The sequence below is a fragment of the Fundulus heteroclitus genome, chromosome 16 (genome assembly GCF_011125445.2).
Source record: "Fundulus heteroclitus isolate FHET01 chromosome 16, MU-UCD_Fhet_4.1, whole genome shotgun sequence".
Classification (NCBI taxonomy): domain Eukaryota; kingdom Metazoa; phylum Chordata; class Actinopteri; order Cyprinodontiformes; family Fundulidae; genus Fundulus; species Fundulus heteroclitus.
The window spans coordinates 8,645,354-8,705,559 of record NC_046376.1 but is presented as its reverse complement, the minus strand read 5'-3'; the positions used below and the strand labels follow the sequence as shown (position 1 = coordinate 8,705,559).

General features: G+C 41.0%; 2 protein-coding genes across 4 annotated transcripts in view; both read right to left on the bottom strand.

Annotated features, from left to right (window-relative positions):
• Positions 1-810: 810 nt before the first annotated feature.
• scn4ab (sodium channel, voltage-gated, type IV, alpha, b) lies at positions 811-47,037 on the bottom strand. 3 transcript variants are annotated; one of them, XM_021321277.2, is made up of 33 exons: positions 46,921-47,037; positions 29,842-30,024; positions 25,587-25,659; positions 24,680-24,863; positions 24,467-24,604; positions 23,775-23,893; positions 21,899-21,988; positions 20,679-20,807; positions 20,413-20,504; positions 18,068-18,319; positions 17,916-17,979; positions 17,687-17,828; positions 16,130-16,330; positions 15,976-16,051; positions 15,301-15,539; positions 13,454-13,525; positions 13,267-13,368; positions 12,819-13,175; positions 12,542-12,740; positions 12,181-12,434; positions 11,972-12,068; positions 9,852-10,006; positions 8,023-8,196; positions 7,795-7,917; positions 6,852-7,136; positions 6,716-6,769; positions 6,373-6,510; positions 6,193-6,297; positions 5,839-6,109; positions 4,295-4,916; positions 4,079-4,223; positions 2,389-2,466; positions 811-2,288 (listed from the first exon to the last, which is right to left on the bottom strand). In XM_021321277.2, exons 2-33 carry the CDS (start codon positions 29,912-29,914, stop codon positions 1,908-1,910), a joined length of 5,484 nt encoding a protein of 1,827 aa, XP_021176952.2. In that variant the 5' UTR covers positions 29,915-30,024; positions 46,921-47,037; the 3' UTR covers positions 811-1,907. The 3 variants fall into 3 exon arrangements, with proteins under 3 accessions (XP_021176952.2, XP_036003745.1, XP_012727538.2); XM_036147852.1 differs by lacking the exon at positions 29,842-30,024; XM_012872084.3 differs by lacking the exons at positions 25,587-25,659; positions 29,842-30,024.
• A 9,872-nt stretch (positions 47,038-56,909) lies between these two features.
• rnf25 (ring finger protein 25) overlaps positions 56,910-60,206 on the bottom strand; it is a 10,479-nt gene continuing 7,182 nt past the window's right edge. Inside the window, exon 10 of the mRNA XM_036147906.1 lies at positions 56,910-58,646. Coding sequence (XP_036003799.1) covers positions 58,008-58,646 — 639 coding nt within the window. The 3' untranslated portion in view covers positions 56,910-58,007. The remainder of the gene's footprint in view (positions 58,647-60,206) is intronic.

The following is a 60,206-nucleotide window of genomic DNA, read 5'->3' as shown; positions in this document are numbered from 1 at the left end:
GTGTTGCTCTTGTTTATGAACGCATTGTGTTAAATGCCACTTGGTTTATTAATATGTGTATCACAGTGACCGTGTGGCCTTGATCTCAGTTTAAATATTTACAATCATCTCGTCTCCATGGAGATGTTAACACACACCGAGCAGCTCCCTCGTGTCCTGCAGCAGATTCTGCGTCTAGGATGGTCGGGTTGACCAGTTCAACCGGATCTACGCTGTGGGACCAAATGTGCAAGAATCGAACACTTCTACCCTTTTACTTTTAGAATACAGACTATCTGATCCTGGACCCATCCATCCATTATCTAAACCTGCTTATTGGCTTATCCTCGTGGTTTCTATCTTCAGCAGTCAGAGGGGTGAGAGGCGGGGTCCACCCTAGACGGGTCCCTGGTCCATCTAAGGACAATCATTCACTCATGTTCACGCCTAGGGACAATTTACAGAGACCAGTTAACCTAACAGTCATGTTTTTTTTTTATTGTGGGAGGAAGCGGGAGCACTTGGAGAGAAGACGAATATGCAGAAGAACATTTAAACTCCATGCAGAAAAAGGTCTGGACTGGAATTTGTTGTACCTAACAGTCAATTGTAAATGAGATTTTAACTCATCTGTCATAATTTTGCACTAATTAAAAACAAAAAGTTTCCATCTGCATCAGCCACCAGTGCTGGTTGGCCAAATCTATCTTAAAGTGCAGCTGGTGGACCACAAAAAAAAAAAAATCACTTTGGACACATCTGCTATAAAGGGAACAGGTTAAATGCGATCCATCACATTAAGAGTTTTAAACAAAAACTCCAGAAATCATGCTTGGTAAAATCTGAAGCTTTAATCGTATAGATGTTAATGCAGGTAAAATACTTGGAATATACCAATTAATCCATTAACCCAAAAAGGTACATTTAAAAACATTATTTCATCAAGAAAAACAACAACACATGTGATGATTTCCTGCTGAAAAGAAAAGGACTGATGTTTCATCTGAATAATACCGATCCCTGAGGATCATCACTGATAAATACTTCTTAAAAATACAAAGAAAGAAAGAAAGAAAGAAAGAAAGAAAATACTGAAGTAAAAGTTGTGATTATTATTCTTTAACATTTGTTTCATTTAGCTAAAAATGACTCACTTTTACACCAGTGATGCCATCACACATGTTATCAGCTGTGGAAAGAGGGACTCTGTTAGCAGTGAGCCCGATGACGATCCCCGGAACGGGAGGATTATGCTCTAACATGCAGGGCAGGGCGTCCGCTGGTGGAAGCAGGCGCCACCTTAAACCAGGTAGGAGCTGTCATGACATCACAAATAGTCGACAAAAATCAACGTGCAGAAATAAAATCCTGAACTGACTAAAGACATCTGCTGGTTAACGCACAGCCTGAACCCCTTCGCTCTCCAGACAGATAGGCCGACGTTGATTTAAGACGTTTTGATTCTGCGTGAGCGCAGCCTCAGGTGGGCGTTCGGCGCTCCCTCCGATGGATCTGATTGGCTGCTTGACCAGGAGAGGAAGCTCCAACCGTCCGACGTTCCCATCGGCTCCGCTCGGCCGCTCGACAGTACGCAGCCGTTTGTTTTTCCCTCGCCCAGTCCAAACCGTCTCTGATTGGCTGGTTTCCTACCTCCGTCTCGGCACCCATTGGTTCCTTCATCAACATCCACCAATCAGGAGAGAAAAACCAGTAAAGACTTGAAACAGTGAGCAGTGAAGTGAAAGGCTGTTGGGGAACATATTTTATATAAGAACCCAGTCATCTTCTCTGTGGGTCTGGACAAAGTTTCTGCGGACAGAGAGAGACATCATCTGGGGGAAGAAAAGATGAAGGGGTTTGGGACAGGGTCTGCACGCGTCTCTGTGGTGAAACCTCCGTCTTCAGGGAAGCTGAAGCTGACAGAGGAGTCAGTCTGCTGCCTTTTTCACAGACTGCGTCGTCGACTCTGTCTGGCTGTCGTCCTGCAGAAAGTTCCAGACGCCGTGCGGCGGAGCGGAGTGGAGGAGAATGTCCCTCTCTGGCTCCACCTGGACGCTCCGGTCCTCACCCGAAGCAGCTGGACTCGCCTCTCTGTGTCCGTACAGCTGGTCGATTCGTTCACAGAGAAATCCTTCTGTCTCTGGGGGAGACGGATCGTCTCGCCGTCCCTCCCTCAGCTCTCTGTACTTGCGGGACGCCAGTCGGAGCACTCGCCGCAGGAGGTGTCTCCTGTAGGCTCTCTGGATCACCGCGGCCGCCAGCTCTTCATGTTTCCTCCGCAAGGTGTTACTGATTGGCTCGTACAACATCTGAAAAAAAGGAGTACCCATAATCAACACTTTTACTGCCATGAATTAAAAATAACTTCGATAAGTAAAGATTGTAACAGAACAGAGATCAGGATGAAACCTTTGACGGGTTGTTGGCCATGAACTTCTCCTCTATGGTGGCCTTCAGAGCATCCATAGCCTCAGATTCACCTAAAACCTGAAAATATAAAAAACAAGATTTAATAAGAGCTCCTACAAGTTTTAGTTTACAGTTTTGGCTTTAGTATGGCTTCGCTGTTGCGAGATTTTCAAGCATAGACAAACACGTCACATAAAACGAAAATAAAACTTGGCATCAGTCCGCCCTGACTCTAGCTTCATGGGACATCTTGTCTGGCGGGGCGATGATGATGATGATGAGAAAGGTGAAGGATCGGCTCATCGCTACATGGGAGCAACCTGTTAATGGTCTGAAGACGGCTAGGACCACAGTTTGCAAGAAAACCCACAGCTAACTGCTGCGTTGGACTGATCTGCTGATACTGAAGCACGCGTGAAAGTAAGTCTGAAGTTATCCACTGATCATCTGAATGATTCAGAAAAGGTTTAAGAGATACCCCAACATGACTGCAGGTCTGCTGGTGGTTCCTAGAGTCTCTAAAAGTAGAATGGGAGGCAGATCCTTTAGCTATCAGGCTCCTCTCCTGTGGAACCAACTCCCAGTTTTGGTCCGTGAGGCAGACACCCTGTCTACTTTTAAGACTAATCTTAAAACTTTCCTTTTTGACAAAGCTTCTAGTCAGAGTGGCTCATGTTACCCTGAGCTATCTCTGTAGTTATGCTGCTATAGGCTTAGGCTACTGGAGGACATCAGGGTCTATTTCTCTCACTCTGCTGAGTTCTCCTACTGTTCTCCAATTTGCATTGCTTGTTGTTATTTCATTTTTTATCTTTTTGTTCTGTCATTTTTTATCTTCATAGAAGGTACACCTGGTCTGATGTTCTGTTAGCTGTAACATCATCCAGGGGAGGCAGATCATCCACTATTACCAAATAACATAGAAAGTACTCCTGGATCAATGTGAGCTTCTGAGCTTTCTGTGTCTCTGCTCTGTCTTCTCTAAGCCCCAGTGGGTGGAGGCAGATGAGCGTTCACACTGAGCCTGGTTCTGGTTCTGCTGGAGGTTTTCCTCCCTGTTAAAGGGGAGTTTTCCTCTCCACTGTCGCTTCATGCATGCTCAGTATGAGGGATTGCTGCAAAGCCATCAACAATGCAGACGACTGTCCACTGTGGCTCTACGCTCTTTCAGGAGGAGTGAATGCTGCTTGGAGAGACTTGATGCAACCTGCTGGGTTTCCTTAGAGAGGAAACTTTCTGACCAACCTGGAGGATTTGATTGAATTAGACTTTGTAAACTTCCACGAGGTGACGTGTTGTGAATTGGAGCTATATAAATAAAATTGAATGGTAATAGAACTGTTTTGCTTTTAATGAACCGGAAGAAAGGCCGAGTATGAGGTGGAAACATGGCGGCATGCTTTAGCCCCAGGATGATTTCACTGTGTTGCGTGGCTAATGGACATGGTTTTGTACCAGGAAATCTTGGAAGATAACCTTCTTCCCTCTGCCAGTGCTCCAGCATGACAAAGACCAGAAGTACACCACATCACCTGGCCAGCCTCCTAAAATCTGCGGAGGGAGCTGGAGCTTGGGGTTGCCAAGTGGCGGCCAGTAAAGCCGCAGGTTTTAGGGTCTGTACAGAGAAAATGACTGAAACTCCTACAACTCCATCTGTCTCCAAGATAAAAGGTAATAAGTGTGACGTCACCTCTGCTGTGAGAGCCAGCAGGATGTCCATGCAGTGGATCTTGTCTCCTGGAACCAGAGGCAGGTCCATTTGTATCAGTTTGAGGGTGTTGGGTTTGGGAATCTTCATAGGATCCTGCAGAGCATCACAGAGGTCTGACAGCTCGCTGTGAAACACATCAGATTCCGGTCAGGTTCACCTGGACGGGAAGGCCTCGGCTCTCAGGAGGGGACTCACCTGTAGTGTATGAACTGCGAGGCTCGAGGGTCGAACTTCTCCCAGGTCTCGTAGAACATATCGAAGTCGTCCTCGGACAGCGGGTCGGCGCTCTCCTCGGTGGCGACGTTGAAGTTCTCCAGGATGATGGCGATGTACATGTTGACCACCACCAGGAAGGACATGATGATGTAGGAGGTGAAGAAGACGATGCCGACCGCCGGGCTGCCGCAGTTTCCCCTGACGTGTGAGCCGGGGTTCTCGAAGTCCGGATCGCAGTCCGGAGGCGTGTTCATGATGGGGTTGAGCAAGCCGTCCCATCCGGCCGATGTGGTGATCATGAACAGACAGATCATGCTGTTCCCAAAGCTCTCGAAGTTAAAGATGTCATCGATCATGGCCTCTTTCTTCACGTAGGCGAAATTAGACATCCCGAAGATGGAGAAGATGAACATGATGAGGAAGAGGAGGAGGCCGATGTTGAAGAGGGCAGGGAGGGACATCATCAAGGCGAACAACAGCGTTCGGATTCCCTTGGCTCCACGAATGAGACGCAGGATCCGGCCAATGCGAGCCAATCGGATCACACGGAAGAGGGTCGGAGAAACAAAGTACTTCTCAATGATGTCAGCAAGAAGGAGGCCTGAGAAAGGATAAAGGAAGGAAAGAGAAGGAAATCGTTATTTTTTAGGGATTATTATAGACAATAAACTTAGTTGGAAGCCTCACACAGAATATGTTCGAAACAAAGTTGCAAAAACTATTGGAATATTGTTTAAAATAAAAGATTTAATAAATATCAAAGGCCTGTATATTATATATTTCTCTTTGGTCATGCCTTATTTGACTTATTGTTCAGAAGTATGGGGAAATGCAAATAAAACAATTATTGAAAAGTTAGTTAAGTTGCAAAAAAAAAAGCTATAAGGCTTATTAATAAGGTGGGATACCGTGAACCAACTGATAAACTGTTCATTTAAAGTGATACATTAAAATTCAAAGACATTGTTTATATAAAAATACTGGAAATAATGTATAAAGCAGTGAACAAAAGTCTTCCTTCTGGTATTCAGAAGTTATTTAAGTTAAGAGAGAATAAATATAATTTGCGAGGTTTGTTTATATTTGAATGTGCAAAAGAGAAGAGCCAGATAAAGTCTAGATGTGTTTCAGTTATCGGTGTGAAACTGTGGAATGAACTGAATGACGATTTAAAGTTATGTCCTTTCTTGGTGAATTTTAAAAGGGCTTTAAAATGTAAAATGATAAAATCCTATGTTATGTAGATTTGAATATTTATATATGTACTGTAAAGAACCTGGTAGGTTGTAAAGGTTATAAGTATAAAACAGGGTAGGCAATAATAAGCTTTGCTTCAGCCTATTCCTTTTTTTTTTTGGTAAATTGTGGGTTTGTTTGTTTATCGTTGTTTTTTTTTTTACTGTTTCCTGTGTTTAATGTTGGATAATTTACTAAAAAAATAGAGTGAAAGTGAAAGTTATTTCTCTGAATTGAAGGAAGGTAGCCTCTGTTTCATAAAACCATGAAATCGGGTTCTTCCTCACCTACAACAGACAGTATCACCACCACAAAATCAAATATGTTCCAGCCCACGTTAAAGTAGTGCTTCCGCAGGGCGATCATCTTGAGGGAGCACTCTCCGCTGAAGATGATGATGAAGACGAGGTTGACCCAGTACAGGATTTCTTCCTTCTCGGGACTCTGCTCGTCTGTCTCCACCATCATCGTCACCATGTTGAGGCAGATCAACACCATGATGAGGATGTCGAAAAACTGCTTGGTCACAAGGTCAAAGACCAGACCCTGAAACTTGTTCTAGACAGAAACAGAACCAGAGTTTTTCAAGCCCGGGTCTCCATCTCAACAGGTTTGTTTTTTTAAGATTCTACTGAACGTACTGTGGGTCGAGGAATTGGCTTCTGTGGCTTCTTGGAGCCCAGTTTCTTCATGGCATTGTAGTATTTTTTCTGTTCTTCTGTCATGAAGAGATCTGTTCCTCCGAGGTAAACACGAGACAAAAAAACGTTAAATGACTGGTAGGAGGAAAAACAGAAAATTACTCATTACGGGAAACTTATCTTTGCTTTCTGCTGGTTGAAATTGTCGATGATGACCCCAATGAAGAGGTTGAGGGTAAAGAAGGAGCCAAAGATGATGAAGCAGACAAAGTACAGGTACATGTACAGGTTGTCCTCGTACACTGGCTGGGACTCCACCTAAACCAGCAAGGTTGAAACCCAGGTAGTAACAACATAGTTATGCCTCAGGGGGGATCGCAGTGTACCAGGGACAGCTTTACCATGTTCAACCTGAGGTTCAGTACCAGCAAAGCTTCTGGGTTCAGTATCCATAAAACCTCAAAATTCTAGATACACAGGGAGTTATAATACCAGGAACTGGACCAGTAGGAGACGTTCTGACCTGTCTAGAGTCCACCGCTGAATACATGATGTCCATCCAGCCTTTAAACGTGGCCTGAAGAAAATAAAAAAATACCTTTTACTTTTACAGTACCGATCTGGTCTGAAACCCTTCCTGTGTCGGCCTTCTCGCTCACCACTTGCAGCAGAGACAGGTAGCCCATCCCTACGTTGTCGAAGTTGATCTTGATGTTCTTCCAGCGCACATCGGTGAAGTTTTGCTCGATCAGAGCGAGGCACTGGGTCTTATTGTCGACTTCGTCGGGGAGGAATACTTCTCCTGACGTTACGTTGAAACAGTAATAAAACTTCCCGGCAAACAGGTTCACGCCCATGATGCTGAAGATGAGCCAGAAGATCAAACAGACCAGCAGCACGTTGAAGATGGAGGGGATGGCGCCCACCAGCGCATTGACCACCACCTGCAGGCCGACAGGCGCAGCGACAGCGTGGAGTGAATTTCGTCCCATTGTTGTTGCAAAGAACACGTTTTGTAAATGAAAATTTGAAAAAAAAAAAAATTGCAAAAAATTAAACTTTGAAATACTTCTGCTGTTTTCTCAGATTTAATTTTTTCAATTTCTTTTTACTTTTTGTCATATTTTATTTACAGGTTCTATATTTTAAAATGTTTTTTTTTCACTCTTCACTTCTGGGGGCGGGCTTTCCTCTGGAGTGAGGAGTGAAGACGGCATTTTTATTGGGCAATGTGCGTGCCAAGAAAAGTAAGTGAAGAGAATGTGATCTGTAAAGTGCAAAAAAGAGAATGCAATTTACAAAACTCAGTCTGAAAGAGAAATTAGAAAAAAAGTAAAAGCTGTAAAAACTAAATAAATATGATAAATATGATTTTTTTAAAGAAAAAATGGAAAAAAACAGCAAAATTACTCTCAAATCCTTGTTTTTCAAAGTTTAATTTCTGGCTTGCATTTGTTTCAAACTTCCATTTATAAAACGTGCTCTTTGCTTGCAACAATAATGGAACAAAGTTCACTCCATGCAACAGTGAGTGAAACTTTAAAGCAACCAAAGACAGACAGTTGTCTGTCCATCTGTCCCTTTTTAGACTGCCTGTCTTACCCTCATGCCCTCAAAGCGAGACAAGGCCCTGAGAGGCCTTAGTGCCCTCAGAGTCCTCAGAGACTTGATGGCTCCCAGCTCAGAGTATCCCAGAATGTTTGCTGTCAGTGACACCAGGGACACCTGAAAAACAGCTTCTGTGGATGAACTACACCTGAATTTGAAGTCTCTCAGTGAAAACACGAAGGAGTAATTATGCATGCAGAGGAGGATTAATCAGGGTCTTACATCTACGATGAGGAAGTCCAACCAGCACCAGGCATTAGTGAAGTAGGTCTTGAATCCATAGGCCACCCACTTGAGAACCATCTCGATCACAAACACGTACGTGAAAACCTGATCTGCATATTCCAGAATTATCTTGATCACCCGCCGCTGCTCAAGGTAGATGTCCTCAAAGGCCTGTTGACAATATTTAAAGTAAAAAACCTGGACTAGAGTAAAATGTAAAGCCTCGCGAGCTCTTATGCTGGTTTTTAATGGTTAAATCACACTATTTCATCTATTAGTGTCAGAGGTGGATGCTAAATAGATTGCATAGTTTCTATAAATGCAGTCAAAGCATTTATAGACATAGAGGTGGTGATGTACTATTAGGCCCATGTTCTGAGAACGGTACCAGTCCCTATAGAGAAGCCCAAATGAGCCAAATTCTAGGGAAGTTGCCCTGAGAGATAATCCTGGACATGCACCCTTTGCCAAGGCAAAGTAATAAAGAGCCTTCTGAAAATGTACAGCTAAACCCAAAATTATTCATACCCCTTGCAGATCTAGGTATAAACCAATCTTGAAATTACCAACGTGTTTCTTCTGACTGGAAGTAATATTGACGCTTTGGACTGACCCAGCAAATGTCCAGACATCAGTCCGTGGAGGGAGCTAAAGTTTAGGGTTTTGGAAACACCCTGAGCTCATCAACAGAGGTAAATCGTAAAAATAGTAGTGAAATGTTTTTTTTTTTTAAATCTACAAAGTAATTAGAAGAATGACAAGGATGATTTCCCCATTTATTATTGAGAAGGGTAAATATCATTGGTAAATCTGAGTGTCTGTGGATTAAAGAAAATCAACAGTGAATTTAATCCTGCCAAAACAAGCATTGCAGTTGTCATCATGTTGAGGAGGTTGATATAATTTTGTCTCTTCCCATTACTATATTCACACCATGATAAGTGTATAAAAAGTGCCTACTGCAACTGTGTAATCTTTCTGCAATTACTTTTTTTTTTTAACGATTACATTGTTGAAAAGGCAATCGGTAGAGAAATCTAAGTATGTTTCTGTAATTCTGTTAATTTTAACATAAACTCTCCAGGCTTGGAAAATGCTTAAAGCAGGTTTAATATTTTGAAAGTGTAGAAACTCTGCACTGCAAAAGTGGAACTAAAAATAAGTAAAATGTTCTTAAAATTAGTGTATTTGTCCTTGATTTGAGCAGGTAAATAAACTGATTTGCCAATGGAGTTAGATTTTTGCACTTAAAATGGGAACAATTCATCTCCATATTCTTATTTCAAATGCAGTCTATCTAATTATCTTATTTTAAGGGTTAAACTACTCATTCCATTGGCAGATAATCTTATTTAACTGCTCAAATCAAGGAAAAATACATTAACTTTAAGAACATTTTAATTATTTTTAGATCCTTTTTTGCAGTCTGATTCTAATTGAGGGGTACGATGGGACTCTGTCATCCAATAATATCTCAACATGAGGTTCAGGAAGCCAGAATAAAAGTCACAACCTTCCATGAACTAAACAAAGTTTTATTCATTAACATTCTCCATTTAGTAGTGGTTAATAAAGTTAGATCATCTCACCTGAGCACGTTTAGCAGCCATGTTAGTAGTCACATTGTCAGGATTGTTGGTAGTCCACAGCTAGCCATGCCAACCGGTAGATTAGTTTGCAGAGACCTGCTCAGTCCCATTGAACCAACCAACACACCGAATTAAACAAGTCTCAGAGTAAAACCCTGAGACGTTATAGACTTCAACAACAGATTATGGTCAAAAACTACCGTAGCATCCATAATCGTAAACATTTTAAACATTTACCAGAGCTCCGCTGCTCAGCAGGATCATGAAGATGATGAACGTTTCAAAGTAATTGTGCTCTACGATGGTGTAACACGTTTTCCTTATATTAAACCAGATTTTTCCTTTGCTCTGGGACGTGTCTATGTCCAGCCACGGACAGCGACTGTAACACTCTGAAACAAAAACACAAGCAGATCAGTCCAAACGTGGAAGCTTTTCACGGGAGTGAATGGTGTACATTAAGTGGGGCCGTTTGTAAAGGTACACAGTCAAACGTAAAAGCAATATTTTGGGTTATTTAGTCATAAGAGGGGGAAAAATGGGGGTCATATTTTCACCATGTCATTCATGCATTGATAAATATCCAGAGATGGGTAGTAACTAGTTACATTTACTCAGTTACATTTACTTAACAAAATGTACGTTTAGGTGTAGTTTTACTGCACTGTACTTTTTACTTTTACTTGAGTAATATGACCCAAGTACCACTACTCTTACTTGACTAAAATGTCTTGCTATTCTACCTACTGTGAGTAACTTCATGAATAAAGAACTGACTTGTTTTAATAAAAAAATGCACCAGAGAGGCAAAAACTAGAATTTGTTAAAGTTTTCATTTTGTCTTTAAAATACCAGGATTTGCACATAACCATATATTTATGTCTGTCTGATTACATCATTTTTATTTAATCTTTATTTGTTCTGATTAGTTACTCATTACTTGAGTTGCCTTCTTACTGAATACTTTTTTACTCTTATATGAGTAAGAGCGCACACCCACAAACTAAAGATTTGATGAACAACAATTTTGATTTCATTTCAGCATTCAGTCTTCTAGGGTCAATTACAACACTGTTAATAAAGTAGATGTCCTAGGGGGAATCATTTGACAATGTATCGATCAGGACGAGAGGATCAATAAAAATCTATGTTCTATGTGCAACATGATTTAGCAAATAATGCTTTCCTGTACCTGCTAAAAGAAATTGGCCACAAAGGCTGTCAAGATGCTAACAGCAGCATATATGAAGGAAATAATCTATATTCGTCAATGCAATTGTACAGCGCCTGGTTAGCAATCTCAGGCTAAGGGTCTTGCTCAGAGACCCATAATGTCAGTCTGCAGGGTTTGAACTCACAGCCTTCTCAGAATGCAACTGCTCTGCCATTTGCCTTTTTAATATTCTTCTACCTTTTTAATTTTCTTCTACCTGGAAAGTTGCAGGTCAGTGTTTCTATTTTGTGTGAATGCTTTGCCATCTCAAACCCTTAGTGGGTCATAGAAAGTGGAAAGTTAAAACCGAGCTCAGTTCTGGTTCTGCTGGAGGTTCCTTCCTCCATTGTCGCTACATGTTCATCCAGGACAAATAAATGCTGCAAGTCAGTGACTTACTGGATTTCCTTAAATAGAAAGCTTTTGAGCCTATTTGAATGAAAAACTAAATCTGCCTTCATAACTAACATGACTTTGGATCTGTCTGTATGGGTTGACTGAATCGATCTCTTTTGTAATGCGCCTTGAGATGACTTGTGTTGTTGCTATGGAAATAAACTGAACTGAATTGAGCTGAACTGAACAGATTTAGTAGACCCATGACCAGATTAGCCCAATCTCCAGAATATATTGCTGCTTTGAGGGGAGTAAGTCTAGGGAGATGAGGGATGTAGATGAGAAACAGATGAAAGAAAACAGTAGAAGTATGAATAGAGACAGAACTAATAAACCTAAATGTCCTAAACTAATTACTCAGTATATAAAAAAAATGTAACAAAAACATATAAATATTTGGAAAACGTTTAGATAGAGTGAGAACATATTACCAGGTCAAGATCTCGGATGCTGAAAGACTCCTATGAATTTAGACTGAATACTGAATTTAAATCAATATTGCTTGAGCTTTTTCTTTCTAAAGTTTTCCTATGATAGACTTCTATATTTTTTATAAAAAAACAAACAAAAACTAAGCATTTTCTGCAGACATTTAAAGAGACTCCGAGTTTCTCCTGAGTTTCAGTACAAAAACCGAGCAGAAAATGTAGAACATCTGAATATTCCAGCTGTAATTTTGCTGTCAGTTCTTACCGGTCTTTAGTAAAAGGGTAAAGGATCACATTAGTTCTTCTGTCGGTGCACTTACTGTCTGTGCAACAGTCTTCAGGAATGTCCTCTTCCTCTTCTTTTATTGGGACTTCAGGAGGTCTCTGCACGGTGCTGCAGAGCGAAGCCTCATCGCCCTGAGCAGAGAAAGACTTCAGCGTCCACAGCATATTTATCGAATGTACATTTTAAAAGGCAACATGGCAAAAATAAAGGCAGACCACTGCAGGAAAGTAAACCAAATTTTACTTGTAGGAGCTTTTCTTCTATATTATCCTCCTCCTCATCCTCCTCCTCCTCCTCCTCCTCATCATCATCATCATCATCATTATAAGGCATCTCAAAGTCAGACTCGGCCTCAGCCATGGGGACCTTCAGGGACGTGATGTTATGGTAGTAGCTGCTCAGGTTGGGGTCTGGGACTTGTGCCATCAGCTGTTCTGAACTCATGATCGTCAGAGCCAAAACCTCCTTGGATTTGTCGCTTTCGACACAGCTTGCAGCTAAAAGGATTTATTTAAAATACAAAGACAAAAACAACTATTAAGACCGAAAAAAACAAACAAATAAGATTCACATTTATACATTCACAAATAATATCTGCTCCCACCTGTCGGATCTGAGTTCACGTTTGTCGTCTTTCTCACCAGAGACCAGATATGTTTCAGGAACCAGGCCTTGGTCCAGGCTACGGCCCTGCTGATCCGGTTTATTGCAATCTGGAGATTGTTTTCTCCTTCCTCCTCTGTAGCTGAAAGACTGCCTCCACTGAACGAGCTCAGCAACAAGGCCAGGAACAGATTCAGGACCTGAAGCAAGGTCAAGAACATATTCGTATCTTGAGCTTTTAATAAATAAAGCAGAAAAGAGTTTTTCTGCAGACTTACCACCAGGTTTCCAATCACCAGAACCATCATGAAGACAATCAGACACATAGTCTCCCCTGCCACCTCCATACAGTCCCACATTGTCTCGATCCACTCGCCACACAGAACCCTGAAGATGATGAGGAAGGCGTGAAAGAAGTCGTTCATGTGCCAGCGAGGAAGCTCGCAGTCTGCTGCGATGCGACAGACGCAGTCTTTGTAGCTCTTTCCAAAAAGCTGCATCCCAACGACAGCGAAGATGAAGACGATGATGGCGAGAACCAGCGTCAGGTTCCCCAGTGCTCCCACAGAGTTCCCGATGATCTTTATCAACATGTTCAGAGTCGGCCACGATTTGGCCAGCTTGAAGACTCTCATCTGGACGTGACAAGGTGAGATGAAGAGAGACAGATGAGGTACCTAGAACTGAGGTCCCCGTTCGATCAAGGAGTGAAAGTGATGAACGGACCAATCTGAAGGACCGCAGCACAGACAGACCCTGAACGTTAGCCAGTCCCAGCTCGACCAGACTCATGGTGACGATGATGCTGTCAAAGATGTTCCAGCCCACCTGTAACCGAGACCAGAGCTCGTTACCATGTGAGCAGCTGCCCGCCATCAAAACAATGCCGTTATTCCTGAGATACAGTCCTGACCTGGAAGTAATAATACGGATCCATCGCCAGAAGTTTGAGAATCATCTCAGCCGTAAAGATCCCCGTAAAGACCTGTTAAGGGTCAAATATCAGACGTCAGATGATTTATCTGCCTCTTTAAGAGAAACCACACCTGCTTGCTATCTTAATCTGTCCCATACTGACGTTAACACACCCCAGTGGTCCTCAAATGTCTTCTGTTGTGCCCCCTTTGTAGAAGGAAACATTTTCAGGCCCCCCATCCCAAAAAAATGGGTCAAAAAGGTAACTTTTTTAACATTTGCTATTTTAGTACATTAAAGCTGCTGTTCTGAAGATTACCCAGAATCCCTTTTAAAATGTATAACATATATATTGGTTGATTTATAACATATAACAATGTTTTCTAACAACTAGAATGTTTCAGATGTGCCACATCTTTTTAACTATATAATATTGACAACAATACAAAAGGCATTTTAGCCCGCAGTCAACTTTCTACTAGCTATGAGCCTGCTGTGGCAAAAATATCATCATTCTATTAACATTAAAGAAAAACTTAAGTTACATTAGGTTTTGTACTTTTTTTATCATTCTTTCCCTTTTATCTCTTCTTTATTTCACCTCTTCTCTTTCTTTTTTTGCTCTTCTTGTTCTTTCTTTACTCCCCTACTTTCCCATTGTAGTGTCCATATAATTTGAAATTCTTCCTGCAGGAATCACAATAAAACTATTTTCATGCATAAATCAAGCGGAGAACTACGGCGAATGCTGTTTGCTCCACTTGTGAAAGCAAAATCTGTCGAGCTCTGTTTGGCATTAAGACATCAATTCTTATTGCCACATTGCTAGACAGGACACTGGGGGGAAAAAAAGGAGTTTATTTATCGTATCCATCATACTAGTGACTGCAGGTACAGGCCAACCAGTAGGGGGTGCTGTTGTCACATTTAGTAGTGCCTTCTTCAAATGGAGGCGCAACAGAAAAGATTTGAGAACCACTGCTCTAATTTGATTTGAGTGATAAAACATTTCACCATCAAACAAACATACAGGTGAGCAGTTACCTGGGCTTGACCTTTGAAAGTAAAATAAAACCTAACTTTAACTCTTATCCATTCATATTCCGTGAGGCACGACAGCAGCTTTGAAGGCTGTTGATAGGTTGCAGAACATTCTTCAGTTTGCTCCAAAGTTACACACAAGACTAAGTGATCAATCGAATTTTACCCTCAAACAAAACATCCACCTCGGTTTGGACTCCAGGACATGAAAACTAGCCTCGTGAGACCATCCTGATCTCGCGAGCTTTCAAGGTTTCACTCGCAGATCAGTCTGGCTACTTTCCGTTAAAGAAACTTTGGAGCCGTTCACCAAACGAACGTCCAATCAGCGTTGGCTTTGAGGCGGGTTGAGGTGTGACGCAACGAGAAGCGCGACAGTTCAGTCTAAAGAACATGGCGGCTTCAGCCGATGAAACTAGCGTTAGCGTGGCTATCGAGCAAGTTTTATCGGAATTACAGAGTACTTCTTTGCTGAAAGAAGAGCAAAACACTGCTCTGGAGGCTTTTCTCAGAGGAAAAGATGTTTTTGCTCTTCTCCCGACTGGTTTCGACAAGAGCTTGTGGTTGTGTTTTCGTCGTTGCTGTTAGTACGTCATATGCTTTGTTGATCTGATTGGTTTATTTGGCCCGTCTATCACCAACATAGGCCAATCAGCTAACCAGTATTTTCACCCCTTCCCAAAATTACTTCAACGGAAGGTTTCCAGATGGATATGCGGAACAAATCCACCTGGCGGAGTCAGGTTACATGAAAACAGCCTTGCTGTATTGACTCTGACTCGGTTTCTCTGCTCTATTACTGACCAGATTTCCGATGCTGAGAATCTCCTCAAACTCCTCAGTCATCGGATAATGCTCCATGGCCATGAAGACGGTGTTAAGGACGATGCAGATGGTGATGGCGAGGTCCACAAACGGATCCATGACAATGGTGTAGAGAATTTTTTTCAGCCATCTCCAACAGCCACAGCAGTTCCACTTCAGGAAGATGTCAGCAAACACGTACCAGCATGGAGGACACGGCCTCTGGTCATCCTCATAGTCTGAAACACAAAGGTGCTGAGTAAAGGGACACTTTCTGTAAAAATGCATCTTATTGCCACAACGGCGCAGCAATTAGAATGGTTCCCAATGTTTGAAATAATTAATGACTAATATTTTTTTTTAATCTGTAAAGTTAAGATTATTTTATCTCAAGAACCCTTTTAGACATATTTTAATTAAATCCAACTGAATACAGTAACATGTAGAGAATTTATAATTATAAAATGCAAAGAGAGTTATCTCCAGAAGACTTATTTCACAGCAATCCCTCAACCCGACCAAGCATGAGGTGACAGTGGAGAGGAATGTCTCCCTTTTAACAGGTAGAAACTTCCAGCAGAACCAGAACAAGGCTTAGTATGAGCGGTCATCCGACTACATGAGAGCAGAAAAAGCCCTGATCCAGCGTGAAAAAGCCCAGTATGGTCAGTGTACCATCCATTGTAGTATGTTCCTGGTTCTGTGATGTAGGGTCTTGTTTCTCCAAGAGCGCCGCCCTGATGGCTGCTTGCTGTAAAGGACAACAAACCCATACATTCAGCTTGGTTCTGAAGCATGTAGGGAGGATTTTATTTTCATCACATCGTACCTCCTCTTCTCTCTTCTTCAGCGCCTCCAGGATCTGGGCGTATTCCTCTTCTTTTTGTTTGGCCTCAGCTATGTTAGCCTGGTTCTGCTCATCGTACGCCATGGCGACCACCGCGAGGATGAGATTAATGAGGTAGAAGGAACCAAGGAAGATGATGACCACGAAGAAGATCATGTAGGTTTTCCCTGCGGCTCGCAGTGTCTGCAGAGAGACACACACAGAGGCCGGAAGGTGTGAGATGCTGGTGCTTTGGCTCTATAAACTCACATGTACACTGTGACTTCTCCTGCATTGTTTACATTTCAATTATTTTACTTTTAAATCACTGCTGCACCTTATGCTGTATTCTAAATCTACTGTAATCTACAAGCTGTATTCTTGCACAAATGCCCTTGCACAATCAATTCTGCACATACAAATGGTTTTTAAAAATACTGACCTGTACACTGTGACTTTTCTCCTACATTGTCTACATTTAAATTGTTTACTTTTAAATCACTGCTGCACCTTATACTGTAATTTTATTTTTACTGCAATTTACAAGCTGTATGCCACGAAATTTCGTTCTGTACGCACTCTGTGCATACAAAATGACAAATAAAGTTGTCTTAGTCTAAGTCTAAACTAAGCAGTTTATTCTGTTTCAACAGTTTGTGTTTATGGATCAAACAAAAAATTACTTTTTTTTCATAATCAAATTACCGTATTTTTTCAAACTATAACTCGGACTTGGCCGATCCTGCGCCTTATAGTCAGATTACCGTCTATAGCCACAAGAGGGTGAGCTTGGCTTGTGAAAACTATATGCTGCTCCTGTACCACTTTAAAATTAATTGAAACATTAACCTCTAGACAACAAATACAGAACACGTGTACATATGTTGTTTTGATGTTTCAGTATGCATTCACGCAGCATGCATACTCGAGAGCCCAGATCGAGACAGAACCCTGTTATTGGGCTGTCTGTGAAGTTGATAACAGCTAGTGCTAGCTTAAAGGTTCACAACTTCGCTGATGCTGCACATGAGCTTTATGTTGCTCTCTAATATCTGTGCCATAGTGTTAGCTTAGCATGTAGCACCGCTACGCTCGTGGTCTAATTCCAGCGTTTTGACAACTTTTAGTGTAACGGCCCGTTACGTTGAAATGCACTTTCTGGGTTGGAGTTGCTAGCTTGTTATGCTAATTGACCCCATTCAACCTCCAATGTTTCATATTATTCAGTCGATTGTGGATGCAACTATGTGATTGATTGTGTGAAATAACTTTCTAAATAAATACGACTTATAGTCTGGTGCGACTTATATATGTTATTTTCCTCTTTATGACACATAAAGATGTGACTTGTAGTCAGAAAAACAAGGTATGCATCTTTTACTACAGTTTTAATTTGTAATTTTTATTAAGGATCCCCATTAGCCGTTGCCATGGCAAAAAGCTAGTCTTCCAGGGGTCCACATTAGTTTGAAGCGGTTCTGACGGTCCTTCGTCTCACCAGCCATTTTAGCCTGTCCAAAGTGAGGGATCAGCACGGACTAGCATTTGTTGGGTACTGACCAGGTGGAACAGGTTCTCCCAGAAGTCCTGGGTCATGAGTCTGAACAGGGCCAGAAACGCCCAACTGAAGCTGTCATAGCTGGTGTAGCCGTAGTTTGGGTTTCTCCCCGCCTTCAGACACATGTAGCCATCTGGACAGGTCCTGAACACACCATCATATTCATCACTATCCCCATCAGCAATAAAAATAATAATAATGATAATAATATTAATGGTTATAAGCAGGTACCCTGCATCAGAGCTGTTTCCACACAGCAAAGCATCAATCTGACCAGGCAGGTAGTAATAATTTTCTGTGGGACACAAAGACAGCCTGGTGTTTGTACCTGTGCAGGTGGATAATTACGATTTGAGAAATAAAAGACTTTAACACTCAGCTACCTGGGTTGTTAATGTGATTGTAGAAATCAATGTCAGTGCTGTTGTCTTCATAGAAACTGAAGTTGAAGGCTCCCTCGGATGTATAGTTGTTGGGTGACAGAAAAGGGTTGAGGACACATTTTTGTCTGAGGTTCCCCATGAAGAGCTGAAGACCAACCAGGGCAAAGACACTGAGGCAAAACACGGTCAGAATCATGGCATCACGCAGCTTCTTCACTGATTGGATGAGAGCTCCGACAATCGTCTTTAGACCTGCAGGCAAAAGTACAAAACAGTTAGGAGAGTTACGTCCAACCTAAACTTTTACTGTCATAACGAGTCTGGTTATAATGATGGTTATATAATCTGGTTATAAAAACGTCATATTTATATATATATAAAAAAAAGCTAAAGTCAACTTAATGAAACAGTGACGTTTAGCCACATGCATTACTTATCAACTGGTTGTCTAAGCGCTGTCTGGAAAACAAAGTGCTACAATGATAATTGGTGAATTTTGTTCTAGAGTGATGGCATGCTGAACAAGAATCACTTAGTGTTAACAGAAAAACATTTAATCATTTCTCACTTTAAGACTAGAGTTTTGTAATTATTTATCCCCAGGAAGGCCAAATAATTTAATAAAAGGTCTCTAAAAGTAGAATGGGAGGCAGACTCTTTAGCTATCAGGCTCCTCTCCTGTGGAAACAAACTCCCAGTTTCAGGGCTGCTGGAACTAATTTTGAACAGTGGGTGCTGTGAAATTTTTTTATTTTTTTGGACAAAAGACCTATGAGCCTGCAGGCCTAATTAAAATACAATAAATAAATGGATTAATATTTACTACTTTATTGTCATGTACACTTCAGTGCACGCAACCAGGGTCTAATGGGGACGTCATCCAAAGCAGCCAGCTTGTATTGACTCGCTGTGCAACTCTGATCTCTCTTGCTCGTTACATTTTTCAGTCGCTTTACGCCAATTTGAAAATCCAGCATTTGAAACTGGATGTTGGCTGGAAGGGCCAACGTCCAGCCAACCTGGCCTGCCGGTGCAACCATAGACACAATATAAGAGTAGACCCCGCATTGAACGCTTTCGCCTATGGGCGCTGATGAGATTTGGGGGCGCCATCTTCGGGAGGTCAACAGCTCTGCTCAGTGTAATGTGTTGAGGAGGCACAGAATCAATTTGAATTAACTATAACTTGTTTTTTTTTGTGTGTTTTTTTTGCTGGGAACTTTAAAACTATAGCTATAAAAACAAAGGGTTCAGTGCATTTAAATAGTCCTAGTGGGGTTAAAGGTAAAATAATATTCTGATAAATGTATGTTGCAAAACACAGCTACTGATAATTTTTTTTTACACAAATATATGCATATACAAACATACACAAAGACACACACACATACATACATACAATATATATATACATATATATATATATATATATTATATATATATATATATATGATATATATATCATATATATATTACACTATATATATTATTAGTATATATATATATATATATATATATATATATATATATATATATATATATATATATATATATATATATATATATATATATATACACCATTATTATTATTATTTTTTATTATATAAGTATTATTATTTAAATTTGCCTATCTTGTTGGGAATAACTCTTTTGGCACAACACTAGCTTCAAACATTAACAAGTGTAGTGCCATTTATTCCATATGTGTACATAATTTGCTGTTAAAAGAACGCCAGTGCTCGAATCATTCTTTTCAACTATTGTCCTAATATCAGCTGATTGGGCTGATATTCACTGGACAGGAGAGTCCTAACAGACGGAGAGTTATTTATTAAACATTAAATAACTTAAAACATGCGTAATGGCACAACACATATATAAGAGGCACCATCAATTTTTGAGAAAATTTAAGGATTTTAAATTCGCCTTATAGTCTGACAATTAAGGTACCTGGTGGTGGTATGATGACCGTACATCAGCAGCAGTTTTCCAGTGCTGGTCTCTACAGACCTAAACCAATCCCAATGTAACAATAATCTGTGTTTAAGGAAATATAATAGGGCTCTGACTCGTCCACCAGCTGTTATTTATGTTTCTGCTGTGTTCCTGTCTGCAGTGTATTAATAACCTGCATTAGTCCAACTCATAACTCGGGACCAGATTGTTCCTAAAAGATGGATCAGAACCAACTATCCGTGGCTGATCTCCAGACAGGGAAAATAATAATGTCATGTAGGCTGTAGCCTAATCCCGAACCAATCTCTGGTCCCTCTTAAATCCAACCAGTACCAGGATTGTTAATCCAACCACCAAATATGTTTCTGTAATGAAACAGACATACTCACCTGGGATTACTGTGATGGTTTTCAGGGCTCGGAGAACTCTGAACGTCCTCAGTGCAGAAACATTTCCCAGGTCAACAAACTCTGTCAGGTATCTGTAAAACGAAGACATTCATCATCCTCACATTTATCTTCAGCAATATTATAAGACACAACCATGAAATGCAGCTGGCTAAATCTCTGATCCACTCGTGTTAAACGTTCAGAGAAAGGTTAATTTCAACAAATCAGTGAGAAATCAGAAGGAAACGTCGGTTGTTGATTATTACGCCATGCTGATGACCATGAAGTCCAGCCAGTTCCACGGGTCTCTCAGGAAGGTGAAGTCTCCCATGCAGAATCCTCTGGATAAAACTTTGATGGACGCCTCCAACGTGTAGATGCCTGTGAACACGTATCTGTCCAACAACAGGAAGACATGGTCGAAAACAAGACCCCAACATCCTGAGCGTCTATTTTCATGTTGCACACAAGTCCTAAGGATTTCTTAGGTTTGGTTTTCAGTAGAGATGCCCCGATGTGAGAATTCGGGCCAATATTCAATGTTATTATTCAGTCATGGTCAGCATCTGATATTAACTGATATTAATATTGTATATATTTCCTAAAATAGACCACACCAGTGACATTGCTTCTCTGCTTTAGTTAAACACCCCTCAATCCTGCACTTGGTCTCTATCATCGGCACTTGACCAAAACGAACACCACATGGAAACCCCCTCCTCTTCCGAAACACATTCACAAAGGGCAACACGATAAAAATAATCATCGGCTGTTAATATCGGCTCAGTTTTACTTAAAGAACTGAAACAAGATGGTAAAAAAAAATTACTAACTTTGGCCGATACTGACGTTATTGTAGATATATCATGCAACTCTGGTTTTCGCTGTTGGTCACAGTCAGAAAACTATGGAAGCCCTTTTTGAACACATAATTTAAAGTTTCAAAGTTTCATATTTTTTTCTTTATCATTATTATTTTTTACTTTTAATGTAATTATTTTTAATTTGTATCCAAAGGTAATGATTGGCTTCCTTGCCTTCAAAAGTCAAAATTCTGAATGTATTTATTATTATTAATAATAATAATAATAATAATAATAATAATAATAACAATAATAATAATAATAATAATAATAATAATAATAATAATAAATGTATGCCTTTTATTCCCATAATCATGGCTTTAAAAGTTAACATGATCACTTTTCACCTAATTTTGACTTTGTGTCCTAAACTAAAATTTGTCATTATGAATTAGTTTTTCTGAACTGTGAAAGAATTCTGACTTTGAAAGTCAAAAATGTGACACATAATTATATCTTTTTTTGCTCCAGTGGCAGAAATTAGCTTCTATATACCGGGTCTGGGCGTCTCACAGGCTTTGAGCTAGCTAACTATGTGTGTGTGTGTGTGTGTGTGTGTGTGTGTGTGTGTGTGTGTGTGTGTGTGTGTGTGTGTGTGTGTGTGTGTGTGTGCGCATGCTCACTCCACCGTCTTGCTCCATGGTGGAGGATCACTCATGGTCATGAACACACAGTTGGTCAGGATCGTCACCATGATGAACAAACTGAATAAAGTTTTAGTTTTAAGGAAACAATGAGCTGATCAGTTTTCAGATCAGTAAGACGCTTTCTGCTAGTAATTACTCTGCATGATCGCTCTCAGTGGTCTCTAAATGCTGATTGGTTACACTAAGTCACATGACGCCTTTATCTATTTAGATGATGATGTTTACTGGTTTTGGTTGTATTCTAGTCATGTTCTGTTATTGCTATGTCTTAGTTTCAGACTTTATTTGAGGTTCCTGTTGCTTTTTTTCTGGTTCTGACTCCATCTCAGCTTTTCTGTGGTTTATTCTGGTTCTCTTGTGGTCCTGTTCTGACTTTATCACGGTGATGCTGTTGTTTTTTTTCTGGTTTTGCTCTGTCTATGTTCTCATTTTGTTCTGGTTTGTTTCAAACTTTGTTTTGCGTTTGTCCTTTCTTTGCTTCGGTTCTATTGTGGTTCTGTTCTGCCTCTATTTCTCCATCAGAGAGCACAATAATTATCACATCTTTCAAAGACACATATCTTCTGCAGAAAGCCTGCAGTGATGATGGACCTTCCACAGGTAAAGTCGGTGCAACGTTCCTGAAAGGCGGTGGTCACCAGGCGCTGTTTCATGTGACGTTCTGAGCACAACGCTGCAGAATTTACCTTGGAAAGTTGCAGCAACATGCATGTCAGTTGGTCATTGATGAATTCAGCTCACTAAATAAACTCATATCAGTAAGCCATCAGAACTGTGTTTCTCCAGCTGATGGCCTTCATGAGTTCAAGCCTAACTGCAAAACATAAAACAATGGTTTCTAACAAGTAGGATGTTTTAACATTGCCACACTTTTTAAAGCAACAATATGTACCTTTTAACCACTATGGTGCCTAGACCTGAAAGTTCCAGGTTTAGCACCCATGTCGGCAACTAGCATGTGGTAGCTCTCTGGTTTAAGGGAGGCTCTGGGTCACATGACTTTCTGAGTGACGGATCCCCACCTCTCAAGTTACATAGCCGGGTTTTTGAAAAAAGCAGCCCGCACAGACCATCAATACAGGCTAAGGGTTGTATATTGACATGGAAAATGGAATAATATATCTCAAATATGTGGGTCAAAAGTTATGTATTGGGGCTTTAACTATATCATATTAGCAATATAAACGGCTTTTAGCCGAACTCGTCGCTGTAGTCAACTTGTAACTAGCTATGAACCTGATATGGTAAAAATAATATCAAGCATTTAATATTAAAGACAAACTTCATCAACATTAAGTTTTGTACTTTTTTTTAGGAGTTTATTTATAGTATTCATCATACATTTGTCGGAAGGTACAGACCAACCAGCAGGGAAGGCTGTTGTCACATTCAGAATGATTTAGTAGTCCTGTATTTTCTGGACAAAAATAAATAAATAAATAAATAAAATCTTTAAAAAGCAAGGCTTTTCTTGTGCCCCCTTGCAGTACCTTTACACCCCTTAGGGGGCGAGCCTCATTACATGAGAAACATTGCATTGGTTGAAGGTAAGGCAACATGCACACTGGATGACTGGTCCCTTCTTAGTTAATTGTTCAGGTGAACATTAGGGGACGTTTCTACTGAGAAGTGAAAGCTGTTAAGTTTTAAAGTTTATTTCGTTATTAAAACCATGACTCCTACTTTTTATTCGTCAAATTTCTTGCAATTCATATGTTTTGTTTGTTTGTTTTTGTTGACGTGCTCCTGCCTTTCTTTGTCAGGTCACCCTTGTGAAAGAGGTACTGATCTCAATGGGTCTTTTATCTGGTTACATAAAGGTTTATTAATAATAATAACTAATAAAGGATATGAATGGATGAGGATCCTGATGGCAAAAATCCTCAGAGGGTTGAAAGGACTCAGCAGGTAACACGCTGGTTCAGCATTAAACCTGTAGATGATGTTCCCTTTACTGAGCACGATGAAGGTCTGCAGAGACAGAGAAAATACCAGAAACAATGGATGCAGTCAAACACAATAATTCTTTTCATATAAAAATAATTGTTTTAGAACTCAAAACTTTTTTATTTTTAGTTTTTTGCACTAGTATTTATTTTTTGACTGGAGGCCGACAGGAGATGTATTAGAGAGAGAGAAGGAAGCGATGTGGCACAGGTCCACTGGGACTCAAACCCAGGACAGCCGCCTTAAGGACTGAGGCCTCTGAACACGGGTTGCATGCTCTACTCCTGCAAAAACACTTTCCGCCTTTAAACTCCTTCACCAACCTGTGGATGCACTGATGTGCCTCAGAAAACCACAGATAATGTGACGTGAACAATGTTTACTAATGAAAGTTCACTGAAGGAGAAGATGGATCTGTCGTTTTGGGCATATTAGATGCTGCTGACTGTACAACTGACAGATAATAACATAACATAACAGAGTTTTCTTGTTTTAATGTTGTCTTCCTCCCTGTTAAACCAGTTACATCAACATGAATTCAGTCTAACTTTTACTGATGAGAAGGTAGCATTGTCAAAATTCGGTGAAGAGTGACACCTTCTGTGCTTGGTAGAAGGGATCCAACTCCTCCAATGGGATGTTGAGAAACTCGGGGGGCGGATCTCCATAAATAAAAGGGAGGGGCTTCCCAGCCTCCAGATCACTTGCAGGTTTAGGAAGGTCCTCCTCTGCTATCTGTAAGAGAGTAATCTGGTGTTATCGTTGTCTACTGATTGATTTTGTTATTGACAGCCTGTAGATAAGCAATACCTCGATGTTCTGCTCCTTTCTGCTTTGCTGCGCCTTCTCTTCAATTTCATGCCTTCGTTGAATTTCCTCCAGTGAGGCTGGTGTGAAGCGTCTGAACACCTCCGCACCAATAGGGAGCAGCAGAGGTGCCATATTGGCATTTCGGAGTACGAACCAAGCCGCTGTGCTGTCTGGCAACTGCCTCCTGAAGAAAAGAACAGAAAAAGTAAAAAACATCTTAAAATGTACACAGTTCTGTTTTCCACACAACTGAAGAAAGGAAAGAACAAATACTAAAAATAGAAATCTAAGAACTTCAACAAAAACGTAAACAGTCAAAGGAAGTGACAGCTTTTATCGATGCTGCAGCAGCCAATAGTGGGATTTACAGTCTGCATAACAGACTGTAAATTGTGATCCTTCACCACCTCACAGAAAACATAGATCACCTGGTTAGCATGATTACCAGACTCACCTGACCAGACTTAACCCTTTAAGCCCAGAGGGTTTCAGGGGCAATTTCCACCTGAAATTATATATCTGATATAAACCAAGTACAGCTCCATAGTTATTAAGTGTAAAAGTAAATTTTATTATTTGTGTGACACTAAGGCACTGAAGGTTTTTTTCACAATGACAAATGCCACTATGTCTGATTTATAGGTGATTAAACTAAGAAAAATGTAAGTTCTCTGAGCCTCCCCTCAATATTTTTTCTAAATAAACACTGCAAAACTACATGAAAATCCTTTTGAAAATATAGAAGAAGCCTAAGAGTTTGTATATCCACATCTTATCTATAACTGCAGAAAATCAGAGGAAGCATATTTATTTCACAAAGGTTTTAGTGGGCAGTGTGCCAGGCAGACCTCTGATTTTGGCACAGTTTATCCAAATATGCCAAAACTGTGCCAAATCTGTTGTTCACCTTATCAAAGTGCAGCAGGTCCAATAAAAGTGCTGATTTCCATTGTTGGAATCCTTCTGCACACGAAAAAAACCTTTGGTAACAATGAAGAGAAAAAACATAAATCTCGATCCATTTCTTTTTTGAAATACTGCTAGAAGGGCATGTAAACTCCTCTGCATTGCTATGGTGGTAGATGTTGAGAGAGGAGAAAAAAAAAGGTGCTGCAGAAATTATATTGTTAATTGGCCACAGCTGCAGCCCGTGAGAAAGTGTATCATTGTGTGTACAGCAGCAGGGAGGGAGAGTTTTGTAAGATCCGTTACACACTGGGATTATTTCACCAAGACAGCTGCGGCAGAGACGTGCTGTATCTTGTTTAAAAGGTAGGACTCTCTAGTTTTTAATGGTACTGACCTTGGATGGGGTTAGAGGAGATAAGCATGTCTGGGCATTTTTCTGAGAGAGTCAGCAATGTTTCAAAGTACTTAAATTACATAAAATGCTGTCAAACCAAAAGTATTTGAAAAAAATAAAATTAGGTACTTGTTTTATAAACATTAAAGCCTCCTCCTTGGAAGTATTTAGGAAAGAAAGAATTGTGAATATTCTTGACCTACTTTTAAATCCTAATAAAATAGCTGTGACTCTGCTAGTACTGAGATCGAGCCAGAAAGGCTTTAAGAGTGAATACATGGAGTTCTCAGCGATTTACAGACTGGTTGTTCCAGTTTCGGTATTGCACGTCCAGTTCTGATGTGGTCCAGGACCAGTACTGGAGTGGTAGGGCTAGTTTGGATTAAGAGAGTCCAGTACGAGGGTGACTGAGATGACAGGATGAACCATGGGGGGTTTCATGTCCCTGCCCTCCACAGGAGAATCCATGCCCTCATTGGCTGCCATGGTTTGTCCAAGCTCCATAGTCATGTCTCCCACAGCCATTGCTTACTTCACCTGGTCACATCGCCTTGGCTAGACCTGACAAGTATGAGGAGCAATTAAGGGTGTATGCTCGTCAGATGAGGCAGTTCTGGTGAAATGTTCATCTCCAACTTTCTCCGGCATTAACAGAGAAATTAAGAGAGATGAAGTAGAATTATGATAAGGCAGTAAGACAGTTTTACTGTTGCCCACTAACTTCACAACCACATCTCCAGAGCTCTGCTGCAGAGCCCGCTCCATATCTCCAGAGCACTGTTGGGCCCACATCATATCTCCAGTACGCCACTGGATGCCTAACCTCATGCCACTGTTGGTCAACCCGACACCCCAGCTTAAGTCACTGGGAGTCCGGTCGAGGTCTCTGTTCCTGCTTCAGGGGGTCTGGCTGAGATCTCTAGCCTATGGTCAGCTTTGCCATCCCCTTATCACAACCACCATCACTGTCCTGGGTTTGTCTGTTCTGTGCCACCAGAGAGCCCCAGAGCCAGATCATCATCAACATCATCCACACTCCTGGCTCAGTCTTCATCGTTGCCATCATCATCTACAGGTTCCACCTTCTTTCTTTGCACCATCTTTCCATGTTCTGGACTTCTCCAAAGAGGGTGTCAAGGTGGACACCCTATGCCCCGGAGCTCTATCGAGAGCTTTCCCAATGACTCCAGGACCACTCTTCCAGGTTCGATCATGACTCCAGGTTTTCTGGGCCACACGTGGTCTTAAGCCTCCTGGGCCCCGTCGTGACTACATGTTCCCAGAGCTTCTGCGTATGGTCAAGTCTGCCAAACTCAAGCCTCAGGTGAAGTATTGCCCAGAGGTAAAGTCTGCCAAGCTCTGGTCAGAGACCAAGTCTACCGAGCTCAAGCCAGGTGTCCGGTATCCCATGCAACGGCAATCCTGTAGACTGCTGCACTGCCAGTCTAGAGTGTTTTGAGTTGAGTAGCTGGTAAGGGTGTGACAGCAAGAGTTTCCAATAATTAACTTTTTCACAGTATTCTAATTTTCTGAGACACAAAATTTGGAGGGTTTCAAAATCTGTAAGCTATAATAATCAAAATTACAAGAAACAAAAGCCTGGAATATATGAGTTTCACCTTCTGAGATAACTGGCAAAATATTGCACTTTTATGCAATATTCTAATTCTTCGAGGTGTACTTATAGTAGGGCCTCATGCCAGCAGCTACCAGTTCAATGTCCTTACTACAGCGTATCTCTTTAATACTTACATGCTAAGGGTTCCACCATCAACATCAATCATTCACAAACACAGCTAGACCCCCTCCTCTCTTCTTATGGTTCCCCAAGATTCTGTCCGCCCAGAATAAATGAAAACTGTTTATGATTGACTGTGTTTACGTAGTTAGCTCGTTTAGCCATGTCTCAGTAAGTACGACTTCTCTATCATTATGGAGAGGACAAATTTCACTGGAATGGACAACGTTACAATAACATATAAAGATGATTATCTATTTTCATCATTGTCTCAGGTCCTTCTTTAAATAAGCATCAACATGACTTGTCAAGTCCATAATAATACCTAAATATGATCTACAGTGGTTCAGTAAGTAGAGCTGGATCTCTCAAAGAAAACAAGATCCTGCCTTTTTATTGCCCAGATGATGAGTTCTTGATTCATTTGTGAACAAGAACTCATAAATCCACAGGATCAAAGATGGCACAAAAAACTGTCCTACTCTGGTGTTTGCATTCTTTGCACAAACTCAAACTTTCCCAGTGTAGGCTGAGGTCTGCCTGCGCTATCATTCCTTTCAGGTCAGGCTAATATGTTCATTGTCAAGATCTCAAGACATAGAGCACACCCATTTGTTTGGTTTGGGGACCTTTGGGTATTTGATTTATGGTTCCTTTGAAGTCTTCAGGCCATGAACCTTGAACAGGTTCATAGCTGAGTGTGATGTTGCTGCGAATGAGCTCCTCTGACTCTAAAGCCATGACTGCCCGTTAGGGGTTAGTGTGTACCTCAAGAAGAGGAATATCTTGGCGTCTTGTTTACAAGTGATGGCAGGATTGAGCGAAAGTTAGCTATATTTATTGGCGCCTCGTCTGCAGTTATGTGGGGGCTGCTGTCGTGACGGAAGAGCTGAGCCAAAAAAGAAAAGCTCTTAATTTACTGGTCTATCTACAATTCAATTCCCACATGTGGTCATGAGATATGGATCATGACTGAATGAATTTGATCCTGGTTACAAGTGGTGAAACTAGCTTCCTCCAAAGGGTGGCCAAGCTTACCCTGAGATATAGAAAGAGGAGCTCCGTCACCCAAGGGGAGCTCAAAGCAGAGGAGCTGCTCCTTCACACTGAAAGGAGTCAGTTCAGATGTTTTGGGCTTCTGATCAGGATGCCTCTTAGGAGGTTTTCCAGGTATACTCCACAGGAAGGAGACCCTGGAACAGACTAAGTTGACTTGACTGGACTTCCTGCCCGGATATGAAACAAATTGAGACTGGATGGATGTAAATTTGGAATTGTTTGCTTTGATTTAAACTGATGTATTCTTAAGAAACCAGTTCCTCTATACCAGTGTTGATTCATCATCACTGGTGCTCCACTTTCTTCAGTCTTGAATGCTTTCTTCAGAACATAAGAAAGCATTCAATATTTAGCTGTCTGTGCATCCAGAAAATCTCACTCTCCCTTTTATCTTCAAAAAAAAAAAAACAAGCTAGAGAAGAAGCTCAGATGTTTCTGCTGTATGAGCACCCAGCAGCCTTCACTCATTCTGCAGCCCCCAGCATTATCAAATCTGAACCAAGGATTCCCCCAAGGAGACAGCATTGCCTCCCTTTAAAGTCGACTAAACAACACCTCACAGAGGAAGATGCGACAGTGTAGTAACAGCATCCTACCACTAGATGTCAGAGTTTTCCACAACACATTAAAACAACCCAGAAATGTCCAAAAAGAGAAAAAGTGATGCAGAATGATGAGACTTTGAAGTGTAACTCACCCCAATATCAACTTTCTTCGCAGATAAACTATATAAACTGGAACTAAGGGTGATACTTTTATGTTACTGCGCATTTTTAAATATTTCTATGTGAACTGGAATGAAATTATGAAATCAAAAGTATCATCTATACACGTGCAACCGGCCTTTTCAATGACCTCATGATGCCAAAGTGGCCCATAATAAAAATTTGTTTGACATCCCGGTTCTACAGGCTGTGGAGAGGTTCTACAAGCTACTTTAGAAGGTTGTATAAGCTGCACGATTAGGGGAATATAACAAGAAACCTTGTTATGCGCAGAGATGTTTATGGTGTCGTTCCACATTAAACCCGTAAAGGATGGGTTCAGTTGAGGGGAGCAGACCTGGGTCTGAGGGGTTCCCTACGGTGGACCTGCGATCAGAGAGCCGTGTTGGGATGAGCAGAACCGTAATCATGGCGGCAGGTTCAGCAGCCGGCGCAAACCTCACACACTCGGCCTCCTGTCTCTGGTTTCCTCCTCATTTCCAGGTTTTGCTCCGCCCCCTGGTTGCCATGGCACCAGCAGCTGTTGGGAGTCATCAGTTTTACTTTCTGGTGTAAAATTACAGGGAGGACGATGACCCAGCTCATTCCAACACACACACACACACACACACTTCATTCCTCCATGTGTTCCTACATGGCTGTCTTTCAGCTCCTCCTCACCTCCCTCTGATCAGCCGCTCACCTCCTCCTCCTCTGACCTCCTCTCGCCGCTCCTCCCTCCCTCCTGCCGTCTCTTCTGATCTCATTTTTCACTGCATTGATCTCTTGATGCTTTCTCTGAAGACTCCAACTAAACTGAGCCCAATGTTGCCAGATGTGTGAAATGTTTTCTGAGGACGGGTTCAGCAGAAACCCGATGATGTTGTTCTGAAGAGAGGATCCTGCCGCTGCCAGTCAGAGCCGGTGCTCTAGATCAGAACCATGAACACAATGTGTGCTATGACATCGATGGGAAACGGTGACAGTGAAGGAGGGAAAACCAAGACCAAGTCCTCTGATGTTGACAGGAAATCCGCAGCTGCAGCGTCAGTGAAAGCTGCTTCAACACAGATCCGTCCAAATCTATCAGGTTTCTGAAGTTCCCACAAATGTTGGTCTCCAGAAAGCTAAATAAACAATCAGCAGTCAGGACTTTTCAGTGGTGGTATCATTCAGTGGACCAGCTCCCGTCCAAGAGGTTTTACTGTCTGCTACCAACTATGACATACTGGACAATTTATGTGAAAATACAGTTGCAGTTATTTATTTTTTTCTGTTTTAGGAAACATGTGATGTTAAATTACAAGGAGACGAGTCAAGGGCCAATGGGTACAGAACATATACTGTTTCTTTTATAACATAAACAAGTTGTCATCGTGACTAATGAAGTTCCTTCAAAACAAATCTGGGTCTTAGGTGTTTGGTCCGTTTTAAACAAAGCGGTTCGCTTTCTGCCTTGGTGCGGTTTGTTTGTGTGGATGCCCCGTCCTGAACCCAGGGTTGAGTTGCATTGTGGGTTATGCAGTGCAGTAATATTTTGTGTTGGCCCGACCCGGACACATCTGACCGATAAACAGACCCAACTGTTTATTGGTTTCTGTTTTTCTCGGTGTGAATAAAAACCGAAAGCTCACATGTTAAACCCATTGACTGATTTGGACCAAAGTAAAAGATCCAAGGGTGTGAAAAGTCTTGAAATACTGTGGCAGAAACAGTATTTTATGTTTCTGATGTTGACAGAATTATGAAATGAAGTGTTTTCACACAGCTGAAGGTGTTTAATGAAAAAAAAAAAAAGCACGTCTTCATCTTCAGGTTTGAACTGATTTCTGTAATGATTTAGACTAAGGACCCAGTATTCAGCCAGACAATTAGGTAGAGATTAACAGGATTTATTCGAAGTGTTGAGGGGGTGGATCCGGCAGGCAAAAAACAATCCAGGCTGGGTACAGAGCAGAACATCCAAGCAAAAAACTAACAGGAACTAGGCAGAGTCAAAAAAGCAAACAGGTCAGATACAAAAATACAGAATGCTGGAGAGCTCTTACCCAGGGGCTGGAGAACGGGTAAGTAAACATGTGCGGCATGAGAAATGGGGACAAGAGATGTGACATTCTGGCAGGGAAGCAGCAAAAGAGACGGACTTAAAAAGGCAGGAGAACAAAGGAGAGAGGGAGAGCCAATTAAAGAGACCAGGTGGAAGTAATCAGAAGGAGAAGGAGTGGCTGAAAGACTCACAGGAATAGTGGCAGGGAACAGGACAGAACTGAAAGCTTGCAGAACCCTGACAGAATAATATAAAACAAAGACCAAAATCAAACCCAAACTATTCCATAATCCAAAAGTAAGACAGAACCTAAAATCATGACAGATTTCAATATGGAGACAAACTCCAGGCGTGAGGAAAAGCCTTGAATGAACCCTGGATTTCACACACAGCCCAGAACAGGAAGCTCTCTGCATGGGTCGTGTTTTACCACTAATAAACCACGGGGTCAGGGGAGCCACGGCCTTTGGCGGCTTCTCTGTGGAGGTCAGACCTTTACATGCAGCAAACCAAACTACAGCTTCAGGAGAATGTGGATAAACACAGAAGAGAAGCACCTCAGGAAAAAAAACACAACAACACTCAGCTGTCTTCCTGAAGAGACATTGCTAGACTCTGGAGAACAACCCTGCCAGCTGTTTACGATCCTTTTCTAATGATTTACTGCAGATAAAAAGCAGATGTGGTTACCATGTCTCCACAAAACACCTTCTGTTGCCTTTCTGAAAGCAAATCTGAGATGACGCCGTTGACGTTCATCACAGCTCTCGGTTCAACGCCGTTTTTTTTGGTGCATCTTTATCGTCCTCATCGCTGGTGTTCTCAGGAAGGCGTCGATAAATTCACACAGTCGCAAACATCGACACCACTTTCCGAAAACAACCCCCCTACCGAAGCGCTCGCCCGGGGAAGATGAGACATTTAAGGTGCACCTGTGAACACGTCCCGGATGAAACCCGAGAGACTTCCTGTTAGAGCCGCTGTGGCCTCCTCCACTGCTTCAACGCGACGCAGGCCTCGCTGCGTGTGTTAGTGCATCGCTGCACATCACCAACAGTTCACCGAGCCTCTTCTCCTGGCGATAACCGGCGCCGCACTCAGACTCACAGTCTGCATAGTGTTCGTCTCTTTATCGCCACTAGGTGGGGATATCACATCTACGTTTGCCTTTTACGGCTTAAAAAGTTTCCACTTCCCGCATATCAGCCAAAAAACGTCACATTTGTATTGGCTTTAAATGCTCAGAAACACCTGTTTGTATCTGTTGCTCGTCTAACGCAGCGCCGGTAAAGGACAGCTGTAGGTGAGGACCTAGCAGGACGCTCTAGACAAGATGTCTCACCAAGCGTTTGGTCTCTTAAAGGGTGTTCCGCTCACTGAAAAGAAATGCCCAGAAGCTTCATTCTGTCTGTCGACATGTGAGGACTTAATGACAAAGAACACTCATCGCTCTCAGGGAACATACTGATAACGCCAGCGTGCTCCCTGAGCTGCTATCAGGCTGCTGTTCCAGCCCAACCGGGATGTTGCTTCACACCGATAGAGAAAAGTCTTTCCTGCTTCTAACGGAGCCACACACTCATGCATGTGAGTGTGTGTAACCGTAGACGGCAGAATGCTGCTGGACGAGGTCAGAAACGTTCGGTATTTCCGGCCCTGCAGTCGGATTTTCACACTAAAGTCAGCTGCTGAGTTTTGAGCTGGATGTGAATGATGGACCATCCAAGACCTCCTGAAGGAAGAGGGAGCTGTTCAACGGCACCTTTCAGATTCTTATTGATATAAGTAAATATAATTGATAAAAAAATAAATAAATCTGAGTCCATTTGTTTTTATACTTTTCAGGTTTTCTCCTGGGGTTTATTAGCTGTCTGATGTGACGTTTTTTTTTTAAATGAACCCAGGATCCAGGAAGGTAAGAAAGCTCCGTCAGAGTCCCGCGGTCTTACTGCTACTCCTGACATGCCGCCATATTCAACAGAAACTAAACTGTACGGAAGAGGATTAGGGCCACTCAAAAAAAAAAAAAAAGAAAAAAAGTCTACTCAATTCTGACTTTTTTCTCAGGATTCTGAGAAAAAAAAGTCATAATTCTGAGAAAAAAGTCATAATTCTGACTTTAATCTTAGAATTCTGAGAAAAAAGTCAGAATTCTGAGAAAAAAGTCATAATTCTGACTTTAATCTTAGAATTCTGAGAAAAAAGTCAGAATTCTGAGAAAAAAGTCAGAATTCTGATTTTAATCTTAGAATTCTGAGAAAAAAGTCAGAATTCTGAGAAAAAAGTAAGAATTCTGACTTTAATCTTAGAATTCTGAGAAAAAAGTCAGAATTCTGACTTTAATCTTAGAATTCTGAGAAAAAAGTCATAATTCTGAGGAAAAAAGTCATAATTCTGACTTTAATCTTAGAATTCTGAGAAAAAAGTCAGAATTCTGAGAAAAAAGTCATAATTCTGACTTTAATCTTAGAATTCTGAGAAAAAAGTCAGAATTCTGAGAAAAAAGTCAGAATTCTGACTTTAATCTTAGAATTCTGAGAAAAAAGTCATAATTCTGAGAAAAAAGTCATAATTCTGACTTTAATCTTAGAATTCTGAGAAAAAAGTCAGAATTCTGACTTTAATCTTAGAATTCTGAGAAAAAAGTCAGAATTCTGAGAAAAAAGTAAGAATTTTGACTTTAATCTTAGAATTCTGAGAAAAAAGTCAGAATTCTGAGAAAAAAAGTCAGAATTGAGTAACTTTTTTTTTTTTTTTTTTGAGTGGCCCTAATCCTCTTCCGTAAAACTGTAATGCAAAAGATGTAAAAAAAAATACGATCATCCATGCGTTATTCTCAGGAACGAAGCTGTAGTACCCCCGACAAAGAGCCCACGCACGCATTGGCAGAAACCTGCAAACTCCGTGCTGAAAGAACCCAGGGCATGATTCAAACACAGGGGCTTTGTGCTGAAAGGCTTTGTGCTGCTCACCGTGCAGGCCCTATCTAATCAGACAGGGCAAACTGGGACACAGTGTTCACGACCTGTGGGTCCTGTTTGAATAACAGAGATGCCAAAGTACAGAGAACACGCAACAGCAGCAAACGTGCCACCATGAGACACGTCACATGACCACGGTTTGCTGCAACGAGAGACGTCACATGACAATTATTTGCTGCTAGGAGAGACGTAACATCACAGACATTATGTAGGTAGACGTCCCATGGACTGACGCTGCCTACTGGAGCTGACGTTTCAGCTCAGCCGCCATCTTGGATGGGTCTCTCGCAAGACCCCAGTGCATTTTCTTGTAGTGAGGAAGCTGTTTACCCAACTAAAATAAATCCTAATTGTGACCCCATTTTCACACGGATTAGTTTGTTATAAACAGCAGAGATGTGTTTATGATACAGGATGCTGTTACACTTGTGACAGTGACACTAAAACATGTTTTAATGCTGAAATGCGTTGTTTAAACAACGTATTTCATAAATAATGCTCTTTAACAGACAGACATATGGCGTATTGTTGTATAAAAATTTGATTTTACACTGAAATACTTTGTTTTATGCTACTTAACAGACAGACATGTGGTGTGACATATAATTAAATAAGTAAATAAATACGTGATTTCATGCTGTAATACATTCATGCTCTTAAACAAGAAACATATATAAATAAATACGTGATTTCATGCTGGAATACATTTATGCTCTTAAACAAGAGATGTGGTATTACAAATTAATAAATGTATAAATTAATACATATTATATTTTAATAAAGTTGGATTGTTCACTGTTTCACAGTGTCTCACACATGTACAATCCTGAGCCTCTAAACACCAACAGTCATTTATCCATGTTTTTGTATACTGTCCATGCACACATGCATATACAGTTTTTTTTTAAAAAGTCTGGAAAAGTGCTCTTTAAAATTTCCAGGTCATTCCAGTGTCTTACATCCTGCTTGCAACTAGGGCTGGAGCTTAAGACCCTTGAAAAAACAATGTTTTGCACAGCTTGCTCCACTCTGTAACTCAGGGTACTTAATTAGGCAACATGATTCCACCTTAGTTTGTGAAATACAGCGATAACAAAAGATAAACATAAAATTATGGTACATTTGTTGGGTTTCTGCATCGTTCTCTCAAGTTAAAAACTCATTTTCAGAACCAACGTATGCCCAAAACGGGGATCTGCACCGTGTGATCTACTTTCAGTAGTTATAACCGCTTAATGCACCCGTAAACTGCAGAAAATACGGCAAAGTTGCTCCCTCTGCGTTAACTCTCGTCAGCTCCTAAGCCAGCCTGGAGTAGGAGAGACCCATCCAAGATGGCGGCGCTGCAGGATGCGCCCCAGCGCGTAATAAGAGGTCTACCTATACAATGTCTACGCGTAACATGAAAATAATTTTTTAAGACCGCAATCTAGAGAGGAATGAAAACATCCAGGATGAGTTCTCCATTATGCATATAATATGTACCAACATAGGCCTATCTATCTATCTATCTATCTATCTATCTATCTATCTATCTATCTATCTATCTATCTATCTATCTATCTATCTATCTATCTATCTATCTATCTATCTATCTATCTATCTATCTATATATATATATATATATATATATATATATATATATATATATTATATGAATGATATTATTATCATAATACAAGTACAACAAAATGGAATGTAATCATCCTTTATGAGTCATTTTTAAATAACTAATTAAAAGACAAAAAGTATAACAAGATGGCCGTGTTAAGTGCAGCTCTGGCATAGGACCTGTTTTCAGTGTCTTGTAGCGTCTGCCAGTTGGCAGAGTGTCCGGGATGAGGTGGGTCTCAGACAATCTTTGGGTCTTTTTTAAGACACCAGGTGTTGCACAGTTCCTCCAGGGAAGGGAGAGGGGATCTGATGATCGTTTGGGCTGTAGTGACATCCATCTGGAGTGCTCTCCTATCAGATGCAGCAGGTGAGGATGCTCTCTGTGGAGCATCGGCAGAAGGAGACGAGCAGCTTTTGTTTAAGATTGAAAGATTACTCTCTCCTGTGATTAGCTTTTTCTTGATGAGGGAAACAGGATGTGGCATTTTTAGCTTTTATCGAGCTCGTTCCTACTCTGCAGTCCTCTGCACACAAGCTTGGTAATTCCATTAATTTGGTGTTTATTATTGTCTGTATAGATGTGCACAGCAAGCAAGACTGACATAGTTTACGGTTCAGTTCACGAACAAGTTGGTACATTACACAAGCGCTCCTCAGGTAATTATACTCATGGTGACGAAGGTGGAAAAGTGTTGTGCTGAGAGAAACTATTTTCAGATAAGTTTGTGTGGCACAATATAATATTTAATTAGCATAATGAGGCTAAACTATAGCTTTGTATGTGGTAGGAAGTGTAGGCATATAAGGAAATGTAGTACTTTTAAAGAAAACAGCTTATTTTTGTTAAAATAGTCAATGTGACGTCTGATATTAAGAAAAGGATTTACGTCTCTTGCGATGTAAGAGACGTAAATATAAGTGACTCCACCTCTAAAATGCATTAAAACAGCGATTGGACACCCAAAGCATCAGTTCTTGTGTAGCACAGGACCGCTTTCTTTCACTCTCTTTAGTGTTTATAATGACTGCAGCATTCATTCAAAGCCAGCTGTGAGATCCATAAAGCTCGCAGATGACATCCCTGTGGTTGACCTCCTGTTAGTGACACGTCTGATGACATCACAGGCAGCCTAACGAGCTCCCGCAGTTTAATGACTTTGTTTACACCATGATGCTGGAGTGAAGAACTCATTCACTGCACCACCAGAATATTTCACAGCATGTTCACCGCGTTTATCTGCGTAATAGACATTACTGTAACAACCCAAAGCAAAGCTACCCCCCCCTCTACAACTCCATGTGCATGCTCCATATCCTTTTCCTTCTGCTTTTCTTCACATTACTTCACAGCAGAGGACCCCACAGACGGGGGGTAATACCAGCTGCGGCGTCCTGCAGAGCTCCAACGCTGCTGATGCTCCATGGCTGGCTGCAGGTGCAGGTAAACAGAGAACCTGAAACCAGATTCTCACCACAACACTTTGTGCAACTGAGAGTAATCACTACAAAGCAGGATGGACGTGTGGATCCTCCTAAACTGAAGGGGATCGCGTGCACGAGGAAGCTGAGGTGTGAGGAAATGGAGAGCAAGTCATTAAGAGACTTTGGAACGGACTGGAAATGTCTAATCCTGCTGGGAGGCACCTTTTAGACCTTGGCATCTGGACGGAAAGCGTTGCAGAGTGCTGGTAGACTCCTCGGTCCTAAACTAAAGGTAAACTCTCGCTACCATGGCCATCAGGTCCAAAGCACTGACCTCAGTGAGGTTCTTTTTGTTCAGTAAGATTTAGTGTTTTAAATGTAACGCAGGTTTTTACACCAAGCTTCCCCAAGTGTTTAAATGCTAGTTCAGAGCAGGTTTTCCTAATAATTTATTAAGTGAAGGCTTTTTTTTCCCGCATTTAGTCAGTTGGTCTCTGGGATTAAAAAATGTTTTTTCTACTGAGTCACATTCGCGAGATCTCACTCGTACTTTTACAGAAGAAAACATGGAGTTTTCCTTTTCTCCTTTGGGATTCTCTAATTTCCACTGGCAGGACTGCATTTTGACGCTCCTGTTTTGTTTTATATACGATTAAAAACGTAACTTTTGGTTGATTAAACACCAGGGCCCGTATTAGCAAAGAATCCTGTGACTAAAGGAAAAATCTTAGAATTTCCAGCATTCTTAGATTTTTCTTAGGGTTTCACTTTGGTGAGATAAACGTTATTCACAAAGCATCTCGGGTCTTCAGAGAGCTCCTAAAGTGACTAAATGTCAGGAGTAGTGAAGAGGACTTTTAGCGATCCTCAGAGTGTCTGAAGCAGGAAGATGGTGGAAACAGAGAGAGCTGATTGGATGACCACCACCTGAACAGTGGAGGAAATAAGCACAGAAACTTCTTTATCTATCAGACAATTATACTATGTAGATAAGATCAACTTTATCATTCCCATAGAGGGAAATTAATTAGTTTCAGCACCATGATAGGTTAAAGGCGTGGCTCTAATAACGTAATATTATTGAGGATAAATAAATAATAGAAAAAATATTGAATAATCATGAATAAAAAGTTGAATATTTTTAAAGTATATATACAAAAGAGGACAGAAAGTATTTTCTGTATTGTACATGTTGATGTCAGTAGGCTAAGTGTTCATCTAGACGTTCGCTTGCGTGACCCCATCTCCTCGCTGTTGATCCTGCACAGAGTGTTTCTCACTCATTGAATCATTTTCTCACCATGTAAGATTTCCAGATGCAAAGATCTGCGGCGAAATGCTTCAGAGTCTGTGCATTTGCGCTGTGATCCAGGGACCAACGCTCCTCTATTCTCCCCCCAGAGCTGCGAGCTGTGCGCTGGGCAGCGTTGTTGTCCAGTTCAGTTCTCTCCACCTTTCTTTTTTTCTCTGTTTCATGTCAGTCGTTTTGCCAAATACAAGCGAGCAATCTCAGTAAAATGCTGACGGGTGAGTGCACATTATATCACATAGATATAAAAGTAGTGAAATGACCAGTGAGCATAAATAAATAAGCAAATCAGAATAATAATGAGGATGTAAATAAAGTGTATTCAGACATTTTGATGCTGTGAGACAAGTTTATGGCTAAACTACAACCCATAAACTCTGCACAACATTTGCATATTTGCACATTTTGCATCATTGCATCTCCATCTAGCATTATAAATGCTACCGAACTCTTAGTCCTTAAATGCATTCTTGTACAAATGCCCTTGCACAGTCCAATTCTGTACATACAATGGTTTGTATACTGTGACCTTCTCCTGCATTGTTTACATTTCAATTGTTTTTATATTGTATTTTAAATCTATTGTTTACTTTTAAATCTCTGCTGCACCTATAACTGTAATTTAACTTTTACTGCAATTTACAAAGCTGTATGCAACGAAATTTCGTTCTGTACGCACTCTGTGCATACAAAATGACAAATAAAGTTGTCTAAGTCTAAGTCTAATTAATTTTGCTAAGTTTCATCATCATGACGCATTTCTGAACCACGTCTAATCGGCTAATTTCTCTCCCTTGATGACTAGGAGGTGCTCTGTAGATCAAAGGCAAATATCTGATCATTGGTTCCCAACAACACTTTGACCTTTTAGGTTCACGAGGTCAGGAAGATCCACCGATCCACAGACGACTCCCTTCTCCTTCTGTTCAAGCTGAATGGCTGCATTCTTCTGCTGACCCCCACTAAACAACATGCTAAGTATGTGCACCTTATGCTGAACTGATCCAACCCCACATGCATCAAAGAGAAGCATGGAGGATGCATGCTGAAGGCAGACTGGATCCTGCTCTCAGGAGGATTGTCGGCTTCAAACGCCGGTGTTGGGTTTTGCTGCGTTTGCCTCTGATTGAGTCGTCGCGAGAGACAAACTCTCTGACAGTCCACTCCTGTTTCTCCAGTTTCCCTCAGAAATCTCTGCGGACAAAAAACGAGCCGCAGGGCGGAGCGGCTGCCAGAAAGCCACACACATTCACACCAACGCACAGACCCACCCTGGGATCACATTGCAATTCAGATGCCAAGAAACCTCTAACTTCTAAAGCATATGTGCTGCAATCACACGTGTGTCGGAGAGACTCCGTTTAGGCTGTGCTTGTGAAGCAAAACGCTTAAAAATGTAGGAAAGCGTAGGTCTGCAGGAGCAAAAGCAGAAATAAGACCTTCTGAGGGACAGAAATCCAGATTGGCAAACTCAGCTTTGGCCGTCGTGTCAGAAAGATGCTAAAATCAGACACAGAAAACACTTGTTGTTTGATCTGATCTGACAATTATTCTGAAAGTTAGAAAGGTGTCAGTTAAAATAAATCAGTTTGATTACAGATTTCAATCTTCAGAGCGCTCACATTTATTTTTCACAGAAAAAAGGGAAAATAAATTTGATAAAAATAAAAGGTTGAGAGGTAGTTCCTGTCTTGAGTGGAAATTAAGTATCTTGGAGCCTTTTTCACGAGTGAGGGGAGAAAGGAGATCGACGGATGGATCGATGTGGCCGCTGCACCGATCTGTTGTGGTTAAGAGAGAGCTGAGCAGAAAGGCGAAGCTCTTGATTTACCGATCAGTCTGCATTCCTACCTTCACCTACTGTCACGAACAAGACCAAAGGTGAGAAGAACGGATATCAGACACAAGCCGCTGAAAAGAGCTTCGTCCGCAAGGTGGCTGGGCAATCCCTTAGAGATGAGGGGGAGGAGCTCAGCCACCATGGAGGAGATAGGAGTAGAGCCACTGCTCCTCCACATCGAGAGGAGCCAGGATTTTTTCCACCAGGAGATGGTGGCCCAGAGAGAGTATGTCTCTCTGGTGGCCTGGAAGTGTCTTGAGTTTCCCCCAGAGGAGCTGTTGGAGGTGTCTGGGAAGAAGGAAGTCTGGGTGTCCCTCCTGAGTCTGTTGCTCCCGCGACTCAATTCTGGATAAGCAGAAGACGACGAGTAGGATTGCAAAAATTTAATTTAATTCAGTTTATTTATATAGCTCCAATTCCTAACACACGCCATCTTAAGACACTTTTCCAAGTCAATTCTATCGAATCCTCCAGACAGGTTGGTTCAGAGTTTTCTCTCTCAGGAAACCCAGCAGGTTGCATCCAGTCATGCAGCATTCACTCCTCCTGGATCAGCGTAGAGCCACAGTGGACAGCTGCTGGCATTGTGTCGCTGACTTTGCAGTAATCCCTCATACCGAGCATGCATGTAGCGACAGTGGAGAGGAAAACTCCATTTTAACAGGACGAAACCTCCAGCAGAACCAGAACCAGGCTAAGTGTGAACGGCCATCTATCATACGCGCAAAAAGAACCCAGAGGCACTGATCCAGGAGAACTTTCTATGAGACAGAAAAGTAACAGGGTAATGGGAGCAGTAGCTTCTTTAGTGGCTTCGTCTAGTAAAAGTTCAGGGCAACAGCTGTCTGGGAGACAAACAGGGTTAAGTATTAAAAGACAGGACCAAATGGATCGTCAACAGCAGAACAGGAAGTTGTTGGCAGCAGTAGAGGCCTCTAGTGAGCTAAAACATAACTAGCACTAGTTGAAACCGGCCGAGCTTTCAGCAGCCTGGTTATTATTCTCACTGCGGTCACATTTATTCAACACAGCAAAGAACAGACATTACTCTCAGGTTCTTGAATTGCCTTTATGCTGTTTGTATCATAATACCCTTCCAGCTAAAAGCGATGAATGTTCTGACTGTGAATAAACTCTCGAAGGCTGCATCCACACAGAGCCAAACACTCCATTCAACACAGAATTGTTTGAGCGTAAAGATGAAACAGCTCCAAGCTGAAATCAATTCACGGATGTGCCAAACTTTTATACAGCTGAATAAAAACAAAACTGAAGTGATCATTTTTGGACAAATGGAAGAGAGATCAAGAGTTAGCACACAGCTTCAGCTGCTTCAGCTAGAAACCACTGATCAGGCCTGAAATCTGGGTGTAGTGATGGACTCAGACCTGAACCTCCAAAAGCATCTAAAGACAATTACAAGGTCGGCTTTCTATCACCTGAGGAACATTTCCAGGATTAAAGGACTGAAGTCTCAGCAGGATCTGGACAAACTAATCCATGCGTTTATTTTTAGTAGAACTGATCACTGCAACGGTATTTTCACAGGTCTGCCTAAAAAGTGGATCAGAACGCTGCAGCTGATCCAGAACGCTGCTGCCCGCGTCCTCACTAAGACTAAGAATGTGGAGAACATGGACCCGGTTCTGAAGTCCTCACTAAGACTAAGAACGTAGATAACATGGACCCGGTTCTGAAGTCCTCACTAAGACTAAGAACGTAGATAACATGGACCCGGTTCTGAAGTCCTCCCTAAGACTAAGAATGTAGAGAACATGGACCCGGTTCTGAAGTCCTCACTAAGACTAAGAACGTAGAGAACATGGACCCGGTTCTGAAGTCCTCACTAAGACTAAGAACGTAGAGAACATGGACCCGGTTCTGAAGTCCTCACTAAGACTAAGAACGTAGAGAACATGGACCCGGTTCTGAAGTCCTCACTAAGACTAAGAACGTAGAGAACATGGACCCGGTTCTGAAGTCCTTCCATGGCTCCCTGTGTCTCAGAGTATAGACTTTAAAATCCTTCTGTTAGTCTATAAATCCCTGAATTAGCACCTAAATACATCACAGACTTGTTATCAGGGCATCAACCCTCCAGACCACTCAGGTCTTCTGGCTCCAGCCTATTCTGCAGAACCAGAACCAGAACCAGACATGGAGAAGCAGCATTTAGTTCCTATGCTCCACTGATCTGGAACAAACTTCCAGAAAACTGTAAAAGTGCTGAAAGCCTGAGTTACAATAAATCAAGAATAAAAACACATTTGTTTAGAGTTGACTTTGACTGTTGATGTTTTAGTTTGTAGTCCATCTTGTGTAATATCTGACCTTCTGCTACTATTCCACTGTAACGTTTCTCTTTTCTTATGTTCTGTTCATGTTCGGCACTTTGAATCGTCTTGCTACTGAAACGTGCTACAAATAAACTCGCCTTGCCTTGGCTGGCATGCACAAACACACGACTAGTTATGCGGATATCCAGGCAGAACCGCCATGGGGGCAGCGTGCCTCATCTGGACAGGACCCCCCCCCCCCCTTCCAACTAAAGATTTTGTCGGATACAGCCAAACCTGTCTCCGCGTGCACGGGCCTATTTCTGCAGCTGATACTGTTATATTCTTCTCAGTAGTGACGTCTAGTGGTAGGGAAAAGAACTGCTGTCAGTGTTCCAAAATAAACATGGAAAGAGTTTTCTGGACCTCAGCTGTGCAGCTCACTTTACTTCATCCTGACTATATGGATGAAATATTAACCCTGAAGAAACCAGTGTGCATCTTGTTTCTGACCTTCTTCAGACTCAGACTGAGTCTCTATAAAATCTGTTTTACTCTCATGTTACTTAGACTAGTTTTGGTTCCCTCTGTCAGGTAAAAATCACTCTGCTGCAAACGGTTCATGTAAGATTTTCTTTAATTTAGAAAATGCATTTTTCTGCAGAGAAGCACATCTTATGCAAGATATATTTCTTTATTTTGCACTGAGGTTCATCCTTGCATTAATAGAGATCCAAGTGCTTTGTTAGTGTACCGTAAATAAAAATAAAAAAACATTTAGAGTTTTTAAAATAATCTAAAGCATCATCCTCTTCTTCCATCCAGATTTATCATATTGCATCAAACTGGACTCTATTGAATCAATAATGAATTGTGACTGATGGCAAAATTGAACCGCAGTAAACTTGTTTTTCCTGCTAGGTGTTATTTGCTGTGGAGCTCTGCGTTCACTATAATCAGCGAGACAGGATCATTCTTTATAGAGTAATATTGTGAAAAAAGGCAAATCCCCTTACCAATAAAATTTGGTTATAAATACTTGTGTCTATATGTCTAAGTCTGCCAGAAAACTAACAAGCTCAGTAGCTAAATCCTCTTGAGGCGCCTTGATGTTGGGGCCGGCCCACCAACATTTATTTAAATAATGAACATGTGAAATCGTAGTGAGCATGACCAACACGCTCTTAGCAGACAGCCGTGGGGCAAGTTCGGACCCTACAATAAAAATACTAGAAATTAACACGATACGTTTACGTTCTGCCGGATAGTGTGCAACCATCTAGGCAAGGCTATTTTATTTGAATAGCACAATTCAGTACAAAGACATTGCGAAGTGCTTTACATGATTAAAACATTGGAAAATAAAAACAGAATAAAAGTATGTAAAAAAAAACTGTTGGAATAAAATGTTTTAATACATTTTGACAAAATAAAACATGGGAAAATGGAAACTAAAAGCAAATATTAATCTAATGTTAATTGTCCATTGAAGGAATTGATGTGAATCTTTTCTGTTCAATAAATTGTAGTGTGTTGGTTTATGCCAATTTATCTGTTTAATTTAACATTGATCAAAGTCAGGTTGTATGCATCACGTTTTTTTTTTGTTTTTTTTTTGCTGCTAGTATCTGTTAAGTTTTTTTGCCTCCCATGCCAGAGAAAACATTGATACCAACCCTACTCATTATAACTATAAATATATGAAATTCATTTTAAGTGCATTGTTTTTCTCCCCCTGGATCAAATCAGAATGAGTTTAAACCAGGTTATTTGGATTAATTCTTTATTGCTGTAAATAAATTTGCTCTGTTTCTCTTGCAAAGCGCCTTGAGATGACAATCTGAGTGAATTTAGGGACCAGCTGCGGGCTGGATCTGCTCCCCAGCAGGTTCCAGCGCACAGCGACGGGGTAAAACGCTGCTGCTCTGCTCTTTGACCCAACCCTGCACCGTCCTGCAGCGCTCCACCTGTCAGACGCAGCCAGATGCTGCGCAGAGCTGCGCTGCTCCGGCGTCCGGCCTCCGATAACTCAGCTGCAGCGCAGACCGGCTTCAGCAACAGGACCTGCGCGATAACTTGTCCAGATTAAAACTTTCCCCAGGAAGAATCTGCGAGCTCATCTCCTAGCTTACATACCGCGCGAATGCAAAGCCTGCCGTGCTAATCTGACCGGCTAAATGCTGTTTCCTGTGGCAGATGGTTAACCTTTCAGCGTGACCCTGTTCAGTTAGCGGTTAGCCTGGCCACAGGCTCACCGAGCTAATTTAAACCCCAGCAGTTGTTGGTGGCAGCAGTTGTTAATATCTGATCTCTGATCAGTAGGTTGAACACAGACAGCTGGCCTATAAATACCATCCGCTAGTTTATGCTAAACTCTAACCTCAAGACCGGACCATGTTGCACAAAACTGAACCTGAAGCTCATCATCAAGCTGCTCCTTAAACTATTAAAAGTCTGAGTCATATTTAGTGATGGATAATGTAGCACAGTAACGTAGATCTCTGCTGCTGGCTTGAGTTCACTGTCACGAGATCATCCCGCTGATGCTGGTTCGCATGACCGGACCAGAAACATCCGACTCTGCTCTCCATCCGCCAGCTGAACCTTCGGAGCTGCCAAACTGTCGCCTTGATCAGCAGTGAGTGAACGCTCAGGAGAAAATGACTTGTTTTGGAAGAAAACTATCACATGTTTCGTTTTCTTCAAACCATCGACCCTCAATGTTCAGGTCCAGTTTCCATCCAGGGCTCTCAGTTAACCCGCTGGGAGTCAAACTGCTCAACACATTCGGGTTCAGATGAGCCGTTCTGGCTCCAGAAGGTTCTTTACAAAGAAAAAAAAAAGATCTCCATGCTGTTTCAGTCCCGTTTCCTGCCAGATAAGCTTCATGGTCATCTTTGCAGACATTTTAAAACAGAAGAACACCAGGATCTGAACTTACATTTCCAAGTTATGAGTCAAGAACTGCATTTCGAACTGCATTTCATTGCCTTGTACCTGTGCCTGTGTAATGACAATAAAGTTGAATCTAATCTAATCTAAGAAGAAAAACAAGAAGGTTCTGCAAAATCGGAGGTTTAAAGGTTTCCCACCAACCCCAACATAAAAATCCAATATGGCTGCCTTTTAATCTAAACACTATGACAGCGGCAGTAAAATAAACAGCGAGTCTGCATTTGACTTGATTTGTAACTCATCAGATGCTTCCTTCAGGCTTTGCTACAAAACTCGGGTTTTAAAGGAAAACACAGAGAAATGCATTCTCGTTAGCATGTAGTTAGCTTGTTCAGCATATAAATCCTCTGATTTCCTTACCCTTTTAAACAGGAACCCAGTTAAGTTGGGCCCAGAACCAAGTTCAGAGGTAAATATAACTGCACCTGCAGCCAGCAGGACTGGTTCCTGGAGGTCTGCTTCGGTTTGTACTCAGAGTTCTTACATGCCTGAACGCTTGTTCTTTTTGGCTTCATACTGGCTCTACATCACAGTTAATTTGTTTGTATTTTCCACATCCAACACAAGCATTACATCATCTTCCAGGATCTGGAGTCCGGGGATTTGCTGTTCTCGTGTTTTCTAACCCTTAACCAGAACCGGCTGTTCCTGGTTCAGCTCAAAAACAAAACGTGCAGGGATGCTTTTCTCCGTTTGCCTCGAGAACATGTGGAAATAATGATCCGAACAAAAAAGACAACTTTAAAACATAAACGTTTGAAAACAGGTCATTAGAGGTAAAACAAGACCTTAATCGGAGAAAAGGTTTCCGGATGAAAGCGGCACTCGGAGCAGTCGAGAAGCTGTTTTTAGAAACCACAATCATCGAAAACCCATCCAACAGATCGAGGTTTGACCCCACTGTGTAATCTCAGCTCCGCATGCTCCACCGCACGGACACAGGTTTCATTTCACACCTCGGTGCCATCTGAAATCCACTTGAGTCAATCTTACCGTCTTGTGTTTATTCCCAAATAATCCCCGCAGACATCCGAGCGCCGGCAGCGTGGCTACCTATCAGTCCGTTCTCCAGCCCGTCTTCCTCGCTCTGGGTCCGTCTGCCGTCCTCAGCTTTGCTTCTCTGACTGAAACATGAGAGGTCAGGTAGTGTGTCTTCACACACACACACACACACACAGACACGCACATATGGAGCCACATGCTCATCAGTTCCCAGCAGAAACTTTGTATTTGATACAGTCTGATGTGACCTGGCTGTATATGGTGTCATTAATGCATGTGAACTGGACATTTTTGGTTTCACTCAGTCTGAACTGAAAAACCAAAACTATCAGCGGTACTCGGCTCCAAACCTGCTACTCTGCTTGTTTCCCTCTGGTGTCTCAGATCAGGGTTCTAGAGACTCGTTCTTTGCTGGAGCTTAACTAGCTGATGGGTAGAACCTCATCTTTAAACTGCCAATAAACCATCTGTTCCTGGTGGCTTCTCTACATTGACGTCTGTCTCTTCTGCATGGTATTGAGCTCCACGGAGGTCTCACCTTTCTTTAATTTGGGTCACCAGTACTTTAGTGACCCAAATAAAAAATAAAATCTCTACTTTTAAGACTAATCTTAAAACTTTCCTTTTTGACAAAGCTTATAACTAGAGTGGCTCATGTTACTCTGAGCTACCTTTATAGTTTTACTGCTATAGGCTTAGGCTACTGGAGGACATCAGGATCTAATTTTCTCACTCTATAGAGTTCTACTGTTCTTCAATTATGCATAACGTGTTGTAATTTCTGCTTTAACTTTCTGTTCTCTCTCTTTTATCTTCATAGTAGGTACACCTGGTCTGACGTTCTGTTAACTGTGGCATCATCCAGAGAAGACGGCTCACCCGCTACTACCATCTAATGTAGAACAGACTACTAGATCAATGTGTGCTTCTGTGCTTTTTTGTCTCTCTTGTTGTGTCTCTGCTCTGTCTTCTGTAACCCCAGTCGGTCGAGGCAGATGACCGTTCATACTGAGCCTGGTTCTGGTGGAGGTTTTCCTTCCCGTTAACGGGGAGTTTTTCTTCCCACTGTCGCTTCATGCTTGCTCAGTATGAGGGATTGCTGCAAAGCCATGTACAATGCAGACGACTCTCCCTGTAGCTCTACGCTTCTCCAGGAGTGAATGCTGCTTGTCGGGACTTTAATGCAATCAACTGGTTTCCTTATATAGGACATTTTTGACCAATCTGTATAATCTGACCCAATCTGTATAATATGATTGAACTTGACTTTGTAAAGTGCCTTGAGATGACATGTTTCATGATTTGGCGCTATATAAATGAATTGAATTGAATTGAATTTAGTGAAAAGCTCAGTTTATCTTAGCTGCTGTTTGGACGTTAAGCGTCTGTAAATCCCCCTGAGCTTTACGTGTGAATAAATTGTGTGTCTGTTGTTTAAGGGGTTTTGAGATCTGGTCTTCATTTGTTTTTTGAGCTTTTTCTAGAACTGTTTAGGTCTGTCAGATTTTCCATTTGTGTGGGTTCTCCCTGGTTACTCAGGTCCTTTCTAAAAACACAACAGGTTGGTTAATCTTTCAACTTCCCTTAGGTGTGTAGGGCTGTATAAAGTATATACAATTCAATGTTTGATGTGTTTATGATGCTTTTATGTTTTCATGATGTAAAGCCCTTTGAACCGCCTTGCTGCGCCTCTTGCCCAATGACCGCTGGAGACAGACACCAGCATCGCGCGACCCTGCAAGGCTAAGCGGCCGCAGACAATGGATGGACTGATATGTTTGTTGGTTTTTTTCCTAAATTTACCAACAAACTAATTTGTGTAATTGTTATTGGCTCTGTGCACCAGTCTGTGACTTTGTCGCATGTAGAACGATGCATTCTCCAAGAGTTTCAGTGTTTCTCTTTAGGTTGTGCCTTTATCATACATTGATGAAAATTAATCATAATCATAACCAGCTTTAGACACACAAACAAGGAATTTTACTTCAGTTCCACTTGCTCTCAATAAAGAAGTTTTAAGATATAAATATACAACAACAGAAATAAAAAAAAAAGTTTTTGTAAATATGTTGTGCCATTACGCATGTTTTAATTACTATTGCAACAACACATTATCAGTAGATAAAACTAACCTGTCTCACAACGTTCCAATCCCAGTTTACATTCATTTTTATTAAATAACCCTCGGCCTGTTAGGTATTGTCCGGTGAATATCGGCTCAATCAGTAGACATCAGGACAGTAGTTGCAAGGAATGATTTGAGCACTGGCATTCTTTTAACAGCAAACTCTGCACACATAGAATAAAGGAGTGACAACTTTACAAATTCAAGAATTTATTAATAGAAATGAATGAACATTCAGGGAATTTCATAGTTTAAAAATTATCTTAAAACAATGATTCAGTGAATCTTGGCTCCTGCAGATCAAGTTACAGAACAAAAGTTAATCTAAAAGAACGTGGAATAAGGTTAAATTAGCTTAAATTAGCTTAACTATTTTAATACAACATTTAGTATTGTGTTTCAATCCATTCACAATGCTAATCTGAGTTATATAAAACAGTAATTGAGGAAGTAACATTTTAAGAATGATTTGTTAAATAAAAATCAATAATCTTTGGGGCATTTGATTTTTATTAATTATTCCAGACCAAAATTGATAACTTAAGAAACTAGAAGGCGCTGTAGGTGGACGATTGGCCGGAAATAATTTGTTAGGGCATTAGCTTAATGAGTTAACCTTACACAAAACACCCTAAAATCAACATTAATGTTAACTATTAATGCTGTATTAACGCTTGTAGCACTATCAGGCGACGGCAGAGCAAAACAAAAGCAAGCATTATGTTTAAATAAGCCGTGGTTATGTTTAACTGCTAGAAGCGAGTTACTAAAAAGGCTAATAGCGGATAATGCTAGCGGACATTGCCCGCTCATTTAAACACGTTTTTAGATATATTTTGTTGTAATGAGCAGATTGGAAACACAAACATTAACGTCCCACCAGTGTTGAAAACCCTTATGGAAACAAATTTTGTCACAACCGCAAAACACACACGAAACACATCAACATAGCATTGTTTCGAAGATAGCTTAGCATGTTAGCTCAAAATAAACCATTTTAAATGATTAATCCCGTCCTGACTTTCCCTATCGTCAGGTGACTGACTGATTTCCGAACAATGTATATACATAGCGTTTTTATTCCAAAAAAAGTAAAAAACAAAGCAACTGGACTTGTTTTTCGTAGTTGAAGATGTTTTGCTTCCTCTTCAGGAAGCTTTCTCAATTCAAAAAGTCTACTTTACTTTAAGTCTAAGTTTATTTTTTTTGGAATGACCATGACGTGGATGACTGAGAATCTTCACCAGCATAGCGTTTTTACAGAATTGAAAGACATTAGTGGAAGTATTTGTGGTATTGATCTGGGTCCTTTGTCTTTCCAGTGTCAATCAGAGAAGTGATACCATACCATATACCCTTTATTTATAAAGCACTTTAAAATAACAAGGGTCATCAAAGTGCTGTACCTATAACTGAAGATAACAGTAAAACATTATTAAAATAGACAAGTAAAACACAGACAAGCTAAAATAGAAACATAAGATCATTAAAAACTGTTAAAATAGTTACGATAAATTGAAAGTAATTAAAAATGATGGCCGAACACAGGACAGACTGAATGATGGCGGTGGAAAACATGATTAGTAAAGGTCAATTAAGTAAATAGCAGTGGGGTTATTTAAAGCAGGGGTTCCCAAACCTTTCAGTCTGTGACCCCCAAAATAAGTGCCAGAGATTGGTGACCCCCTTTTTAGCAGGTGAGGAATTTTATTTTCCTTTTTGGGGGGTAAATTATGAGCGTTAAGTCATAAAAGTGTGAGAAAAAAATAGTATTTTTATAAGAACTCTTACAAAAAAAAGTGCTGCTTTCCCCTTGCTTTGAAATGAAGAATATTGAGCATCTTGTAATTCTACTTTGGTATTGGTTTCACAAAAAAGGAAATACTAAAAAACTGGTGGCTTTGTGTGTTTCATTTATGTTGGCTACAACCCCTTCTGTACTCACTAAACTTCTGAAGAACAAAGGGCCTCATGGGGACCGAGGCCCGGTCGGAATGCAGCACATCCTGTTTTTAGGGTTGGGTTCAGAGGAATGGTAATAATTTTGGTAAGATGTAAAATCTAATACAGCGACTAAAATGTCGAAATTCAATACAAAGTCCCAAATACAGGTAGGAATACAAACTTGTGTGCATAGTCCTTCGAAACACGGAGAAGCAGCATTTAGTATGCTCCATTTATCTGGAACAAACTTCCAGAAAACTGTAAAAGTGCTGAAAGCCTGAGTTCCTTTAAATCAACATTAAAAACACATTTGTTTAGGATTGCCTTCGACTGTTCTAATTGAACTGTACTGAAATATAGTTTACTTTGTATTCCAACAGTTTTTACTTGTTTTGCTTTTTTGGATGCCCTAAAGATGTCGATACTCATTATTTCACAGGAAGGTTGCAACAAGGATTTTTTCCAAGAGAAAACAATAACAATCATTAGTTAATTAACAGAATAGTCATCTTTATTGCAACATAGATTCCAGTAAAATGTGTCTTCTGCCTTTACCCATCCCCTCAGGAACAGTAGACCATCCACGGCCACTCCCACACAAATCCCTGAGGGTAATTTAAAGAGACCAATTAACCCAACTGTCTCGCTTTTGGACTGTGGGAGGAAACAGGAGTACAGGTAAAAGCCAGTAAATTAAAATATTTTGAAAAACTTGATTTATTTCAGTATTTGCATTCAAAAGGTGTAACTTGTACATTATATTTATTCATTGCACACAGACTGATGCATTCAAATGTTTATTTCATTTAATTTTGATGATTTGAAGTGGCAACAAATGAAAATCCAAAATTCCGTGTGTCACAAAATTAGAATATTGTGTGAGGGTTAAATTTTGAAGACACCTGGTGCCACAAACTAATCAGCTGATTAACTCAAAACACCTGCAAAGGGCTTTAAATGGTCTCTCAGTCCAGTTCTGAAGCCTACACAAACATGGGGAAGACTTCAGATTTGACAGCTGTCCAAAAGGCGACTATCGACACATTGCACAAGGAGGGAAAGACACAAAAGGTTATTGCTGAAGAGGCTGGATGTTCTCAGAGCTCTGTGTCCAAACACATTAATAGAGAGGCAAAGGGAAGGAAAAACTGTGGTCAGAAAAAGTGTACAAGCGATAGGGATCACCGCGCCCTAGTCAAGATTGTGAAAAAAAAAAAACATTCAAAAATGTGGGGGAGATTCACAAGGAGTGGACAGCTGCTGGAGTCAGTACTTCAAGATCCACAACAAAGAGACGCTTGAAAGACCCATGTCTTTCAAGCGAACTGGGCAGCTCTGCTGTACAGTTCGGTTGTCTCCACCTTTTTTCCTCCATTTCATGTCGGTCGTTTTGCCAAATCCAAGGGATTACCTGCTTTATACAAGCAGGTAATCCCAGTAAAACGCTGACAGGAGAGCGCACATTAATATCAAACAGATAAAGCAGAAAAATGACTGGTGAGTAAAAATAAATCTAAATAAAGTGCTTTAAAACATGCTGATGCTGTGTGACGATACATTTTGGTAAATTTGTTTGGTAAATCATCATGACACACATTGTGTAATCCAGTCTAATTTCTCCCCTATAATCTCTAGGAGAGCATCCTGTTGCTTACTTTTCTTGAACTATCAACCAATCACAGCTCCTAAAAGACAGTGTCACACCTCGCAGCAGGGTCAACCACACCCCCTCACTAAGATAAAGATCTCCATTGTCTCCTTCCTTAGAGCAAAAGTTAAGCTGAGACTCCTGGGAGGCTAAGATTGCAGCTCTGAGGGACTGTGGGGATCTCTGTGAATGCGGGTCCTGGAGTTTAACAAGAGCAATAGAAATCATTCAGATGTTTAGCAAATAAAAATAAAATTAGTAACTAACTAACCTAAAACAGGAGCCGTCTGTTTAGAAAAGCTAAATCTTTTCTAAACAGTTCTTTTCTAGAACTGTTTAGGTCTATCAGATTTTCCATTTGTCATCTCGGTCAGTTTTCTTTAAACACACAATGGAAATAAATTTTACTCCAACCAAAACCTTCGCTGGTTGCCACACTTTGTGCACATTTCTAACGTTTGTTTTTAATATTCTGAACCTTATCTGTATCATTAAAGAGGGAAATGTTCAGTACTGGGGCTGCACAGTTGTGCGGTTGGTTGCACTGATGCCTTGCAGCAACAGGGTCCTGGGTCTTTCTGCATGTGTGGGTTCTCCCTGGGTACTCAGGTCCTTTCTAAAAACACAACAGGTTGGTTAATATTTCAAATTCCCTTAGGTGTGTAGGGCTGTATAAAGCATATACAATTCAATGTTTGATGTGTTTATGATACTTTTATGTTTTCATGATGTAAAGCACTTTGAACCACCCTCTTGCCCAATGACTGCTGGAGACAGACACCAGCATCGCGCGACCCTTCAAGGCTAAGCGGCTGCAGACAATGGATGGACTGATATATGTTCTATGTTTGTTGATTTTTTTTTTCTAAATTTACCAACAAACTAATTTGTGTAATTTCTGTTGGCTCTGTGTACCAGTTTGTGGCTTTGTCGCATGTAGAACGATACATTCTCTAAGAGTTTCAGTGTTTCTCTTTAGGTTGTGCCTTTATCATACATTGATGAAAATTAATCATAATCATAACCAGCTTTAGACACACAAACAAGGAATTTTACTTCAGTTACACTTGCTCTCAATAAAGACGTTTAAAGATACAAATATATAAGACCAGAAACAAAAAAAAAAAGTTTTTGTAAATATGTTGTGCCATTCCGCATGTTTTAATTACTATTGCAACAACACATTATCAGTAGGGTAAAACTAACCTGTATCAGAGCGGTCTAATCCCAGCTCACGTTCATTTTTATTAAATAACCCTCGGTCTGTTAGGTATTGTCCAGTGAATATCGGCTCAATCAGTAGACATCAGGACAGTACTTGCAAGGAATAATTCAAGCACTGGCATTCTTTTAACAGCAAACTCTGCACACATAGAACAAAGGAGTGACAACTTTACAAATTCAAGAATTTATTAATAGAAATGAATGAACATTCAGGGAATTTCATAGTTTAAAACTATCATTAAAATGATGATTCAGTGAATCTTGGCTCCCTGTAGAAGTTACCGAACAAAAGTTCATCTTAAAGAACGTGGAATGAGGTTAAATTAGCTTAACTAATTTAGAACAACATTTAGTATTGTGTTTCAATCCATTCGCAATGCAAATCTGAGTTATATAAAACAGTATTCGAGGAAGTAACATTTTAAGAATGATTTGTTAAATAAAAATCAATAACCTTTGGGGCACTTGATTTTTTTTAATATAATTATTCCAGACCAAAATTGATAACTTAAGAAACTAGAAGGGGCTGTAGGCGGACAATTGACTGCATTAGCTTGATGAGTCAATCTTACACAAAACACCCTAAAATCAACATTAATAATAATAATATTATTACTGTAGTAACGCTCGTAGCACTATTAGGCGACTGCAGAGCAAAACAAAAGCAAGCATTATGTTTAAATAAACCGTAGTTATGTTTAACTAGGGCTAGAAGCGAGTTACTAAAAAGGCTAATAGCGGATAATGCTAGCGGACATTCCCCGCTCATTTAAACACGTTTTTAGATATATTTTGTTGTAATGAGCAGATTGGAAACACAAACATTAACGTCCCACCAGTGTTGAAAACCCTTATGGAAACAAATTTTGTCATAACCGCAAAACACACACGAAACACATCAACATAGCATTGTTTCGAAGATAGTTAGATAGCATGTTAGCTTGTTAGCATGTTAAATAGCATGTTAGCTCCACGTTTTAACCTCAGCCAAACCTTTAAAACAGTAACACATTCAAAATAAACCATTTTAAATGATTAATCCCATCCTGACTTTCCCTATCGTCCCTGTTGTCAGGTGACTGACTGATTTCTGAACAATGTACATAGCGTTTTTATTCCAAAAAAAGTAAAAAACAAAGCAATTGGACTTGTTTTTCGTAGTTGAAGACGTTTTTCAAAGCTTTCTCAATTCAAAAAGTCTACTTTACTTTAAGTCTAAGTTTACTTTTTATGGAATGACCATGACGTGGATGACTGAGAATCTTCACCAGCATTGCGTTTTTACAGAATTGAAAGACATTAGTGGAAGTATTTGTGGTATTGATCTGGGTGCTTTGACTTTCCAGTGTCAATCAGAGAAACAGGCACCACACAGTGATACCATACAATACCCCCTTTATTTATAAAGCACTTTAAAATAACAAGGGTCATCAAAGTGCTGTACCTATAACTGAAGATAACAGTAAAACATTATTAAAATAGCCAAGTAAAACACAGACAAGCTAAAATAGAAACATAAGATCATTAAAAACTGTTAAAATATTTACAATTAATAATTGAAAGTAATTAAAAATGACGGCCGAACACAGGATAGACTGAATGATGGCGGTGGAAAACATGATTAGTGAAGGTCAATTAAGTAAATAGCAGTGCGGTTATTTAAAGCAGGGGTTCCCAAACTTTTTAGTCTGCGACCCCCAAAATAAGTGCCAGAGATTGGTGACTCCCTTTTTAGCAAGTGGGGATTTTTATTTTATTTTCTGGGGGGTAAATTATGAGCGTAAAGTCATAAAATTGTGAGAATATAATAGTATTTTTATATGAACTCTTACAAAAAAAGTGCTGCTTTCCCCTTGCTTTGAAATGAGGAATATTAAGCATCTTGTAATTATACTTTGGTATCGGTTTCATAAAAAAGGAAATACTAAAAAACTGGTGGCTTTGTGTGTTTCATTTATGTTGGCTACAACCCCTTCTGTACTCACTAAACTTCTGAAGAACAAAGGGCCTCATGGGGGCCGGGGCCCGGTCGGAATGCAGCACACCCTGTTTTTAGGGTTGGGTTCAGAGGAATGGTAATAACTTTGGTAAGATGTAAAATCTAATAGTGACTAAAATGTCGAAATTCAATACAAAGTCCCAAATACAGGTAGGAATACAAACTTGTGTGCATAGTCCTTCGAAACACGGAGAAGCAGCATTTAGTATGCTCCACTTATCTGGAACAAACTTCCAGAAAACTGTAAAAGTGCTGAAAGCCTGAGTTCCTTTAAATCTACATTAAAAACACATCTGTTTAGGATTGCCTTCGACTGTTCTAATTGAACTGTACTGAAATATAGTTTACTTTGTATTCCAACAGTTTTTACTTGTTTGCTTTTAATTTTTATTTTCCCATGCTCTATTTTGTTTCTACATTTTATTCCTACTTGCTTTTATTCTGTTTTATTTTCCTATATTTTAATTATGTAAAGCAACTTTGCATTGTCTCTGTACTGAAATGTGCTATATAAATAAATTTGCCTTGCATTTGTCCTCTATATGAATGCCACACAGAAAGCAACAGCCTTTTCAGTTCAGACGTGATGTTTGTGTTTTTGTCCACCAGGGGGAGCAGCAATGGTCAGGCATCACAATCTATCTGTTTTTCCAAGAGAAAACAATAACAATAATTAGTTAATGAACAGAATAGTCATCTTTTTTGCAACATAGATTCCAGTAAAATGTGTCCTCTGCCTTTACCCATCCCCTCATGAACAGTAGACCATCCACAGCCACTCCCACACAAATCCCTGAAAGTAATTTAGAGAGACCAATTAACCAAACTGTCTCGCTTTTGGACTGTAGAAGGAAACAGGAGTACCTGGAGAGAACCCACCTATGCACAGGGAAAACATGCTCTGGACTCTGCAGCTTGCTTAGGTAGCCTGGATAAGCAGATCAACAACAGAATATCTAATATAGTCAGGCTGGATGAATTACAGCATTGTGGAAAAGCTAATTTATTATACATTATATGGATTAATTACACACACACACTGATGTTTCCAAGCATTTATTTCTGTTAATCATGATGATGTTCCGGATACAGCAGATGAAAACACACTTTAGATTACGTCAGACCAATAAAAAAATCTATTTCAATACAGAAATGTGGGCTTAATGAAAAGTATGCTTGTTTTCAAAAGCTCTCACCAGAACACATGTTCTAATATGTAATATATTAGAACATCTATATGGTGTTTATTTAGTGGTTTTTGACTCTCTCCTCTGCAGACATGTTTTAATTCAACCAACATCTGAAAACATTTATCTACAGAGCTCTGAGGAGGAAGTTTTACTTCAAACCAGCACCATGTTTGGCTGTCGGGGTGACGGTCGGGTTCTGAACCACTGGTTTAGTTCTTGGTCAGATGGAACATGACCCACAGCCATCGGCCCGCGTAATATTTTCCCTAAAGTCTTTGGGGTCATCAAGTTGATTTCCGGTAAACGTGACACAGGCCTTTGTGTTCTTTTGGATCAGTTGCGGTTCTGGCTTTGGAACGCTCCCGTGAAGGCCATTTCTCTCTGAATTTGCCTTTCCAGACTGACAGATGTCAGTCATTTTGTTATTCTACTGCTTTTCAGATTTAAATGAATTATTATTTCTGCAGGTCAGGTAATATTTATTCAATAAATAAGCATATTTCCTTAGTTCTACCAAAAATACAAAAGTTACAAAGGAGTGAGAAGGTGACAGAGAGTTAATTTGATCGTTTTATTTGGCGGTGTGAGCCTCTTTCTCTGTGCTTCTTCCCCACTGGACCATATTCTTGTAATCTGCAGTAAATCAAAAAAAGTTGGACATTTTTTCAAAAGGTGACTTCTAAACGGACCAAACTGGAGCCACAGGCAGCGACTGCCACATTCAGACATCCAGAGAAGATGTGATCTGTAGTTCTTTAACTCGCATGGCACCACGTCACAGAGCAGGCGCCGCCGGGGCAGAGCCTCGGTGGGCCTGAGGCGGCGGGCGTGCGGCAGCGGCAGCCAGCGGGAGGATGAGAGACGGCGAGAGTCTTTTCTGCTGCAGGGCCTCAAACTGACCGTGGAGCCAAAGGTAGCCGCGCCCGTCCGCCCTCCTGTCGCCCTGTGTCATACCACCTCCTCTCTGCCTCTGTCCACCACCTTCTGTTGGAGGCCCCTGCCGTAATGGCCCCGCCGGGGTCCGCCTCCTCTGCTGTACGGGTTGTTTGGGCCTCCTCGACTTCTGGGCCGGCTGTCCCAGAACTGCTGTGGGGGGCCGGGGGCTCCGATGTGCTGGGCGGGCCGGTAGGGGCCCCTTCTTCTCCCTCGGTGACCCCGGCCGCCAAGAGAGTGGGCCCCATCTTTTGGGCCTTCAGTTTCTGAAGCTGACAGATGATTTGGAGAAAGCTGCTTCTCTGGTTCCTCCCCGGTTCTGTTCTGACAGGATTCCGGGTCCCTCTGGGTCGGTCGGCCCCCGTCTCCCTGAACTTTGATCGTCTTTGACTGATCCGAGGGGTCCGGCGACAGGGAGAGCTGCTCCAGGTGTCGTGTGATGGGGGGGCCCTGCCCGGGATGGGGTTTGGGCCTTCCTCCTCTTCTCGGCCCCCTCGCCTGGTTCTGACGCCTCTGGACCGGAAAGCCTCTGAACTGGGACAGTCCGGGAACGAGGCGCTCCGCTCGGACGCTGCTTTCGTTTGAAGGGGGGGGAACGTGAGGGTCTGGAGAGGCGTCGACCTCCGGGTCGCCGTTTTCAGCCACAGGAGGGGACTGCAGGGAGCGAAATACACCAGAACCAGAATTAACGGCCCACATTCAGCAGCTTCACACGGTACAGATCAAATTCACACGGTTCAGGTCAATCTGACACCAAACTCTCATGTTTAGTTTATTTTTGTTTAATCATCAGATAAAATAAAATCCTCGATTCTACTTAATTTGACTGTAAATAAACCAGATTAAATAAGTATCTAAAATCTGCTAATTATTCCTTAAAAAAAAGATCTGTTTGCTAAACGCCAGAATCATTAAAGGGGGAATTTAACGTTTTATGAGAAAACCTTCACTGCCTTTAAAGCTCCTCACTGACGTCATGATGCTCATGATGGCCAGAGAACAGTTTTCTCCAGAAACCAGCTCCTAATGTTGCCTTTGCTGTAACGGCTTCTTCTTCGCTGAGCGGCCTTTCAGCCCAGGTTGGTCCAGGACCAATTTCTCTGGGGATCATGACTCCATCCACCAGTGTCAGCAGCATTTTTACACTGTCTCTAAGATTCAAATCTGTTCCCACGCTCTTTATAACGGGTCGAACAGGTAAATCTGGGACCTTCAGACATCTGGAATCTGGACCGAGACGTCTTAGAATGTCCAGCATTCTTTGATTTTTCTTACAATTTTACCTCTGTGACATAAAAGTCATTAACAAATTATCCCAGGCTTTCCTAGATCTCCTAAAGTGACAAAATCTTAGTAGTAGTGAGGAGGACTTTTATCGCCTCAGAGTGTCTGAAACAGGAAGATGGTGGAAACACAGAGAGCTGATTGGCTGATCCACCACCTGACCAGAGGAGGAAATGAGGACATAAACGTCTATAACAATCATACAACTATTAATATGCAGATAAGATAAAGACATGGCTCTAGTAACATAATATTATTGAGGATAAATAAATAATAGGAAAACTGTTGCATAATCATAAATAAAAAGCGGAAAAAATTACAAACAATATAAATAAAAAAGGCGAGAAAGTATTTCCTGTATTGCATGATGATGTCAGTAGTCTAAATGGTCGTCTAGAAGTTTGCTTGATGCCATCTCCCCGCTTTTGATTGCTGCATGGAGCGCTTCTCACTGCAGGGTAAAAACACCAAAACGCGCAGAGAGAAAAGTGCATTGATCTGCGGCAATACGATTCAAAGTCCATCTATTTGCACCTTGACCCAGGGAGTAATATACGTTTCAGCACTCCTCTATTCTCCTCTCAGCGCTGTGGGCTGTGCGCTGGGCAGCACTGCTGTACAGTTCGGTTCTCTCCACCTTTTTTCCTCCATTTCATTTTGGTCGTTTTGCCAAATCCAAGGGATTACCTGCTTTATACAAGCAGGTAATCCCAGTAAAACACAGTTGAGTGCACATTAATATTAAACAGATAAAGCAGCAAAATGACTGGTGAGTAAAAATAAATAAGAAAATCTAAATAAAGTGCTTTAAAACATGTTGATGCTGTGTGACGATACATTTTGCTAAATTTCATCATCATGACACACATTGTGTAATCCAGTCTAATTTCTCCCCTTTAATCTCTAGGAGAGCATCCTGTTGCTTTCTTT

Coding starts and splice junctions, on each gene's coding strand:
- scn4ab (XM_021321277.2), bottom strand. CDS start 29,914: ATGATTACGGTTCTGCTCATCCCAACACGGCTCTCTGATCGCAGGTCC. Junction 25,660..29,841: donor AGGGAACCCCTCAGACCCAG/GTCTGCTCCCCT, acceptor TTGTTACCAAAG/GTTTTTTTCGTGTGCAGAAG. Junction 6,770..6,851: donor ACCTGTCTCTGCTGCAAGTG/GTGAGCGAGAAG, acceptor TATTTTCTTCAG/GCCACGTTTAAAGGCTGGAT.